This window comes from Glycine max, chromosome 16 (genome assembly GCF_000004515.6).
Source record: "Glycine max cultivar Williams 82 chromosome 16, Glycine_max_v4.0, whole genome shotgun sequence".
NCBI classification, from domain to species: domain Eukaryota; kingdom Viridiplantae; phylum Streptophyta; class Magnoliopsida; order Fabales; family Fabaceae; genus Glycine; species Glycine max.
In genome coordinates this window covers 19,900,029-19,971,983 of record NC_038252.2, presented here as the reverse complement: position 1 = coordinate 19,971,983, position 71,955 = coordinate 19,900,029, and the positions used below count along the sequence as shown (strand labels likewise).

The window sequence follows — 71,955 nt, the reverse complement described above, 5'->3', positions numbered from 1 at the left end:
TAGATGGTATCAGAAATCAGTTGAACCATATGCATACTTACCCACGTCGGGACGACACAGACCAACTGATACTTTTGCAGGGGGAGATTGATATTGCGGTCACTGGGCAAAATGTTGCTAAGTAGCAATGTCATCTATATCTATGTAAGAGTGGTCATGTTGGTGCGCATAATCTGCACTTGCTTCTTTGCAGCGGCACGGGTGAAATCTTGCCCCGGTATGCATAGTAGCTGTGTGATAGCCTCCCTCTCTGGTTGTGCTTGCACAGTTGGTCGCCCTCCAATATCAGGGGGTGGCCCAGGAACTGTTAAAAGGAAACTACTAGCCCCTTAACCGGGAGTGCAAGTCTCGGTTAAGCATTTAAGGGCAGAGGACCTTAAATTCTCTTAAGGTGTGGATGTGGAGCACACTGAAAATGAGGACACGTAGCCCTCTAAAGGTGAGGGCGTGCAGCCCTCTCAAGGCGAGGATGTGTAGTCCTCTAGAGGTGAGGGTGTGCAGCCCTCTGATGGCGAGGACGTGCAGTTCTCTGATGGCGAGGGTGTGTAGCCCTCAGAAGGTGAGGGCATGTAGCCCTATGAAGGCGAGGACGTGAAGTCCTCTGAAGGCGAGGGTGTGCGGCCCTCTGATGGTGAGGACGTGTAGTCCTCTTAAGGCGAGGACGTGTAGTCCTCTGACGGTGAGGGTAACTAGTACCCAAGGTGAGGGCGTGTAGCCCTCTCAAGGCGAGGACATGTAGTCCTCTGGAGGTGAGGGCGTGCAGCCCTCTGATGTGTAGTCCTCTCAAGGTGAGGACGTGTAGTCCTCTCAACGGTGAGGGTAACTAGTACCCAAGGTGAGAGCGTGTAGCCCTCTCAAGGCGAGGACATGTAGTCCTCTAAAGGTGAGGGCGTGCAGCCCTCTGATGGTGAGGACGTGTAGTCCTCTCAAGGCGAGGACGTGTAGTCCTCTCAACGGTGAGGGTAACTAGTACCCAAGGTGAGGGCGTGTAGCCCTCTCAAGGCGAGGACGTGTAGTCCTCTGATGGTGAGGGCGTGCAGCCCTCTGATGGTGAGGACGTGTAGTCCTCTCAAGGCGAGGACGTGTAGTCCTCTCAACGGTGAGGGTAACTAGTACCCAAGGTGAGGGCGTGTAGCCCTCTCAAGGCGAGGACGTGTAGTCCTCTGAAGGTGAGGTGGTGCAGCCCTCTGATGGTGAGGATGTGTAGTCCTCTCAAGGTGAGGACGTGTAGTCCTCTCAACGGTGAGGGTAACTAGTACCCAAGGTGAGGGCGTGTAGCCCTCTCATGGCGAGGACATGTAGTCCTCTAGAGGTGAGGGCGTGCAGCCCTCTGATGGTGAGGACGTGTAGTCCTCTCAAGGCGAGGACGTGTAGTCCTCTCAACGGTGAGGGTAACTAGTACCCAAGGTGAGGGCGTGTAGGCCTCTCAAGGCGAGGACGTGTAGTCCTCTGATGGTGATAGGTACAAGTACCCAAGGGTCCACCCTTATGAGAAAGCAAGAGATCGACTCATCGAGAGGGCCGGTCATCCCAAATCCACAAGATTTGGACATTAGATGTAGGAAATCTATGCAGTTAACATGATTTTTAGGGATGCAGATGCATGCAACCTTTGTCGTGAAATTTGGTAAATGCGGACTTCATATGAAACAATGCAATGTAATGGAAAGTTGTACAATGTTCATGACATTCTTTCCCTTTTTGTGATTTTGATTTTGATTTGATTTTTTGGGAAACACAGATTGACTGTCCTTTTGAAAGAGGTGATAATTCATGCAACCTCATCCTATCTTTATGCAAATCTCTCCGGGAACTCCCTCAAAGTGTATGTTCTGTTTGATTTAGTCACTTGACCATTTTGGAGTGACGGCAATGGAGTCGTTTGATGTTTAATCAAGCCATTGAAATCCTAGGGTTTGTTCCCCCCTTTTTTTTTGTTAAAAACATCGATGGGTGAGAACTTTTGATCGGCCCCTATGTTCACTTGAGGCTCATGCACGGTGCCCCTCATTGCCCCAGTGTAAGGCTTTGAGGTACCAATTGTTATCTTTCGTCATGACCTTGTAGCTGGGAACCTATTGGGTGAAAACTTCTAATCTGCCCCTAGGTTCGCTTGAGGTTTTTGCATGGTGCCTTTCGTTGCCCCAGTGTAGGGCTTAGAGGTACCAATTGTTGTCTTGTTTTCACGACCTCGTAGTGAGGAAGAATGAAAGAAGCAGTTGATTCTTGCAAAAAGAATTTTCCAAGGACGAGAAATAATTGAAGGATCTTTCAGTTGATGGATTAAGTCAAATGACTCCTATGTAGAAGCAAGATGTTTTGATGTCTTGATGATGCTAAAGGATCAAGTGCTTCTAAGTTTTATTCAAGACAAGAATCCAAGAAAATCAAGATATATGATCAAGTTTGATCTCTTAGAATCTTTAGGAAGAAGTTTCCAAATTGAAACAAACAAAAGGTTTGACCAAAGAATTCTATCATTTCAAATTGAGATTTGCTCTCTGGTAATCGATTACCAGCAGTTGAAAATGTTTTAATGCAAATTTTTAAAACCTGTAATCGATTACATAAGTCTTGTAATTGATTACCAGAGGGGATTTTCAAAAAAAAATAATTTCCAAGAGACATATCTATTCAAATGTTTTATGAACGGCCATTCAAATGTTTTAAAGAGAGTTTTCATTGCCTAAACAGTTTTATCCTCTCGAAAGATCAAGAGTTTTTCTGAACTGAAATGTCTTATCCTCTCAAAAAGATTCCTTGGTCAACCACTTGCATATTCAATAAGAAATTTTGATTGATCTTCATTTTACAATCTACCTCTTTTACGAGAGACCTCTTCTTCTCTTCTTCTTATTTCTGAAAAGGGATTAAGAGACCATGAGTCTCTTGTTGTAGAGGATTCCTGAACACAAGGGAAGGGTTATCCCTGTGTGCATTGTTAATCCGAAAAGAGAGTGAAAGTTTAATTGGGGAATAGTCTTTGTATCTTAATTCACCCCCCCTTTTTCTTAAGGTAACTGGGGCTATTTGTCCAACATCCTATTCTTGATAACCCACTTCTCTCTAAAAAGACAGACTTTCCGGAATGAGGTCACATGAACGTCTTGAAAACACAGTCAACCAAATGCTCTTTTTTTTTTCTTTTTGAAGCCTTTTTTTTTATTTTGGAACTTATTTGTTTTGAACTTTACTCGTTGTTTTACGGCGCTCCCAACAACGTGCAAGATGAGTAATCTCTGATTGAAAGGTCTTGGAAGTTCAAACTCAGGAGCACAGGTCGCTTGAGCAAACAGACCAATGGCTTGCACCCACATTCCGGTGAAAGTTGAATAAGCAAAGATGCGTTTGTGAGAGGATGAGGAACAAAGATATCAACTTCATCCATTTCATTTAACATTGTAACTGTGGTTTACAATAATGGTACAAACTTGAAAATCCTGATGAGTCATTAGAGACATCTAACAACAGCTTTCAAAAATTGGCCCATGTGTGGCATCTCTTGTCAATGTCAGGATTTATACGCAATTCTCCTCAAATTTCAGCCAGCCCGCATCAATTAGACCTTGCACCTTACGATTCAGAGCCCTACAATGCTCCATGGAACGCCCCGGGGCTTCTTCGTGACCAGCACACGTTGCGTTCGAGTCGTATTCTCGGAGAAATGGAGGTTGATGAACCTTGGCTGGGGTTATGGCTACCATTGAATTATCAAGTAGATATGGGATCAAGTTTAGCATATGACAATGGAATTTGGGGTGAACCCTACAGGCTTTCTCGCTGCAAAATTCATTTCTTGTTGGTGTTCTTTTGGTTTGTGCTAAAGGTGGTCTTCGTCATTGGAAGTGCGGTAGACAGGCTTTGTGGTTGATTTAGGGATGGCCTTTGTGGATAACTGGGTGGTGGGTAAGGAGGAGGTTTGTTATTGGCTGAGTAATGACATTGTTGGGTTGGTGAGAAACTTGGCCGTATAGGAATGGCAGTCACATCATGGGTTTCTCCCTCTTTCTCACCCTCTTCATTTGCCCCAGTTTTCTCAGTCGTCCTAGAAGGATGATTAAATTTGCCTCTTTTCAGACCCACTTCGATCCTTTTGCTGGCGAAGACCAAATCTATAAAACTCGAAGGTGTGTAACCCACCATTTTTCATAGTAGAACACCGGTCACGTGTCTACTATCATTGTGATAATCTCTTTCTCTGTTATTGGGGGTGCTACTTGAGTTGCCAAGTCTCTCCATCTTTGGGCGTATTCTTTGAAAGATTCGTGCCCCCTTTTTGCACATGTTCTGTAGTTGCATCCTATTCGGAGCCACATCAGAATTGTACTGACACTGCCTAACGAAGGCAACCATTAGGTCCTTCCAAGAATGGACTCAAGAAGGTTCCTAAGTTAGTATACCAGGCGACAGTTGTCCTAGTAAGACTTTCTCAGGAAAAATGTATCAGCAGTTTCTCATCTTTTGCGTATGCCCCCATCTTCCGACAGTACATCTTTAGATGGTTCTTGGAGCGAGTAGTCCCCTTGTACTTGCCAAAGTCCGGCACCTTGAACTTGGGAATGACCATGTTTGGGTATTAGGAACAACTCTTCTAGGTTAGCAAAGGCATAATCTTCACCTCCTTCAATGGCCCTGAGCCTTTCCTCTAGATGATCCAACTTTCCCATTCCTGCCATAGTCATGAGGGTTTTTAACTGCTGTGGAATGCAAGAGGTGCAATTGTGGGTGATACTGAGGGCCCTCCAAAGGGTTTTGTAGGGGTATACCACCAACTGCTTGCCCTTCAGTGGCATATCCGAGCCAAGGCTCGAAGTCGGCTAGATTGTGATGGGGAATTTCATGGGTCTCTTCCACGGTTTAAGAGACATGTGCATGATCAGTTTGGGGTTGCTGGCTTTCAATGGGTATAGGAGTGGAGTTATTGACATTCTTATTGGGAGTGTATGCCACATTGGGTGGCGTATAGTTGAGAGGCAAGCCATATGACGGGAAGGCGTGCTCGTTTTGAATTTGCACATCATGGGGGCCGCCCGTACTTCCTAAATCTTTGCCTACCATATTTGAGGTTGGATCATTCATTTGCTTGAGGCTGGATGGGGACGTCGGGTTCACCTTAGCAACAACGCTGGTAGCGGCAATTGCAACCGCATTGGCTTCCATTATCTTCTTCACGCTCATCATGGCCTCCATCATTGTGGCCATTTTCTCTTTAATGGCCTCCATGTCGGCCTTCATCTTCTCTTGTATCTCCTCCACTTCACCCATTACTCTAGCTCTAGCACGAGTTCGGTAAGGGCGTCGTAAAGCGTGTCCTTTTCTTTTTGATAACAATGATTAAGTTCATTTTATTTTATTTTATTTTATTTTTCAAGGAAAGAATGCAATGAGCAATGCAACCAATGAAAAGCATGGATGCATGCGAATGATGTACAGTTGAAGTATTGCAAATTTTTACGCAAGATATGGGGTTGAATCAATTTAGATTTTCAACATGGTCCATGACATCTTTGTCAAGGTGAAACTGGAAGTAACAAGGACATCAATAATCCTAAATATGTTTGGCAGTAGACGAAGCAGTGATGTGACTCGATTCATCTTTTGCCCCAATTTTGCAAGACGGTTACTTCCATATTTCAACTTGACTTGATGAACCTTTTTGTAAAAGCATGAGCTTGGTTCAACCCTATAATCCAAGGAATGGCAATTCTGATCGCCAATACTTCAACAACATCTCATAGGGATGAATGACTCGGGCATACTTTAAGCTTATGCACGGAAAATGTAATTATGAAATTGAGATGCCCGAAGAAACACCATTTCCTAGTTAACCATGCATTAGGTACCATGTTCAATTATTTTGTTTTGTTGTTGTGTGTGTGTTTTTTTTTTTTTTTTTTAGAAATGGGTTTATGATCCCAACATGGTTGGCTCATGGTGCCTAACACATGCAACTAAGAATGTAGCGTGAAGTTTCACACTTCCTCTTTTTTGTTTTTGTTTTGTAGAGGAAAACGCAAGGATGAGCAAACATGAAAACAAATGGTATGCAATTTTTCAGATCAAAAGTTTGTTGAACACATATGATGATGCCATGACTCATGCAAAATGTGAGGCTGGAATATGATAACGGACAAATGCAGGAACGATATGTTCATTATGAAGAGATGCTTATGTGATGCATGATATGAACGCATTTTACGGACACGAGAGTCCGGAAAATTATCTCTTCTTGCGCATTTGGGGGCGCAGTGCCCCATGTGTACAATCAAGAAGGTGATATGGACCTTCCGGCTTCCCGTGACAAAGGACGAGACCAACATACAATGCATGCTAGAGAGAATATGCGGGAGTGACTTGATTCACACTGATTTTTGGAGTAAAAACGTGGGATAAACTCATTTTATTCAAAAAGCTATAACTAGTCAAGATCTGAGCGACAATACAAACTTCCTAGCGGTTTCTAATCATATGGTCCATTAAGTCTATCATATGCTGACAATAGCTGAGAAGTCCATGGATCTCCTCGGGGGCAGAGTAGGTGTTTGCCATTGCTTTGGCCTTGGTTAGCAATCGGGGAAGTTCTTGACTCCTGTTCAAAGTAAGAGCAAATCGGTCCATCCACATTGTTGCCTCTTGGTGCAATGAATCAATTACCCTTTCCCTTGCTTCCCTTTCTGCTGATATCTTGGCGTACTCATCCTCTAGCCTTTGCTCGTGAGTCGCTGCTAGATTTAGCTTCTCTTTGCACTCATCGATGATGGCCCATATATTCCCTTCAGTCTCGCTTAACTGTTGGGACAAATTTCTTTCCGACCTAAGGCAAGCCTTTAGCTCGTCCTTCAAGATCATGCCTTTGACCCGTGATGATTCCTTTCACCTCTTCGGAGCTTGAGCTCACTATTGCTGCCCTATAAAGCCCCTCAAAACTTTGTTTTGGTCGTGTTCTTACTTTCGGGCCTTCTTGGTTTCTCATTCCAAGGCTTCAGCGGTGGCCATATTGACGTCCCTTAGTTCATCATACTTTCTTCAGACTTTGATGGCTATGGACTTGAACTTCTCTTCGACTACCCAGGCTCTTTCAAGCTCTTCCTTTAGGGCTTGTACCTCATCACTTTCTTCCGAAGTTTTAACCTCATCGTCTCTCACAGTCTTTAGATTTGGGAGCCAATCCAATCCTTGTGTCCGGACTCTCAGCCACTTATGATAGCCGCCGATGATCCCATTACTGCTTCCCCTAAGCTCTCTGTCCTTTCTTCACGCCACTTATGATAGCCGCCGATGATCCCATTACTGCTTCCCCTAAGCTCTCAGTCCTTTCTTCACGCCGCTTCCCATGCCTTGCGAACTCCTTGGAGTACCCTCGCATTGTGGTCACTGAAACCCCGTGCGATGAAAGGCGTGATGCTTTCGTCTGATGGCACTCCTCTCATGGGGTAGCCAAGCTGTCTTATGGCGAGGACGGGATTATATTTAATACAACCCCCTTGTTCCCATCAAGGGAACATTTGGACATCCTTCGCATGAAGATAGAATCCTGATTCTTCCTTCCTTCTAGCGAGGGAACCAATTAACAGACGCCCCTCCATGCTAGCCAAGAGTTGGTCCCAATTCGCCTTTCTTTTTTCGATGCACGAGCGGTGACCTTGTAGCGGATAGACAGGCCTACCTTCTTGGAGAAAAAAGGTGTGAAACCAGCCACACATAGAGAGCCAGTGCACAACAAACAATTCTTGCGCTGCTTTTTTCACATCCCTGGTCGAACGTGTCATACATGGCCAAAATGGCGACGACCGGGCTTTCCTTGCCATGATGAAAGGCGAGGAAAGCGTCAATCGCTGCTAGGTCCACTAACCCTTCCATATTCGGAAAGAGGACAACTCCAAAGATCAAAAGCGCCAAGATGTCAATAAAAGAAAGCCTATTCGCCTTGATTTTCCAAGGCCTTTGCCCTTTCCTCCAAACACTTCCTTGATACTCCGACTACCCCATTCCTATTTTGCTTTACCTGGTTCAACACTTGTGCTGAGATTTTCACTACCTTGGCAATTCTTGTCGTGGAGGGATAGAACCAGAGAAAAGATATGGCTTCCTTCCTCCCAGCGGGCATCCCAGGATTTCTTCAAACTCTTTCACAGTCGGCACTAGCTGGAAGTCCTCGAATATGCAGCACCTTAGGGGCTGGTCATAATACTGGGAAAGGGATGCAATCGGTTCCATGGAGACTTCTACCCTAGCTAGGTCCCAAATCTTACCATAGGCTTTGCGGAAAGCTTGCTGTTGAAGTTGACCCATTAATTGCCCCGACTCTCGTAAACTAGTGACCTCTAAGCTCTTGATTTTGACTTGATAGAACCTCTTTTTAAGCGAAGGCTTTTGACTTGATCCCATGTTTTACTAAAGTGAGATAAAATCTAGTCTGAATCAAAACTCCGACATCTATCATGGGTGGAATGGATGAATGCATGAAGAAATGCATATGACACAGATGCAATTTATGAATACGGGGGCCCGAGGAATTGTCTCCTTCTTAGATACAACGTCTAGGGGTAGCAAAGTGCCCCAACATACGTTTTTAAGAAGGCGACACGAACCCTCCGTTGGTTTGTTTACAGAGGGGATCAAGACAGAACCCATATGCGATGCGTATGCAAAAGATGTAATACGGGAATGTACATAGTATGACAATATTCACTGAACAAAAGGGTATATGATACTTATGCATGGCAGTGTGAAAAATGGCACGCAGCGTGTTTGCTCCGTGCCCCTATTTAAGGGACCTAAAAGGGAGAGAACTAACTAGGCATTTAGTGATAACCCCCAACGTAGTCATATCTCTTTTGATAGTTTCTAGAGGTATCATTCTCTTCGAAGAACATATTGCAGCAGTAGGGACTACTAGCAACAATAAGTTTTCAAAGAGAAAAGCTCTAGATGAGGGTTCACTGTAATCAAGCAAGTCGAAGACCTAGCATGATCACAGATTCACCTCCACTCCTTATGTTCCCATGAACCCGGGTATAGGGCCCCTTTTCACTCACAGTGTGTGCAAATAGTGTTGGTGTTTGTGTGCATCAAATGAATAAATATTTACTTCATGCATACATTTTAAAACGCACTAAAAGCAACAAAGAGTTTATATACACAAGAACATAATGAAGGGGAACCAACAAAGGGGTAAGTCATGGTAAAACATTGCACAAGATTTAAATGGCCTAACTCTCTAAAAACTAGTCCCCAGTGGAGTCGCCAACTGTCGCAACCTACCCTTCGACGGGAGGGCGACGAGAGACTCGCGGGATGCGTGTTCCAAGAAAGGAATACGCGCGGAGTCGCCACCAACGTTTATTTGAGGAAAACGTCGGAAAAACCGGAAAAGACGCGATCTACGAACTTTTAAGTGAAAGGTTCGGGAGTTGTATTTACGCACGGGGAAGGTGTTAGCACCCCACACGTCCGTCACAAGGGACGGCAGCCTTTAATCGAATGTGCAAACATGACTTTGATTTTTATATTCCCTTTTATGTCCTTATATCCTTTATACCCTTTTTATATTTTTCTCTTTTTGTGGTCGACAAGGGTGTTTCCCTTTGCTCCTACGTATTCCTCAATTTGCGATGAGGAAATCAGACCTACGTAGTTCTTTCTTATCAAGTGATTCTTTTTTACTTAAGAGGTGATCATTTTAAGGCGTTGGACCTTGAAAATGATCCATTTTACTTAGTAAAAATTTGAAATGACAAACTTCAAAAACCTATTTTTGTGGACGAGCTTGACTAGGCGAGTTGATTTTAGCCTTAGTTTCACTTTAGTTATTAGTCAATTCGATTAAGAATGAGAAATCCCAAAGAGAAAACGTCCGATTGATTTTCCGCTTTATTTTACTAAAAGATGTTTTTTTGATTATTATATTATTTTTTACCTCTTTTTTTGATTTCCAACGTGGTTACGGCACGACCGAACGGTCGGAATTCATTTTAACCGAAGTTAACGGATAATACAATTCAAACGTTCGGTGGAAATTTATTTTATTTTTAAGTTAAGCGAGAAATGACTTAAGTAAAATGGCTTAAGCACGTCAAGAGGGGGTATAAAAAGTAAACAAAACGAGAATAAAAATGCACGAAACACAATGTGGACCACTACGGGTACATAGAATGAATCGAAAAGCTTGGTTCGAGGTACTTACCCGTTGAAGCTCGAAGAACGATGAAGAACGAATGAAGAACGGTTGAAACCTTTGCGAAATTCTTCACGGAAAATGTTACGGAAACGTTTCGGAAGCGCCTCGGCTTAGATTTTCTTCACGGAAACAATTTTTCCAAGCAAATTCGAAAAAGAGAGAAGTGCCTAAGGGGCTCAACCCTTTTCTTCTTCACTTCCTCCCCTATTTATAGCAAAATAGGGGAGGTGGTTGCCGCCCAGCTCGCCCAGGCGAGCCAGGTTGCTTCCTCCAGAAGCAACAGCCTTCTGGAGGAATATTCTGGAGGGCCCAAGTGGGCCTGGGTGCTATTTGCACCCCCATTTTTACTAAGTACACCCCCCTATGCTTTTTTTGGTGATTCTTTTTTCGTAAAGTTACGGAAACTTACGAATTTCGTAACGATACTTGTTTTCCTTCCGTAATGTTACGGAACCTTGCGGACTACATAATCATCCCCTTTTTGACTCACGGAATGTTACGGAACCTCACTTAATTATGCAACGATGCTTCCATTTGATTTCCGATGTATCACGGAAACTTACGGATTGTGCATCAATATTTTTTTGGTTTTCCGGCATGTCCTGGAATTTCACAAATTGCCTAATGATGGGTGCCAAGCACCTCACAAGGACCAAAGAAAGGTCGCATGTCATCAAGCAAAGGTCCCCGGACGAAATTAGGGTATGACAGCTACACACACCCCTCTCATAACTAAGCTCACCTCATTGAGAAGCTTCCTTAAGAAGATTCCTAAGGAAGCTAGAGCTTAGCTACACACACCTCTCTAATAGCTAAGCTCACCTCCTTGAGATGAGAAGCTAGAGCTTATCTACACACCCCATATAATAGCTAAGCTTACCCCCATGATAAAATACATGAAAATACTAAAAAAGTCCCTACTACAAAGACTACTCAAAATTCCTCGAAATACAAGGCTAAAACCCTATACTACTAGAATGGCCAAAATACAAGGCCCAGACCAAGGAAAAACCTATTCTAATATTTACAAAGATAAGCGGGCTCATACTTAGCCCATGGGCTCGAAATCTATCCTAAGGCTCATGAGAACCCTAGGGCCTTCCCTTGGATCTCTGGCCCAATCTACTTGGAGTCTTCTATCCAATGCCCTTGCGGGGTAGGATTGCATCATATACTACATAGAATTTGATGAGTTCAAGGATGAGCTGATGAGAAGGAAATGGGATGAGGAATTAACTAGTTTTGCTAAAGGTAGCATCGATGTTGCCATTGTAAAGGAATTTTACGCAAACGTCTACGACCTAGAAGATAACTCACCTAAGCAGGTGCGGGTCAGAGGTCACTTGATTAAGTTTGATGAGGCCACACTGAATACATTCTTGAGGACCCCTGTAATCATCGAGGAGGGGGAGACATTATCAGCTTACTCTAGATTTGCACTCTTGAGGCCTGATCCTCAAGAGTTGGCTACTAAGCTCTGCATCCTGGGGAGGGGATTTGAACTGAATGCTGATGGTCAGCCTCTGAAGATTTTAAGGAAGAACATGATCACACTTGCTCAGACTTGGAGTGTTCTTTCTTACGCCAACTTGGTCCCTACCTCCCACACTTCTGACATCACAATGGATCGGGCCAAGTTGATTTATGGCATTATCATGAAGATGGACATGAATCTGGGCTACCTCATCTCCCGCCAGATTTCTATCATTGCCCAACATGACTCCTCTAGGCTTGGATTTCCAGCCTTAATCACAACTTTGAGTAAAGCTAGAGGAGTCACATCAGATTCTAGATCGTTGGAGAGTCTTATCCCTGCCATTAAGTTGGCATATATAAAGAAGAACTATTGGAATCTAGATGATCCAACAGTGACATTCAGAGGAGGGCCAAGGAAAGCCAGGGGTAAGAGATCTAAGGCTCCCCCTATTTCAGCAGCACCAGATGCTTCTACTCCTTCTTCATCTACTTTACCAGATCCTTCAGCACCATCCACAGTTTCCAGTTCAGCTCCCAGCTTCTTCTACTCCTGCATCAGATTTCTTGTTTACTCCAGAGATGCTTCACTCCATGATACCGAGCCTCCACAGAGGACAAGTTATTCTTATGCAGAGTTTTTAGAGTCTAGGCCTGCCTTCTATTATGCCTATGGAGGATTTCCATGCACAGGTGGCCTGGCCAGGAGTCCAGCCTTCTCCTTCTGGAAGGGGTGGGGCCTCCGCAGCCCAGGAACTTGACTCTGCTAAGCCAGTGGAGGAGCAGGCAGTAGAGGAGCCAATTTTTGTAGAGGATGAGCTCACTCCTCTTGAGCCCTTTTCATTTGCTGCAGATACATCTATGGCTCAGGAGGAGGAGACTTCTCCAGATCCCATGCCAGAGCCATTCCCTGCACCTATATCTGAGGGCACCATGCCATTAGCACTAGCCATGGAGCCAGAGTAGCCCATTCTTCAGGATGTACCAGTTGCTCCATTGTTGGATTTAAATGAAGATCAACCACATGATGAGCAGGATGTTTAAATTTTGTTTTGTTTTAATTTTTGAAAATCATGAACAATTTAGTTATTAGTTATTTAGTTGCTTTATGTTTCAGTCATTTAAATTCCATTTATTTTAGTGTTGATTGCTTGTACAAAAAGCTTGTTTGATCAATGAAATGATTGAATCATGTTTCAGTGGTTTGTTTGATATGAAATGAGTGTTTGTGAATGACTTGAATGAGCAAATGTATGAATTGAGTGGACTGGAATGATTAGATGTTTGTTTTGATAAAGTTGCAGCCATTAGAAGAAAAAGAACATGTGATTAGAAGTATGACTGAAAATGTTAGTCAGTTTGTCAGATTGATTGTGAAGGAATGCATTGGCCGTATCTCGGTGAGAGTGTGATCCTTAAATTTTGAGAGAAATGACTATCATTTAGTACTGATTTTTGCATGAATCTCTGAAGTATGGACTGAATGCATGAACTGAGAATGATGAAGGCCATGTTTTGATTGTGATAGCTACTTAGACAAAAAGCTGACCTTGTGCTTGAATGATTTATCCCTTGCACCTAGTTTGAGCTGAATGAATTATTGATTGATTGAACCTTGAGCCTATACAGTGTTACCTCCTGCTACCTTGTCTTAGGTTGTAGGAGAGCATCATCCACAGAAAGCTTGGTTCAAAGTAAATTTGTCCCAAATTTGGCGGAGTAATTGCCAAGGTAAATTTGTTCCAAATTTGGGGGAAACACTGGGTAAAGAAATAAAATGGTCAAATAGAGCAGCATATACACATTGTTTTCTGTATGTTAAAAAAACTGTAAGTATAAATAAAAATGTATAAAAGTCTGTGTGCTGCAAATCAAATCAATGAAAGCTAAGTGCCTAAAAAGAGGCAAGTATTGGGGTGGGAATGAATGAAAAGTAAAGGTTTATCTATGGATGAATGTTCTCCTAGAATCTAAGCTTTTGAATCCTAGAAAAACCATGATTTGTTGGCAGCCCAACCTCATTACAAGCCTAGAAAGTCCTTCAAAATCATTTTGTGTGTTTATTTCTATATGTATGAGATGAAATGCAAAAGTTAGGACTTGTGTTAGTTGTTCATGATGGAATGAGCCTAAACACTTGAGCTTGAGTGAAACAATGACTGTGAGGCTTTGGTTGATGATCCTTCCTTGATATCTGTCATTCTTACTAACTTATTTCAGTTGTGAGCCTAATAAATATGTTCATATCTTTGAAAAGCTGCATGTTTGCGAAGGGCATTTGATTGAAGCATTCCATGATATTCATTTCCTATGATTAAATTTTTTTGTGAAACAACCACCACTTTGATTAACCATTGTATTTTGTCACTTGAGGACAAGTGAATTGTTCTTTCTTTGCTTAAGGACAAGCAAATCTGTAAATTTGGGGGAGTTTGTTAGTCGTCTTATACGACTAACTTTTGTATAGAAAACATTTTCTAAAACTTGTATAGTTCCCCAATTTATAATTATTGTGGAATTTGTATATAAATCTTGTTTTGTTTGAATAGCTGTCTTTAGAGTATCTCCCATGTGATTTAATGATAAAATTTGCACAATTTCAAGTCAAAAGAGGCTAAAATCTTGAAGTGCTAAAAGGAGAAGTCGCGCTAAGCGGATCCTGTGGGCTCAGCGCGGATCCACCACTAAGTCCAGCTTCAGTGCGCTTAGCGTGACAAGGGAATCTGGAAGAGCACAAGGATCAAGGCCGCGTGCTAAGCGCGAGATCAGCTCACTAAGCGAGACGTTTGTCTCTTGCCAGGCTCAGCGCATGACTGGCGCCAAGCCTAAATCCACTTACTCGCGCTAAGCGTGAGGGTGGTGCTAAGCACGACATCACGATTTCAAAGCCAATTTAAGCCTGAATTGTCAAAATTAGGGTGAAAGTTTTCGAGACCAGAGCTGCATACTTTTGCACAGAATTCGAGATAGTGCTCTAGAGGCCGCAAAGAGGTAGCAACTAAGCAAGGAAGCTAAGGTTCATCACTTTGAGAGATTAGAGAGTGTTTGAGTGATTGTGAAGGGCCAAGAAGAGGAGGAGGAATCCCCCTTCTTGTATAAGCAACAATTGATCTGTACTTTCTGTCTCATTTGCATTAGGGTTCCTTGTATGGCTGGTTAAATACCCTAGTTGGGGATTTCTAAGGAACAGTTGATGTAATTACTTTTAATATATAATTAATTGTGTTTTGTATGTTCGATGCTTCTTTCAATGTTTAATTACTACATGCTCTTGGTCTGATCACCCATTTGTGTGTACTATTAGGTGACTTTAGCATTTTAAATACTGATTAATCCTTTTTGCACCATTTTAAATACTGATTAATATTAATTGTCAAATTAATTAGGCAGTTTTATTATTTGGGCCCATTAAGCTAATTTGATGTTTTTAATCTAATTTCAGGAATTAATGAAGCATTGGGCTTGAATCCAGAATTGGGCTTGTACTTGAAGAGGGGAGACTATTTTATTCTACAAAATTAGATCTTATCTTATCTAGATATTATTTAGATTTGATCTCATATAGATATCATTTAATCTATATCTTATCTTATCTAGACTTGAATTTAATTTATTTATGGGCGTGGATTTAAAACAGATTTGTAAGCTTTGGGGCTGGAAAAACTATATAACAGCACCAAGGTTCTAGTTTAGCCCCCCCTCTCTCTCTCTTCTTCTCTCTTTGCTAATTTCATTTTTTAGGCTTTTCTTTGAGACATCTTTTCGTTTTACAATTCCAGTAGCAATAAAATTTCGTTCTTCAATTTATAAGTTCGTTCTCTATTGATTAATGGAAGGCTAAGTCCCCAGCGTTGCTTTCTCTTGAGAATCAAGCACAATTCTCTTTGAGGTTCTACTATTACTGTTACATTCTGTTCAGTTTTTCCTCTTCACTAATTACTCTGAATTTGTTGTTTTTAATTCGTGCATGCTTAGTGCTTGATTAATTGTCTTTGCGCTTAATTTACGTTCATGCTTAATGATTGTTTATGAGTAATTGGTGTATGTGATGCTTAATCACATAATGAATGCCTTATGTTGAATTTCGCTTAGTAATTTAATTTAGGGTTGGATTAAGTGGTTAAACTGTTAAAGGATAAATTCTTGCAACCTAGGATAAGAGACTTGCTTGTGAATCAAGGGGAAGCAACGTATTTTAATTATGATATTTTTCTAATTCAATTTTACTCGTTATTTAATTTACAAAAGCAAACAATCCCCCCAATTAGTTACTATTTCCTACTATATGTTATGAACATTTGGTTTATCATTGCTCGTTGGGAAACGACCTAGGATCACTTCCTAGTTACTACATTTTAATGTTTATTTGATTCGGGTACGGTCTCGATCAAATTTGGCGCCGTTGCCGGGGAGCAGTGTCCAAAGGTTCATAATAGCTAGTGTCGTGTTAATGTTTAATTCTTTCGTGTTTTATGTTTAATTGTTAGTGTTGTGTTAGTATTGTGTTAGTGTTGTTTAGTACCTTGTTATTTTGTTTAGTGTGTGTTCTGTTTTAGTTTTTCTGTTCAGCGCTTCCCCTATTTCTATTTTGGGTGTTTTGCTGTGAATAGTGTTTTGCGACGGATTTTGCAACCACTTTTGCTTGCGGCAAAACAAAGTAGTAGTGGAAATCAGGTAGCGACGGATTTTAGCGACCACCCTTGCTGAATTAATTAGGATTTTTTGTTTTGGTAGCTAGAGTTGTTATTCTTGGCTGAATTTTTTTGTGGTCACTTCTTTTGATCCATATTTTGTGGGAAAAATAGCTAGAGCCTTTAGTTTGGTCAGATTTGAAAGTTCCAAAAAAGTAGCAAATTTTATTTTTGTTAAAACTTCAAATGGCCATAACTTTTGCTCCGGTTATCAGAATCGAAATTATTATATATGTATTTGGGGTAGAAAAAAATTTCCTACATCATGGCAGCATGACATAGGGAGGCTGAGGTCTCTATCATAAAAAAAGTGATTCTGTCAAAAGTTTTTTATTTTCCAAGTATTATTCCCTTATTTTTCTTAACTTATCATTTTTAGCTTATATAGTTATACTTTGAATTTTCATTTAAAATTTTTTGTGCTATCTTCTCATCATTTTATAAGGTTGCTCACAAAATTTCAAGCCATTTGGATATCATTTAATGGTAGATGTAGTTCAAACCTACACTATTACTTGCATAAGAAGGCAATTAGTTATGCATGCTGAATATAGTGTATGACCAGAGGCAATCCATCTGACTTACAACCCTTTGATCCTGGGATAGATAGGACATTTCATAGATTAGTTAGACATCATTTAGTACCTTTTGAGCATCCTGAGCATTCTGCTATTGGTGATTTTGAGCATTATAGTTTTGAACATTCTGATTTTGAGCATTTTGAGAACATGGCACACCCTCCACCCCGTGAGAGGACTCTAAGGGAATTGGTTGCACCTGATTTCACCTACGAAAGCTTGTGCATCCAATACCCTAATGAGGATGTCCCATATGTTCTTAAAATTGGACTGATCCATTTGCTTCCAAAGTTTCATGGCCTTGCAGGTGAAGCCCCGTACAAACATCTAAAAGAATTCCATATTGTCTGCTCCACCATGAAACCCCCAGATGTTCAGGAGGATCACATATTTCTGAAGGCCTTTCCTCATTCTTTAGAGGGAGTGGCGAAGGGTTGGCTTTATTACCTTGCTCCACGGTCCATCACGAGCTGGGATGACCTCAAGAGAGTATTCTTAGAAAAAATTTTCCCCAGGACCACAACCATCAGAAAGGATATTTCAGGTATTAGACAACTCAGTGGAGAGAGCCTATATGAATACTGGGAGAGATTTAAGAAATTATGTGCTAGTTGCCCTCACCACCAGATTTCAGAGCAGCTTCTTCTCCAATATTTGTATGAAGGACTCAGCAACATGGAGAGAAGTATGATATATGCTGCCAATGGTGGAGCCCTTGGAGACATGACCCCTGCTAAAGCCAGAAATTTAATTGAGAAGATGGCTTCAAACTCCCAGCAATTTAGTGCCAGAAGTGATGCTATTGTCATTAGAGGAGTGCATGAAGTAGCCACGAATTCATTAGGCGAGACTAAGAAGCTTGAAGGTAAACTAGATGCCTTGGTTAACCTGGTAACCCAACTGGCCATGAATAAAAAATCTGCACCTGTCGCCAGACTCTGTGGTTTATGCTCCTCTATCGACCACCACACAGACCTTTTCCCTTCTATGCAAGAATCTGAAGCAATTGAACAGCCTGAAGCTTATGCTGCAAACATCTACAACATACCTCCTCAACCTCAACAGCAAAATCAGTCACAACAGAATAATTATGACCTCTCCAGCAACAGGTACAATCCCGGGTGGAGGAATCATCCCAACCTTAGATGGTCGAATCCTTCACAACAACAGCACCAACAACAACAACAACCTTATTTTCAGAATGCTTCTAGCCCAAGTAGACCATACGCTCCTCCACCAATCCAGCAGCAATAGCCCCAGAAACAGCAAACAGTTGAGGCTCCTCCGCAACCTTCCCTTGAAGAACTTGTGAGGCATGACTATGCAAAACATGCAATTTCAACAAGAGACTAGAGCCTCCATTCAGAGCTTAACTAATCAGATGGAACAATTGGCTACACAGTTAAATCAACAACAGTCCCAGAATTCTGACAGATTACCTTCTCAATCTGTCCAGAATCCCAAAAATGTGAGTGCCATTACATTGAGGTCAGGAAAGCAGTGTCAAGGACCTCAACCAACAACATCTTCTTCATCCGCAAATGAACCTGCCCAACTTCATTCTACTCCAAAAAAAGATGATGACAAAAATTTAAAGAGTAAGTTACCTAACAATTTCTATGCAGGTGAATCTAAAGAGAAGCAGCATATCCCTCTTCCATTCCCTCCAAGAGCAATTTCCAACAAAAAATGGAAGAGGCAGAGAAGGAGATCTTGGAAACATTTAGAAAAGTAGAGGTAAACATACCTCAGCTAGATGCAATAAAGCAAATTCCAAGATATGCTAAATTCTTAAAGGAGCTGTGCACTAATAAGCGAAAGCTTAAAGGAAGTGAAAGAATTAGTATGGGCAGAAATGTCTCCGCATTGATTGGTAAATCTGTTCCCCAAATCCCTGAAAAATGTAAAGATCTAGGTGCATTCAACATACCTTGTATTATAGGGAACAATAAGTTTGACAATGCCATGCTAGATTTAGGAGCTTCTGTTAGTGTGATGCCTCTTTCTATTTTTAATTCTCTATCTCTTGGTCCCTTGCAGTCAACTGATGTGGTAATTCATTTAGCTAATAGAAGTATTGCCTATCTTGCTGGTTTCATAGAGGATGTCTTAGTTAGAGTTGGTGAACTGATTTTCCCTGTTGATTTTTATATTTTGAATATGGAGGAGGGATTTTCTAAAGGATCAGTTCCCATCATTCTAGGCAGACCTTTTATGAAAACTGCTAGAGCTAAGATAGATGATTATGCAGGCACACTATCTATGGAGTTTGGTGATATAACTTTTCATTTTAATATTCTTGATGCTATGAAACACTCATATGAAGATCTTTCTGTATTTCGTGTTGAAATAATTGACCATATTGTTGATGAATACATGACTGATCTTCATTCTAATCTGCATGCCTGTCACTCTTCATGCATTGAATCTGAATTTGTACTTGATCATATGTCTGAATTTGATATTGATTAGATGTCTGCTGATGTTTTACCTCTTGAGATTGATTTTATAAAGTCTGATAGAACTAACCATGTTTCAGGAAGTACACATACCTCTGACTTTCTTTATGAGGCACAGGCTGAGAAACCATCTCTTTCTACCATTATCCAGCCGCCCACACCAGAATTGAAGCCTTTGCCATCAAATTTAAAATATGCTTACTTGGATGATAGCAAAAGTTTTCCAGTAATTATATCTGCCTCCTTTGCTGATGAGCAAGAGGAAAAGTTGTTGTCAGTCCTCAAGAAGCATAAGAAGGCTATAGGCTGGACCCTGACGGACATTCCTGGTATTAGCCCATCCATATGTATGCATCGAATAAATTTAGAAGATGGAGCTAAACCAATAAGACAGCCACAGAGAAGACTCAACCCGGTGATTCTTGATGTAGTGAAGAAGGAGGTAACCAAGCTTTTGCAAGTTGGAATCATTTATCCTATCTCCGACAGCCAATCGGTGAGTCCTGTCCAGGTAGTCCCGAAGAAAACCGGCCTCACCGTGATAAAATATGAGAAGGAGGAGTTGATTCCTACTCCGGTGCAGAACAGTTGGATAGTTTGCATCGACTATAGGAGGCTGAACCAGGTTACCATAAAGGACCATTTTCCCCTACCATTCATTGACCAGATGCTTGAACGCCTGGCAGGTAAATCTCACTACTGTTTCCTTAATGGTTTTTCTGGTTATATGCAAATCACTATTGCTCTTGAGGATTAGAAAAAGACCATATTCACCTGCCCCTTCAACACTTTTACCTATAGGAGGATGCCTTTCGGCCTGTGCAATGCCCTTGGTACCTTCCAGCGGTGTATGATTAGTATTTTTAGTGATTGTTTTAGAAAATTGCATAGAGGTGTTTATGGATGATTTCTCTGTATATGGATCCTCTTTTGATAATTGTTTGGATAGTCTGGAAAAGGTTTTGTATAGATGCACTGAAACTAACCTTGTTCTAAATTTTGAAAAATGTCATTTTATGGTTGAGCAAGGTATAGTTTTAGGCCACATTATTTCCAATAAGGGCATTGAAGTAGATCCTACAAAAATTTATGTTATTTCACAATTGCCTTACCCCTCTTGCGTGCGAGAGGTGCGATCTTTTCTTGGTCATGCAGGATTCTACTGGCGCTGTATAAGAGATTTTAGCAAAGCAGCCCTTCCACTATCCAACTTGTTGCAAAATGAGCTAGAGTTTGACTTTAATGATATATGCAAAGAGGCTCTTGATTGCCTCAAAAAAGCACTGACTACCACCCCCATCATCCAGGCACCCGATTGGACAGCCCCTTTTGAGCTTATGTGTGATGCATCAAATTATGCATTGGGGGCTGTCCTTGCTCAGAAAATTGATAAATTACCTAGGGTGATATATTATGCTTCTAGGACTTTAGATGTTGCCCAAGTGAATTTAGATGTTGCCCAAGCGAATTATACTACTACTGAGAAAGAGCTACTAGCCATAGTTTTTGCTCTTGAAAAATTTTGTTCTTATTTGCTTGGTACTCACATTATTGTTTATACTGACCATGCAGCTTTAAAGTACTTGTTGCATAAGGTTGATTCAAAGCCTAGGTTGATCCGATGGATGCTCTGGCTCCAAGAGTTTGACTTGGAGATCCGTGATAGGAGCGGAGCACAAAATTTAGTTGCTGATCATTTGAGTCGGATTGAACATGTGTCTGATGAGGACTCACCCATTCGGGATGATTTCCCGGATGATCATTTATATATATTGTATAGTATTTCTGATTCTCTTTCTACTCCCTGGTTTGCTAACATTGTCAATTATTTAGTTGCTTCTGTTTTTCCTCCCTTAGCATCTAAGGCTCAAAAAGATAAAATTAAAAGTGAGGCTAAGCATTTTATTTGGGATGACCCCTAGTTGTGGAAATTGTGCAGTGATCAGGTCATTAGACGATGCATTCCAGATCATGAGACTGACTCAGTCCTACAGTTCTGTCATTCTTCCGCACCAGAAGGTCATCTGGGTGTTCAAAGAACAGCTCGCAAAGTGCTTGACTGTGGCTTTTATTGGCCCACCATGCGTGGAAGACTTGTAGCACTTGTGAGCAGTGTCAGAGAGCAGGAAGTGCACTTACCTGGCGACAACAAATGCCTCAGCAACCTATGCTATTCTGTGAGGTGTTTGATGTCTGGGGTATAGATTTCATGGGCCCTTTTCCTATATCTTTTGGTTATGTTTACATTCTCCTTGCAGTTGATTATGTTTCAAAATGGGTGGAAGCCAAGCCCACTAGAACTAATGATGCTAAGGTTGTTGTAGATTTTGTCAGATCTAATCTATTTTGTAGGTTTGGAGTACCTAAAGCAATCGTTAGTGATCAAGGAACTCATTTTTTCAACAAATCAATGCATGCCTTGCTTAAAAAGTACGGGGTTGTACAGAGGTTATCCACACCATACCACCCCCAAACCAATGGACAGGTAGAAATCTCTAACAGGGAGATCAAGAGAATTTTAGAGAAGATTGTGCAGCCAAGCAGGAAAGATTGGAGTACTAGGCTTGATGATGCTCTTTGGGCACATAGGATCGCCTACAAAGCACCCATAGGAATGTCTCCTTATCGGGTTGTCTTTGGAAAGGCATGTCATCTTCCAGTGGAGATTGAGTACAAAGCATACTGGGCAGTGAAGACCTGCAACTTCTCTATGGATCAAGCTGGTGAGGAAAGAAAGTTGCAACAGAGTGAGTTAGATGAGATCCGCCTAGAAGCCTTTGAGAATGCCAAGTTCTACAAAGAAAAGACCAAGAAGTTCCATGATAGCATGATAATTAAGCAGGACTTCATGATCGGGCAAAAAGTGTTATTGTATAATTCTAAGCTTGGACTCATGAGTGGTAAGTTGAGGTTTAAGTGGATTGGTCCTTTTGTTGTTACTAATGTTTTTCCTTATGGTACAGTTAAGATCAAAAGCGACTCCACAAACAAGAGCTTCAAGGTCAATGGACACCGACTTAAGCCATTCCTCACAAACCCTTCTTTAGTGGACGTAGTGGTGGAAGAGACTTCCTTACTCCACCCTACTCTTCCTCCACCATGACTTAGAGAGTTTTTCTTTCCTATCTCCTTCTTTACTTTTATTACATTTGTCCGATTCTATTTGATGGTCTAATTGCTTTTAATCTTTTAATTGTGCTACATTGAGGACAATGTGTTGTTTAAGTATGGGGGGGGGGGGAGTTCTTTGGTTTTGGTTTTGCTAGTTTTGTTAGTTTTGTTAATTTTGTTAGTTTTGTTGGGTTTCTAGTTTAATATTTTAGGTCAATTCTGTTTGCATGTACAACTTTGCATATTTTTCTTTGAATTATAAGATATGTTCAAGAAATGGGTAATTGTTCTGAAAATAAAAGTCTCTTGACATTTTGTGATTTGAAATCCTTGTTTTTCCTCTACATGTCATGATAGTGTTGAAAGCTCAATTTGAAAGTGATAAGTTTACCTTTGTAAGAATTTGAGCCATCCATCATCATAATCTTTTGGTGTGTTTTGCCCCATTGATTGCTTGCACAATAGCCTTGGCTTGATTCTTGTTGATGCTTCCTAATTCACATGCATATTTGGAAATGATTTAGGCAATTTTGTTCTTATAAGCTTCTAGCCAAATGGACTTACCTTGAATTAATTCCTTTGATAGCCCCTTTGAGCCTATGTTCCCCTTTCTTTGTTTTGAAGCTCATTACAAGCCTTAAGTGAAAAAACCATGATATCACCTTACCCTTAAGGAATTTTGGAGCTTTGGAATTGTTTTGGTAATAAGTGTGTGTGTGTGGGGGGGGGGGGGGTATGTTTCATTGGAAGATATGATTTTTGGCCATGCTTAATGTTCTATTTTGGCCATGCTTGATGTATATATATATTGCCTAGTTCTTGCTTTAATCTTCAATTTCGTACTGTTCAATCTAAAAAAAAAAAATTCAGTTTCTGCAAATTCTTCAATTTCGTACTGTTCAATCAAAAGAAAAAGAAGAAGAAGAAGAAGAAGAAAAGAAGTTGAATAAATGAGGTCTTGTTATGAGGACTTGATTTGGGAGCCTTGGCTGATTTTGTTGATATTAGAGGGTTTGGGTTTACTACTTGTGCTTAATTTCCACTTATTCCCCATTGCTCCTCTATTCCTTTGGGATTTAGCTACTTATTCCATATTTTTCCCTACCTTGTCCTTGGCCCCATTACAACCTTAAAAGACCTTTTGATCCTCATGTGCTTGTGTTTATGGGTTGATTGTCAATTTTAGAATCTTGCCAAGTCTATGTGGTGTTTGTTTTCATGGGTGCTTCGAGAGTAAACAGTAGCCTAGACACTTGAGAGATAGAGTGTATATCTTGTGAGGCTTTATCACTTTTCATTATTGAGCAGATTTACTATTTTGCCATGATTGGGTTGCTTGGATGATTTTCACGAATGTCTTGACTCTTTGGATCTTTTCATGTTAGATGTTACCCATTCCTTTCATTCCTTGATGTTCATTGAGAAATATGTAAATGTTTTGTTTGTCTCTCTTTGATATCCTTGGATTTTGTTCTTTATTTCATTTTGCCCAGGAGTGAAAAAGGCTAAGTATAGGGGGTTTTGATGTGCCATTATTTTCTCCTATTTCTTAACCCTTTTTGCACCATTTTAAATACTGATTAATCTTAATTGTCAAATTAATTAGACAGTTTTATTATTTGGGCCCATTAAGCTAATTTGATGTTTTTAATCTAATTTTAGGAATTAATGAAGCATTGGGCTTAAATCCAGAATTGAGCTTGGACTTGAAGAGGGCAGACTATTTTATTCTTCAAAATTAGATCTTATCTTATCTTTATCTTATCTAGATATTATTTAGATTTGATCTCATCTAGATATTATTTAATCTAGATCTTATCTTATCTTATCTAGATTTGAATTTAATTTATTTATGGGCTTGGATTTAAAACTGATTTGTAAGCTTTGGGGCTAGAAAAACTATATAACACCACCAAGGTTCTAGTTTAGCCCTCTCTCTCTCTCTTCTTCTCTCTCTGCTAATTTTGTTTTTTAGGCTTTTCTTTGAAACATCTTTTCGTTTTACAATTCCAGTAGCAATAAAATTTCGTTCTTCAATTTATAAGTTCGTTATCTATTGATTAATGGAAGGCTAAGTCCCTAGCGTTGCTTTCTCTTGAGGATCAAGCACAGTTCTCTTTGAGGTTCTACTATTACTGTTACATTCTGTTCAGTTTTTCCTCTTCACTAATTACTCTAAATTTGTTGTTTTTAATTCATGCATGCTTAGTGCTTGATTAATTGTCTCTACACTTAATATACGTTCATGCTTAATGATTGTTTATGAGTAATTGGTGTATGTGATGCTTAATCACATAATGAATGCCTTATGTTGAATTTCACTTAGTAATTTAATTTAGGGTTGGATTAAGTGGTTAAACTGATAAAGGATAAATTCTCGCAACCTTGGATAAGAGACTTGCTTGTGAATCAAGGGTAAGCAACGTATTTTAATTCTGATATTTTTCTAATTCAATTTTACTCGTTATTTAATTTACAAAAGCAAACAACCCCCCCCCCCCCAATTTGTTACTATTTCCTACTATCTGTTATGAACATTTGGTTTATCATTACTCGTTGGGAAACGACCTAGGATAACTTCCTAGTTACTACATTTTTATGTTTATTTGATTCGGGTACGGCCTCGATCAATCCTCATATGCATCAACTTGTTTGTTCGATACTTGGATCACTCCATTTTAATTTTAAATACTTGACGACTCGGTGCGCTTTCCGGTGTTTCATTTCCCTTGAATATATTTGTTGAAAATTGGAGAAAAATGAACCATATGGGAAAATGAATAGATCACTAGTGAGTTACTAGGAGCTATCAGGGAGGGCCAGAAGACTGACCTTTTTCTAAGAACTCAGTTAGAATCTATTGAGTCAAGAAGAGATAGTAGTTTCAATGTTGTATCAGATGAAGTCTTGAGACTTCAAGATAGGATTTGTGTTCCCAATGTGCCTGAACTTAGGAATATGATCTTCGAGGAAGGACATAGGAGTAACCTGAGCATCCATTTTGGTGCTACCGAGATGTATCAGGATTTGGTTGTAGGACTACCATTTTGGAGTAACCCGAGCATCCATTTTGGAGCATCCATGGATTTTGTTGTAGGACTACCTAGAACCCAGAGGTTTAGATTCTATTTGGGTTATTGTTGACAGATTGACCAAGTCTGCTCACTTTATTCCCATTAATATCAGACTTTCCTTGGAGAAGTTTACCTCCCTGTATATTAGTGAGAATGTCAAATTACATGGTGTGCCATCTAGCATAGTGTCTGATAGAGATCCTAGGTTTACCTCTAGATTTTGGGAGAGCCTAAATAGAGCGTTCGGAACCAAGCTTAGACTAAGTTCAGCCTACCATCCTCAGACTGTTTGCCAAACTGAACGGACCATTCAGTCGCTGGAGGACCTTTTGAGGGCGTGTGTCTTAGAGCAAAAGGGGAGTTGGGAGAGTTTTCTGTCGTTGGTAGAGTTCACTTATAACAATAGTTTTCACTCTACCATTGGCATGACTCCCTATGAAGCTTTCTATGGTAGAAGGTGTAGGACACCCTTATGTTGGTTAGAGCCCGGAGAAGACCTCACCTTAGGACCTGAAGTGGTACAACAAACCACTGAGAAGCTAAAGTTGATCCAAGAAAGGATGAGGACTACCCAGAGTAGGAAGAAAAGTTATCAGGATAAGAGGAGAAAAGACTTGGAATTCAAGGTTGGTGATCATGTATTCTTGAGAGTCACTCCATGGACTGGGGTTGGTCGAGCATTGAAATCCTGAAAACTAACACCTCGCTTTATCAGTCTTGTCCAAATTCTTAAAAGAGTCGGTCTTGTGGCATGCCAAATTGCATTACCCTTGTCACTTTTTAATCTTCACAATGTCTTTCATGTGTCTCAACTTCGTAAGTATATCCATGATCCATCTCATGTGATCGAATTGGATGACGTACAAGTGAAGGAGAACTTGACATATGAAGCACTGCCTTTGAGGATCGAGGATAGACGAACAAAGCACCTAAGAGGGAAGGAGATTCCATTGGTCAAGGTGATATGGGGAGGTGCATCAGAAGAAGATGTCACGTGGGAATTAGAGAGTCAGATGCGAGCAGCCTATCCATCCTTGTTTGAGTCAGGTAAATTTCGGGGACTAAATTTCTAAAAGGGTGGGAGAGTTGTAACACCCTGAAATATTACTAGTTATAAATCAATGTTTAATTGTATTTATCATGCTATTTGACTATATGGTTGACTTGAATGAGTTGAGGTATGGCATGGCTTGAATTAGTCATGTGTGAATTTCTTGATGTGGATGTTGAGTTATGTGGAGTTTTGTTGAGCTAAGTTGAAATTGTGAGATTTCAAATTTTTCCTAAACCTAATTCAGTAAATTTCGGATTCGTTAACCGTTGGATCGTGTTCAAATTTTGTATGGAGCTTCCTATGATAGCTTTACATAGGCTAACCGTTGGGATTTTGAAATTAATAACTTTTGATGTCTCGCTAAGTGAGAAGGGCATGCTAAGTGCAATTTCAACCCGAGAGGGAATTGCGCTGAGCGAGAATTGGCCTGCTAAGCAAGCCCTAGTGCAGAGGGAGTTGCGCTAAGTGCGAATTGTCGCGATAAGCGCAAAAGGTGGACTTCTGCTTAGCGAGATGAGCTCTCTAAACGAGATCTGCAGATTATAAATACATTCCTCAGTGTGAAAAACACAATTTTTCACTCTTCTCTTCTCCAAAATGCCACCCAAACCCTAACACCTCCTTCTCCACCACCCACGACCACCGGTGGCCGCCACGAGCCGCCGTTGCTTGCCGTCGAACCCCCACACAAAGAGGAACATTTTAATCAGAGCAGAATCCTCAGAATCCTCCTCAAGGATTCGGTGGAGAAAATTCCCTCAATCCTCCATTTCAAAGCTTCTCTGAGGTAATCTTGACTTCTAAGCCTTTCTCTTAGTGTCTATTGTGTTTTGGGTACTTTAATAGGATATTTTTACACTTCCTTTGAAAAACCCTTGAGAATGAGACATTGTAAAAGTTATCTTTTTATAACATTGATGTTATTTTTGTGACCTTCACTGAACCCCGGTCACATTGGTGTGATCGGAATTTTAAAATGATGGCTCCTTTTAGTAGAATCAAAAACAGCCCTCAGCCCTTTATGTTTTGATAGGAGTATTTGACTCCGAATGTTGTCATTAACCTTGTTTCTGAAATCTATACTAAATTTCCTTCAATTTGGTATATATACCCATGCTTTTGGACTGGCGAACGTGAACGAGAGAGGTCTCTGAGCGACAGAAAGAGAAACTAACCTAGAGCTCACGATAGGTGAGGGGAGTTTATTATTGTTATAGTTTTTAATACCATAGTCAGGGTCAAGGAACCTAACTATGGGGATGTATGCATGTCCCTGTTGCATGCTGGTTTTCAAGAAAACAATGTTTTTGACTAATGGGATGCGATATATCTATTATTGATGAATAACATTATTGTTTTTATTATACTTGTGTTGTTTGAAGACTTGGGGAGTGTGAATCTCAGGCATGAACTATATATGTATATGCGGAGTATGACTTACTGATGATATTTCTATTGATGACATTAATTGATATAAGGTGATGTTGATGTTTATGATAATATTGATATGAGATGATGTTGTTATTGATGAATATGTTAACATGAGTTGATGTTGTTATTGATGACTATGTTAACATGAGTTGATGTTGTTATTGATGATTGTGTTGATATGAGATGATGTTGTTGTTGTTGTTAATGTCATTGAGATGAGATGATGTTGATGTTGAGATGAAATGTTGATGATGTTGAAAATGCACTATGATGATGTTATGTTGTGTATATACATGGGGGGTGCAGTGGCCTTGTTGGATATACCTGGTGGAGGAAATAAAGTGGTTAAAGAGTTTTAAGCATCTCTGGAGGGGGATGGCTTAGAATATTTAATTATCCATGGTCAGTGCATTGATGGTGCCCATGTTTCATACGTTGTGTATTGTGTCTGTACATGGGGGGTGCAATGACCTTGATGGATATCCCTGGTGGGGAAATAGAGTGGTTAAAGAGTTTTAAGCATCTCTGGAGGGGGATGGCTTAGAATCTTTAATTATCCACAGTCAGTGCATTGATGGTGCCCATGTTTCATACGTTGTGTGTTGTGTATGTACATGGGGGGTGCAATGACCTTGTTGGATATCCTTGGCGAGGGAAATAGAGTGGTTAAAGAGTTTTAAGCATCTCTGGAGGAGGATGGCTTAGAATCTTTAATTATCCACGGTCAGTGCATTGATGGTGCCCATTGTCGTAACCCACCCTTCGGAGGGAGGGTGACGTGAGACTCACGTGTGCTTCTTCCAAGGAAGGAAAACTCACGGAGTCGCCACTAATGTTTATTTATGGAAAATGTTAGAAAAACTGAATGTGGGTCTATGAACTTTGAGTGTGAAAGGTTTGACAGTTGTTTTTATGCATGAGGAAGGTATTAGCACCCCACGCGTCCGTCATAAGGGACGACAACCTTTAATTAAAAGTGCAAAAAACTATGACTTCAACTTTATTTTATTTTCCCTTTTTATGTTTTTTTATCTTTTGGGGTCGACAAAAGCGGAGATTTTGCTCCTACGTATCCCTCAATTGTGATGAGGAAATCAAACCTACGTAGTTCTTTGAGAACTAAACGTTGGTTAAGTTGTTTTTATCTTTTTTTGTAAGATATATTTTAACCGAACAAAAGTCGTTTAAGGCATTGGACCTTTAAATGATCTTTTGATTTTTGAAAAGGAAAGAAACGTTAAGGATTAACAATCTCTTGGTTTTGAAAGGAGAGAAACATTAAGGTGTTGGACCATTAACGATCTCTTGGGGTGGTCGACAAAAGCGGGGCTTTTGCTCCTACGTATCCTCAATTGCGATGAGGAAGTCAGACCTACGTAGTTCTTCGAGACCGTTTAAGGTGTTGGACCTTAAAATGACTTCATGTGACTTTTGTGGACAAAGCTTGGTTTGTGAGTTGATTTTAACCTTAGTTTTCATTGGGTTATTATCAACTCATTTAAAGGAAACTTTCAAAGTAAAATGTTCGATTGATTTTTTTTATTATTTTATTATTATTTTTTTCAGAGATATTTTGATTATTTTATTATTATTTTCTTCAAAGATATTTTGATTATTTTATTATTATTCTTTTTCAAAGATATTTTGATTATTTTATTATTATTTTGCCTTTTTTGATTTAACCGAGGTTATAACATGAACGACCGATTGGATTTTGTTTTAACAGTGTGATTAAATGAGATTACAACACAAATGATCGGTTGAAATTCATTTTATCAATTATTAAATGAGATAATGGCTTAAATAAACGGTTGAAAGCTCGTAAAAGCGGAAGAAAATAATACCGAAAGTAAACGAGATGAAGAATGAAAGCGAACAAAACAAGAATGAATTGAAAGCTTCGGATTTAGAAACTTACCGGTTGAAGACCGAAGAACGAACGAAGAATGAACGAAGAATGACGAAGAACGGAGAAGAACTTCCACGGAATTGCTCATAGAAACGTCTCGGAAGCGTTATGGAAGCACCTCGGCTTGGATTTTTTTTCTTCTTTCTCTTCTCCTCACTAATTTCAAGTGAAAGCTTAGTGCAAAAATTGTTGGATCCTTAAATTCAGCCCCCTTCCCCTATTTATAGGAGAAAAGGGGAGGTGGTTGCCGCCCAGAGGCTTCTTTAGGAAGAATTCTGAGTGCACCCCCCAATTGATAAGTTCACCCCCTCTCTAGAGGCTTCCTGAGGAAGTTTCCTGAGCGCACCTCACAATTGATAAGTTCACTCCCCCTTCTAGAATGTTCTGGATGAAGTTTCCCGAGTGCATCCCCCAAATTTGATGAGTCCACCCCTTCTAGGTTGCTTAGTGATGAAGTTTCCTGAGCGCACCCCCCAATTTGATGAGTGCACCTCCTCCAAGTTGCTTAGTGATGAAGTTTCCAGAGCGCACCCCCCAATTTGATGAGTGAACGCCCCCCCAGAATGTTCTAGATGGTCCCAATGCTAGTTACACCCCAAGTTTGATAAGTGCAGCCCTGTTTTTGTGTTTTTGGCTAATTTCTTTCTGAAATGTCACAGAACTTTACGGATTACGCGGCGATGGGTGTTAAGCGTCTCAAAGTGATCAACCAAGGTCCACACGCCGACAACAATTGTCCCCAGACTAAATTAGGGTATGACACCCATGTTTCATACTTTATTTGACATGGAAATAGTATAAAATTTGTTAGTAAGTACTTGTAGTTTCTCATGAGGAGGAATACTTGTACTTGGGGGCATGTCACTCGGTTTGAAACTCCCTTGAGACTCAGGCAGATCACCATGGGTGGGGGGGGGGGAGTTGCTTGTGCACGACAGGGTGACCTCGACACTTACTGTCTGGTTTTCCTAAGTGAGAGTGTCATGTGGATATGCTTAGGCTTGGGGATGGTACCACATTGCATTTGAGAGTTGAGGTCAAGTGCATGCATCATACTAAGCATGATTGATTGGAACTATGGACTGATGATGACTATTTGTGGAGTGTGTGTTGGACTAGTGAATGTTTGTGTAAGCTTATGATATTTGTTAATGTTTTCTTACTAATTGTGGTTATTTGATCTTTGTATTAATTTCTTTTATTATAAACTCACCGCTCACAATTTTTGTACTGTGTGGTTCGTACCTGTGATGATCGCGAACCTTTGTTCGTGGGAGCAGAATGATAGTAGTAGAGTACGAGAGGTGAGATTCTTTTGTGGAGCTGCCGAGTCAACATGATGACGTTGGGATTATTTTGGGAGAGTTGTGTTTTGTTAATCAACTCCTCCATAGTTGGTTCCATGATTCTTTTTGTTGAATTATAGATGTAAATAAAAAATTTAATTATATGTATGAACAAATTTACTTTCCGTTATGTGAATGGTGTGTACTGAGTTACTATTCCTATATATATGTGTACTGAGTTATATTGAGAAAAAAAATTTTACGTTCATTTTTCATAAGCAAATTAACAGAGTTTTCATTTAAAAATTGAAATTCTCGCAGTTTAGAGTGGTGATATCGTAGCGATGAGGCAGGTCGTTACAGTTTGTATCATTAAGCAAAGTTTTGGCTATTTCTTCTAAAGATCTTTTTTCCTCTCAACTACTCAATTTTGTTGAGGGATTCTAGGTGCAGAAAAATTGTGTTCAATGCCATTCTCATCACAAAATGATTCAAAATCCATATTTTCAAATTCTCCTCCATGATCACTCCTAATAGATGCAATATTGAGATTTTTCTTATTTTGAATGATTTTAACAAGTTTCTTAAAAGCATGAAAAACATCTATTTTATGAGTGAGAAATAATGTGCATGTGAATCTTGAATAATCATCAACTATAACAAGAGCATAGTAATTTCCTCCAAAACTCATAGTTCTAGAGGGACCAAAAAGATCCATATGCAAAAGTTGTAAGGGTTGAGTTGTAGAAAAAATATTCTTTGATTTGAAGGAAACCCTTACTTGTTTTCCTTTTTGACATGCATCACATAATCTATCTTTTCCAAATTTAAGTTTTGGTAAACTAATTACTAAATCCTTAGAAATTAGTTTATTTAAATGTTCCATGTTTATATGAGCAATTCTTCTATGCCATAACCAAGAATCATCATCTTTACTAAGAAAACATTGAGCATGATTTGATGTTTTATCTAAATTTATCATGTATGCATTATTTGTTCTATAGCCTATATGTTTTATATTTTTATCATGTTTATTTTCAATAACACAATTATGAGAGTCAAATGATACTAGAAATGCTTTATCACACAATTGACTAACAGTTAGTAGACTATGCTTAAGACCATCAACAAGTAGAACATTTTCAATGGAGGTAGATGGATTCGTACCTATTTTTCCGACTCCAAGAATTCTACCTTTGTTGTTGTCACCATAAGTCACATGTCCACTATTCTTGGGAGAAATATGAGTAAACTTTTATGCATCTCCCGTCATGTATTTAGAGCATCCACTATCAATGTACTAACTTTTCTTCAAAGAATCCTATATAATCATATTTATGACTTAGGTGCCCAAACTTTCTTGGGTCCTTGAATGTTAGTTTTTATAAAAGATCCTTTTGGAACCCATATCATTTTAATATTATTACTATTTTTCCTAAAATAGCACGTAGATGCACTATGCCCTTTCTTTTTACAGTAAAAACATGTTAAGAAAGGAGAACTATTCTTTTGAGTAGATGCAAAGAAGTTTTTATACAATTTTTGTTGTTTGTTAGGTCTATATCCTAATCTAGCCTTATCAAACACACATCCTTGCTTTCCTAGTAAAATATCTAAATTATTTTGCCAATAGTAAATTTGGCAAGAAAATTCAGATCCTTGATTTCTCCTATAAACTTGTTACAACATTTACATAAGTTAGATGCTTCTTTATTATCTTGTATTACTTTTATGGTAGAATATTGATTTGTGTCAATTTGTTTTAAAGTTTTGACTTCAGTCCTAAGATTTTCTAATTCTTCATTTAATTTCAAAACTTCTTTTTCTAAATTTGAAATAGTTTTCGTAGAAAATGAAACTAGTTTTGCAAGTTTAACTGATTCTTTATGTAAGTCATTGACTGCATCTTGAAGTTCATCAAAGGAAATAAATAAGTTATTGTTAGAAGATGTTGCCTCCACTTTGCTTTCATAATTTTTGGCCATGAGACTTAGATTCACCACTTCATTTTCTGAGTCTCCGGATGAATCCATATTGTTATCTTCCCAAGTGATGTAAGCGTTCTTTGCTTTCAAAACATTGAAGGGTTTCCTATCAGATTTTCCATTCTTTTTTTGAAACTAGGGCAATCAACTCTCAGATGTCCAGGTTGATTGCATTCATAACACTTTGGAACAGAAGATGAATCTTCTCATTTTTTCTTTGGTTTGAAGATTGATCTTCTTTGATTTCCTTTGTTTCTTAGGAATTTATTGAATTTCTTTAAAAAGAAACTGAAATCATCATCTTCTTCTATTTTATTCAAGTCCTCTTTGTCACTTTCTTCTTGAATTGAAGTGAGACTTTAAGTGTGATTCCTTTCTTTTTCTTGTCATTTTCTTCATGTTGATTTAGTCTCATAAGTTCCATTTCGTGTTCCTGAAGCTTTCCAAAAAAAGTTGCAAGAGATATGTTAGTGATATCTCTTGATTCTATAATTGCAGTTACCTTTGGTTGTCATTCCCTACTTAAACATCTCAAAACTTTGTTAATGAGATCCTCATTAGGAAATATCTTTACCAATGATGCAAGATGATTTACTATATGTGTGAATCTCTTTTGCATATCCTGTATGGCCTCATTTTGATTCATTCTAAAAAGTTCATATTCATGAGTTAGGGTGTTTATTCTAGATCTCTTTACATCAGTTTTTTCCTTCATGGGTTACTTGTAATGTATCCCACGTTTCTTTTGCATTCCTACAATTTGTTACTCTAAAGTATTCATCCATGCCTAATGCAGATGTAATTACGTTTTTGGCCTTTAAGTTATATTGTACCCTTTTTCTTTCTTCTTCATCCCATTGTTCCTTAGGTTTTTCTATAGTTGCATTTCCTACAACCATAGTAGGGATGTAAGGATTGATTTCAATGACTTCCTAAATGTTTAAATCTATAGCCTCTATGAAGATTTGCATACGGGTTTTCCAGTAATGGTAACCCACACCATTGAATATAGGAGGCCTATTAATAGAGTTTCCTTCGGGAAATAAAAAGTTTGATGGGGCCATAACTATTCTTGAATTTTCTAAAATTTATACAACAATTAAGCTCTGATACCACTTGTTAGACAAGTGGCCTCAATAACTTAAGAGGGGGGGGGGGGGGGGGCGTGAATTAAGTTTCAAAATTTTCCCATAGCAAACTTCAATTCTTTCTTTAAATGATACATGAAAAATTTAATATACAGAAGAAGGAGCAATAAAAAATTTAATCAATGCTCTTTAAATGCGCAAGACAAAATTAAATTGCAATAATGTAAATCAGATAAGGGAAGTGTCACAACCTACCCTTCCGCGGGAGGGCAACGTGAGACTCACGGGTGTGTCTTCCACGGGAGGAAAACGCGTGGAGTCGCCACCAATGTTTATTTGAGGAAAATGTTAGAAAAACCTACGTAGTTCTTTAGAAAGCTAGAAAGTTATACGAGGCGTTGATTTTAGACTTTTAAACTGTTTGTTTTCATCGATAAAAGTAAAAAGGAACCGTTAAGGTGTTGGACCTTGAAACGGTTTCAAATGACCTTTTTGCGTGAAAATGCTTGATTTGTGAGTTGATTTTAGCCTTAGTTTCACTTGGTTATTTCTTAACTCATTAAAGAGGACTTTCAAAGTATAATGTCCGGTTGACACTTATTTTATTATTTTTTTATTTTTAACTGAGGTTACAACATGAACGATCGGTTGAATTTTATTTTAAAGACGATTAAACGAGATTACAACATAAACGATTGGTTGAAATTCATTTAAACATTAATTAAGTGAGGTTACAGCTTAAACGATCGGTCAAAACTCGCTTAAAATGAAGAAAAGAATACCAAAAGTAGAAGAATGAGGATGAAAACATACAAAGCAAGAATGGACCCCTAAGGGTGCATAGAATGAGTTCAAAGCTTCAAAATCAAAAACTAATCGATTGAAGATCGATGAACAATGGAGAATGAACGAAGAACGGCGATGAATGGTGAAGAACGTCCATGGAATTGATCATGAAAGCGTTACGGAAAAGCCTCGGCTTGGATTTTTTCCTTCTTTCTTCTTCTCCTCTTTAATTTTAAGTTAAAATTGAATATCCGAAGTGTTGAACCCTTTATACTCAGCCTCCCTCCCCTATTTATAGCAAAAATAGGGGAGGTGCTTATGGCCCAACTTGCCCAGGCGAGCTGGTTGCTTCCTGATGAAGCTTTCTGATGGGCCCTGATGGGCCCAGTGCTGAAGGACACCCCCCAGTTTGATCAGTTCACCCCCATTTTTCATATTTTGCTCATTTCCTTCCGAAACATCACAAAACTTTACGGATTACGCGACAAAGAGTGTTAAGCATCTTAACTTGGCTGGCAAGAATTTAAATGGTTGTAAACAAACGTCCCCGGACGAAATTATACTGGTTCGGCCACTTCCCGTGCCTACATCCAGTCCTCAAGCAACCCACTTGAAATTTCCACTATCTTTGTAAAATTCTTTTACAACTTTTGAACCACCCAGGGATCCCTTTCCCTTGTGTTATAAAAAACTCACAAATCAAGAGTCTCACAGCCTCTTGATCACAACAACAATTTGCTCAATAGAAGCTTTCCATATGAATTTAATGTAAATTTCACTTCAATTCCAGGTAAAAAGGAGAAAAATTTGAAGGTGCAAAAGCTGCTGTCTCGCTAAGCCTGGACTATGCGCTTAGTGAGACTCAATCGCTAAGTGAGACATCAGCCGCCTAGCGAGTGAGATGAATATTGAAGAGAATCTGCCATGTCATCACGTGATCAGCGCATCATCAGCTCGTTTAGTGAGAAGATTGTCTCTTCTACGCTTAGCGCGAGAATGGCGCTAAGCCAAATTTCACTTACTCGCGCTAAGCGTGCCTTTGCGAACAAAAAGCCCTTTTTAAGCCTGAATTGCAGAGAATGAGAGGGAGAGGTCTGAATAGACTACATGAGCCTAGTGCTGAACGAAGAACAGAGGAAAAGCTGAGCAAGGAAGAAAAAGGCCCTAACTTTTAGGTAGATTTTAGGTTTTGGAGTGATTCCTAGGTTCCTAGAGGTGGAGGAGACATCCCCACTGCTTTGTAATCTGGTATTTTCTCTTAAACCTTTCTCTTACTTGTGAAATGTACTCCTTTATGATGGAGGGCTAGAATCCTTTGTTGGGAAATTCCGCTGAGTGTTTGATGTAAATATTATTACTATATATTTGAAGTTATTTTTATGTGTTCAATGTTTCTATTTGTGCTTATATTATGCATGCTTGTGGTTTGATCACCCATTCGTGTGTAAGGTTAGGAGCTTTAGCATTGGGAAATGTACTGCATCCTTAGAACTGGATAGGGCAGAGCTAGGTTATCGAATTGCCAAACACGGAGTGCGGTGATTTAGTTTTTATCATGCTGTAATTGTAATGCTGTTCGGTTAGGCTAAGTTCAACAAGAGACATCTAAGAACGAAGTTTAACTTGAATTAGGGCAAACTCTTGACACATCAATGTTTGGTATTTGTGCCTTTAGCATAGAACACAAATAATTTCAAGTAGAGAAAAACCCTAATTGCATTAAGTATCTCAGTAGAAGGACCCAACGCTTTTACATATCTATTTTCACACTCACTTGCTCATAATTACTGCTTTTACTTAGAATAGAATTACTTCTATTTTTACTTCATGATAATCAATTCTTTACGCAAATGCCTATTTACTGAATGATGCTTTGCCAAGTAAAGCAAGTTCCCTGAGTTCGATACTCGATTCACACCGTTTTAATTATTTGGCAAAAATTGCACTTTTGGTCCCCACTCCAGTTTCGCATTTGGTCCCCCGATAATTTAATTCACAAATTTGGTCCCCCATTTTTATAAATCCCTGCAATGTTGGTACGGGACGTCCCAATTGGATGTTGACCGTTAGCTGCAGACGTTGACTGCCACATGTCAACGTCTGATAGGTGCAAGGGAAAATTCTGCTAGACATACTATGTTTGAAGAACTGAAGAACAATAGACCAATAGAAAAACCCAAAGTGGAATTGAAGGCTCTACTTGCACACTTGAAGTATGTATTCTTGGATGACAATGAAGCCAAACCAGTCATAATTAGCAGCTCCTTGAAGAAGGCAGAAGAGGATCAGCTGGTGCAGATTTTGAAGAAGCACAAAGCAGCGATTGGATGACACATCTCTGATTTGAAAGTGATCAGTCCATCTTACTGCATGCACAAAATTAATATGGAAGCTGATTACAGGCCAGTGAGGCAGCCCAAAAGACAACTAAACCAAGTCATGAAAGAAGAGGTGCGCAAGGAAGTACTTAAATTGCTAGAAGCAGGACTCATTTATCCCATCTCAGATAGTGTGTGGTTTAGCCCTGTGCAGGTTGTTCCCAAGAAGGGGGGTATGACAATGATTAAAAATGGGAGAGATGAACTAATTTCCACAAGGACTATCATCAGATGGAGGATGTGCATAGATTACAGGAAGTTGAATGATGGTACTCGTAAAGACCATTATCCACTTCCCTTCATGGACCAGATGCTTGAAAGACTTGTAGGACAATCATTTTACTGTTTTCTGGATGGGTACTCTGGCTATAATCAGATCGCAGTGGATCCCAAAGATCAGGAGAAGACAACTTTCACTTGCCCGTTTGGCATGTTCGCTTATAGGTGTATGCCTTTTGGTCTTTGTAATGCTCTGGCTATGTTTAAGAGGTGCATGATGGCAATTTTTTATGATATGGTGGAGAAATGTATTGAAGTTTTCATGGATGATTTCTCTGTCTTTGGCTCATCTTTTGATTGCTGTCTATCGAATTTGGAAAGAGTATTGTAGAGATGTGAAGAGTCTAATTTGGTGCTTAATTGGGAGAAATGTCACTTTATGGTCCAAGAGAGCATAGTGTTGGGGCATAAAATTTCAGTGAGGGGGATTGAGGTGGACAAGGCAAAGATTGATGTCATTGAGAAACTCCCCCCTCCAATAAATGTCAAGGGAGTGAGAAGCTTTTTAGGACACGCTGGGTTCTATAGGCGATTCATAAAAGATTTCTCAAAAGTCGCCAAACCACTCAGCAATCTGTTGAACAAGGATGTTGCGTTTGTGTTTAATGAAGAATGCGTGGAAGCATTTAATGATCTCAAAACCAGACTAGTATCTGCTCTAGTGATCACAACACTAGATTAGGGGCAAGAGTTTGAATTGATGTGTGATGCAACTGACTATGCCGTAGGTGCTATGCTTGGACAGAGAAAAGGCAGAATCTTTAATGTTATATATTATGCCAGCAAAGTTTTGAATGATGCACAGGTTAACTATGCCACCACTGAAAAAGAAATGCTGGCAATTGTCTATGCACTTGAAAAGTTCAGATCTTGGTGGGATCAAAAGTCATCATTTACACTGATCATGCAGCAATTAAATATTTGCTCAACAAGGCTGATTCTAAACCTTGACTGATAAGATGGATTCTGCTGCTTCAAGAATTTGATTTGGTTATTCGGGATAAAAAGGGATCTGAAAATGTTGTAGCGGACCACTTATCATGATTGGTTAATGAAGAAGTCACTTCAAAAGAAGCAGAGATAAGAGATGAATTCCCTGATGAATCCACGTTCATAGTGAATGAAAGACCTTGGTTTGCTGATATGGCCAACTTTAAAGTAGCAGGAATCATCTCTAAGGATCTAACTTGGCAGCAAAGGAAGAAATTCCTCCATGATGCTCGATTTTACATATGGGATGACCCACACTTGTTCAAGATAGGACCTGACAATCTTCCCCGAAGATGTGTGACAAAGGAGGAGGCCAAGACCATATTATGGCACTTTCACAACTCACCATGTGGTGGCCATTATGGTGGAGATAAGATAGCAGCTAAGGTTCTACAGTCTAGGTTCTTTTGGCCAACGCTATTCAAGGATGCTCACCAGCATGTGTTGCATTGTGATCAATGTCAGAGAATGGGGGACATCTCTAACAAGAAATGAAATGCCTCTACATAATATTATGGAGGTTGAGGTCTTTGACTGCTGGGGGATTGACTTTGTAGGTCCCTTCCCTTCGTCCTTTGGAAATGAATACATCCTAGTAGCTGTAGATTATGTCTCTAAATAGGTTGAAGTTGTAACACTTTGAAATATTAGTAATTATAATTGATGTTTGATTTTATTTATTGTGTTGTTTTATCCATGTTTTATTTCAAGGAGGTGAATTTAGTTATTAGAAGGGTGTGAGTAGTTAAAACTCTAACTTCTCAAAGAAGCCTCTCAAGGAAGCTTCTCATAGAAGCCTCTCGAGAAAAGATTCTCAAGGAAGCTGCTTGAAGCTGTCTTGGTAAAAGCACCCTCCTGCATTCGATAACCATTGGATCTTCTCGAAATTTGGTCTGGAGGTTCAAAGGACAGATTTTCATGATCTTACCGTTGCGATCTGCGATATGTCTTTTGGTGCGTGAGAAACACTTCTTTTCTGGAGAGCAGAAGCACTTGAGTGTCGTAAACGTTATTTTTCGTGTAGCCTTGGAAAACAACCATTCCTTTCTCCTTCTGTCTTCCAAAACCCTTCCCTAACATCCCAAGCTTCTTCTCCACCACCCACAACCACCGGTGGCCACCACGGACTACCGTTGTTCTTTGTTGAAACCCCACACTGAGAAGAACCCTTCAATCGAAGCGGAATCTTCCAAGCTTGTCTCGCGGTTTTGGTAGAGAATGAAGCCCAATCTAACCTTCGCGATTTTATTTGAGGCAACCATGATTTTAAGCTTGTTCCTTGGTAGTTTAAGCTTATCTTTGCATCTTTTATGACTTTGGAATCACCATTGTATGTTTTTACGCTTCCTTTGGAAAACCTTAGAGAAAGAGACTTTGTAAATGTTATCTTTTTCTAAAATAGGTGTTATTTTCGTGACCTTCATTGAACCCCGATCACATTGGCATGATCAGAATTTTAAAATGATGTTCCTTTTGTAGAATCCAAAACGCCCTTAGCCTTTTCATGTAGTGACATGAGTATTTAACTCGGAGTATTGTTGTTAACTTTATTTCTGAAATCCATAGTAATTTCCTTTGTTTTGGCGTAATAGAGACTTGCGTTGGACCGACAAGCGTGAACGAAAGAGAGGCTTCTAACTGACGCAAAGAGGAACCGACGGGGAGTTCATGATAGGTGAGGGGAGTTTATTATAAATTTTACCGTTTTGACACCATAGTTAGGGTCAGGGAACCTAGCTACAAGAATATATGCCTGTCCCTGTTGCATGCTGATTTTCCTTTATAGAAAACAACATTTTTAATTAATGGGATGTGATATAATTGTTATTGATGTGCATGCTTGTTTTCAAGAAAAATTATGTTTTTGACGAAGGGGATGTGATATATTTATTGTTGAAGAATGAAATTATTGTCTTTATTTGACTTGTGTTGTTTGAAGACCTGGGAAGTGTGAATCTCAGGCATGAAAGAAATATGTATATGCAGAATGCGACTTACTGTTGATGTTGCTATTGATGACTTTAATTGATATGTGGTGATGCTGATATTTATGATGATATTGATTTGAGATGACGTTGCTATGAAGATCATGTCAACATGAATTGAAGTCATTATTGATGATTATGTGAATATGAAATGAGGTTATTGTTGTTGTTGATAACGTCATTGAGATGAGATGATGTTTATGATGATAATGATATTGAAATGGAATGTTGATCATGTTGGAAATGCATTGAGATGTTGTTGGATTTCCCTTGTGGTTACTTTTTGTTCCACTTTTTCTTTGTACAAATATATTCAAGGGAAATCTGGTTTACCGGAAAGCGCACCGGATCGTCAAGTATTTAAAAATTAAAACGGATGAATTTGAGTATCGAACACAGGGAGCTAATGTTAGCCTGAGTTAATTTCAGAAATGAAGCATTGTTGAGAGAACATGTATGATTGATAATTTCAAATAGAATTTAAACTAAACCTTTATGCTAAAAACTATAAAATGCAAGGTAAGTAAAAGTGACAGTAGTAGGTAGAAATGTTGGGTCTTTCTAACAGACAAGCTGATGTATATAAATATATTTCTCTAGTCAATCATGCTCTTGTGTTCTATGTTGTAGCCTAAATTACTAAACCTCGATCCCTCATCAGACTGAATCAATCCAAGCTTCATCCTCAGATCCCTCTTGTTGGATTAGACCCAATTTAGACGACCCTCTTAGGTTTAGACTAACTTAAACCGAGTTTCGTCCATAGATCCTTCTTGTAAGACTAGACTTAGCTCAAGCAGCTTTTGAAAGTTTAGCCTAATTTAGCCTAAGCTTCATCCGCAGATCCCTCTTGTAAGACTAGGCCTAGACTAAACAACATTATTGTAACAACATAATTAAAACCAAAACTTAATCCACAGATCCCTCTTGTAAGACTAAGTTTCGATCCTGCTTCAATCAAGTTCTAAGGCAATAGTACATTTCCCAATGCTAAAGTCACCTAACTATGCACACAAATGGATTATCAAACCAAAAGCATACAAACATTAAGCATTGAAGGAAGCATTAAACACAGAAAACATAATCAATTAGATATTAAGTATTTACATCAGCTGTTCATTAGAAATCCCCTTCTAGGGTGTTTAGCCAGCCATTACAAAAGAAACCCTAACAATAATAAGCTTACAAAACCTAGGTATCTCTGTAAAGGCTGCTTCTCTTGCAGCCTCCAGAGCTCTTTTCCCGAAATAGGCACTGTGGGGTGCTGTGGAATTCTGTGCCTTGGGCATTGTCTAAGTTGTACCCTAATTCTGCACAAGACAGGCTTTAAATAGGCTCTGAATTCATGACTTTGCGCTTAGCGCCACCCTCGCGCTTAGCACGAGTAAGTGGATTTGAGCTTAGCACTAGTCGTGCACTAAGCTTGGCCGAAGACAACTACTGCGCTTAGCACACTGATCTCGCGCTTAGCATGCGACTTTGATATTGATGCCCTGCCCGATTCTTCTATCGCGCTAAGCATGCTGAATTTGCGCTTAGCGATGGATGCGCACTTAGCCCACTAATGAGCTAAGCTCAACTGTCAGTTTTGGCACTTCATGACTTAGCCTCTTTTTCACCTGAAATTGCACAAATTTCATCATTAAATCCAATGGACATATTCTAGAGATAGCTTTATCCATAAAACAAAATTATTTACAAAAGTCACTACAGAATAACCATAAATTGGGGAACTATACAAGTTTTGGAAAATGATTTCTATACAAAACTTAGTCGTATAAGGCGACTAACAGATGTGCATGTTGTGTATGTTCATGGGGGGGGGGTGCAGTGACCTTGTCGGATGTCCCTTGTATGGGAAACTAGAGTGGCTAAAGAATTTAAGCATTTCTAAGGGGATGCTTAGGCACTTTAATTCATCCATGGCCATGTACTTTGATGCAATCTTATCCCGCAAGGGTATTGGATAGAAGACTCCAAGTAGATTGGGCCAGAGATGCAAGAGAAGGCCCTAGGGTTCTTTTGAGTCTTAGGGTAGATTTTGGACCCATGGGCTAAGTACGAGCCCACTTATCTTTGTAAATATTAGATTAAGGTTTCATTATTTTTGGGCCTTGTATTTAGGGCTCCATAATGTAGGTAGGGTACCTTAGAAATATAGGATTTTTCAGCCCTTGTATTTTAGGGCACCTAGACTAGATTTTGTATTAGGGGTAGTTTTGTAATTTCACATGCACTAAGTGAATATTTGATGTGTATGGTTGGAAATAAATTTAATTTAATTGGTAGAAGCCCAATTCAATTCAAATTTCACTTGAATTTGAAATTGAATTTGTGGAGCCAAACTTTAGAGCCAAAATTTCACTAATTATGATTAGTGAATTTTAGTTATGGTTCAGCCCACTAATCCAAGATCAATTCCAAGATTCTCCACTAAGTGTGCTTAGGTGTCATGAGGCATGTAAAGCATGAAGGACATGCACAAAGTGTGACTATATGATGTGGTAATGGGGTGTAGTAAGCAAATGCTCACCTCCCCCTCTAAAATTTAATTGGATTGGGCTTCTACCAAGTCAATTAAATTTATTTCCAACCACACACATCAAATATTCACTTAGTGCATGTGAAATTACAAAACTACCCCAAATACAAAAACTAGTCTAGGTGCCCTAAAATACAAGGACTGAAAAATCCTATATTTCTAAGGTACCCTACCTACATTATGGAGCCCTAAATACAAGGCTAAAAAATAATGAAACCTTAATCTAATATTTACAAAGATAAGTGGGCTCGTACTTAGCCCATGGGCCCAAAATCTACCCTAAGACTCATAAGAACCCTAGGGCCTTCTCTTGTATCTCTGGCCCAATCTACTTGGAGTCTTCTATCTAATACCCTTGTGGGATAAGATTGCATCATACTTGATGATGCCCATGTTTCATACGTTGGATATTGTGTATGTTTGTGGGGGGGGGGGGGGGGGGGTGTGGAGTGACCTTGTCGGATGTCCCTGGTGTGGGAAACTAGAGTGGTTAAAGAATTTAAACATTTCTGAGGGGATGCTTAGGAGGTTTAATTCATCCATGGTCATGTACTTGACGACGCCCACGTTCAAACGTTATATGTTGTGTATGTTCATGGGGGAGGGGGGGTGCGCTGACCTTGTCAGATGTCCTTGGTGTGGGAAACTAGAGTGGTTAAAGAATTTAAGCATTTATGAGGGGATGCTTACGAGATTTAATTCATCCATGGTCAGGTACTTGATGACGCCCATGGTTCATGCCTCATATGACCCGGGAAATAGTATAAACTATGGCACTATGTACTTTGTACTAGGGGGTGTGCCACCTGGTAGGGAACTCCCTTGTGGCCCAGGCTAATCACCGAGGGGGGAGGGGGGAGTTATGGTGCACGACTGGGTGGTCTCGACAATTACTGCATGGTTTCCTAAGTGAGGTGTCATGTGGACACGCTTAGGCTATTTCCTTGGTTGATGGTATGTACCACATTGCATCTGAGAGTTGAGGTCAGGTGCATGCATCATCCTGAGCATAATTGATTGGATCCATGGATGGATGATGAATAATTGTTGGATGTGTGTGTTGATTAACGAATGTTGTGTAAGCTCATGAGGTTTGTCTATGTTCTCTTACTAGTTGTGGTTATTTGGATTTAGTATTGGTTCTTTTTATAATGAACTCACCCTTGTAATTTTGTATCGTGTGGTTGATACCTGTGATGATCGCGAACCTTGTTCGTAGGAGCAGAATGACAGTAGTAGGGTGCAGGAAGTGAGATTCTGTTGAGGAGCTGCCGAGCCGACGTGATGACGTTGGGATTATTTTGGGAGAGAGTTGTGTTTTGTTAATCAACTCCGCCATAGTTAGTTCATGATTCCTTTTGTTGAACTAAAGATGTAAAACTCATATTTTTAATTATATGTATGAACAAATTTAATTTCCATTATGTATGACGTGTACTGGGTTACTATTCACACACACACACACACACACACACACACACACACACACACACACACACACACACACACATATATATATATATATATATATATATATTCACTCAAGTGATGGTGTGTTGTTTGGTGAATGTATGTCAAGACAAAAATTACTTCTATTTTCATAAGCAAATTAAGGGAGTTTTTATTTAAAAATTAAATTTCTCGTGGTATTTAGTAGTGATATCATAGCGACGAGGCGGGTCATTATAGAAGTAGTGGCCGCCCCACAGAAAGATGCTAAGACTGTAGTGAAGTTCATAAAGAAAAACATTTTTGCACAATTTGGGGTGCCCAGAATCTTAATTAGTGATGGAGGCACACACTTTTGCAATAATCAGCTATAAAAGGTGTTGAAGCAGTATAATGTAACACACAAGGTAGCATCACCCTATCATCCTCAAACTAATGGCCAAGCGAAAGTATCAAACAGGGAATCGAAGAAGACTTTAGAAAAGACTATGGCTTTAACTAGGAAGGATTGGTCACTCAAACTGGATTATGCTTTATGGGCATATAGAACTGCATTTAAGACTTCGATAGGCTTATCCCCATTCCAACTGGTCTATGGAAAGTCTTGTCACTTACCAGTGGAGATGGAACATAAAGCATATTGGACCTTAAAATTTCTAAACTTTGATGAAGCCACATCCAGAGAGCAAAGGAAGCTACAACTCTTGGAGTTGGAAGAAATGAGACTGACTGCATATGAATCTTCAAGGATGTATAAAGAGAGGGTTAAAACTCATCATGATAAAAAGCTGCTAAAGAAGGATTTCCAACCAGGACAACAAGTGTTGCTGTTCAATTCAAGGCTGAAATTGTTTCTTGGCAAGCTCAAATCTAAATGGTTCAGACCATTTATCATCAAGGAAGTTAGACCATATGGAGTAGTAGAGCTTTGTGACCCTCAATCTTAAAATCCAGACAGAACATGGGTAGTGAATGGACAAAGGTTAAAGTTGTACCATGTTGGATCAAGTGGCCTCGAAATAATTAAGAAGGGGGGGTTGAATTAATTATTACTAGACCTTTACTAATTAAAATTTACCCTTCTTAGGCTTTTACTATGTTGTTAAGAAAGTCAAGAACAAAAATATAAACTTAACCAAAAGTAAAAGCGGTAATTAAAGTGCACAACGGAAATTAAAAGAATATGGAAGAAGGAGACAAACACACAAGAGTTTTATACTGGTTCGACAACAACCCGTGCCTACATCCAGTCCCCAAGTGACCTGTGGTCCTTGAGATTTCTTTTCAACCTTGTAAAATTCCTTTACAAGCAAAGATTCACAAGGGATGTACCCTCCCTTATTCTCTTCGAACAACCTAGTGGATGTACCTCCCCTAGAACTGATCCACAAGAGATGTACCCTCTCTTGTTCTCAGTCAACAACCCAAGTAGATGTACCCTCTACTTGTACCACAAAGGATGTACCCTGAAATGTGTTAAGACAAAGTTCTCAGGCGGTTAAACCTTTGAAACTTTGTTAATGGGGATACAAAAGAATTCTCAGGTGGTTAGTCCATTGAAATCTTTTGTATAAGGGAAAGGGAAGAATAAAAAGAATTCTCAGACTGTATCGTTTTGAATTCTTTGACAAGGGAGAAGGGAGACACAAAAGAATTCAGGCGGTTAGTCCTTTGTTCTTTTGGAAAAGGGAGAAGAGAGACACAAAAAGAATTCAGGCGGTTAGTCCTTGGTGAATTCTTTTTGGCAAAGGAAGAAGAAGCAAAAGTTCAAAGATATTAGAAATCAATTGGCAAAAGTTTGTTGTCAAAAGAATTGTTATTTTTTGCAAATCAAAGCCTTGCTTTTATAGACTCTTCAAGTCTAGTCAAGAAAACTATTAGAAGAGTTATAACCTTTAGAAAAATTTAAAAACCATTTGGAAAAGTTATAACTTTTAGAAAAGCTTGAAAACTATTGGAAGAGTTACATCTTTTGATTTTGTTCAGAAACTATCACTGGTAATCGATTACCAAATCAGTGTAATTGATTACACAAAGCTTTTTTGTGAAAGGATGTGTCTCTTCACAATTAAATTTGAATTTCAACGTTCAAACACACTGGTAATCGATTACCAAATCATTGTAATCGATTACAATATTTTGAAATCAATTGGAACGTTGTAAATTCAGTTGAAAACCATTTTGCTACTGGTAATCGATTACAATAATCTGGTAATCGATTACCAGAGAGTAAAAACTCTTTGGTAAAAGGTTTTGTGAAAAAATCCATGTGCTACTCAATTTTTAAAAAACTTTTTAATACTTATCTTGATTGAGTCTCCTTTTAATTCTTGAATCTTGAGTCTTGGAACTTGAATCTTGAAACTTGATTCTTGATTCTTGAAATCAAATTTCCTCTTGATCCTTGAAGTGTATTTGATTCAGTCTTGAACTCATTCTTTGATTCTTAAAGTCATCATCTTTGTCATCATCAAAACTCCTTGAATCAATCTTGATTCATCATGAAGCTTACTTCTAAAATCTCCCCTTTTTTGATGATGACAACTTCTGAAATCAAGAAACACACACACACACACACTTTTTCCTAGTTGATCACTCACATAAATTTTCATTCTCCCCCTTTGTTTTTGAGTTTATGCTTCACTTGAAATTAAGTTAATTACTTATGTGAGTTCTTGATTTAATCCCTATTTCTTGAGTTTAAGCAAGTTCATCTCTTCTGTTGAATGATTGGATGTTTATGAACTCGCTAAGCACGGTTGTGCGCTAAGAGATTAATGTGTTTCAGACACTTAGAATTTTTTTTATTGCTTTCGTGTTCATGGCTAAGCGAGCTTGCTCGCTAAGCCACTCAGCCCTGTTGGCTAAATAAGCCTGGGCTAAGCGAACTTGCCTACTAAGCCCAAGGCACTTGTGAATTTCTTTATGTTTTGCCATGCGCTAAGTGTGCCCTATCGCGCTAAGCGCAATTTACTCTCGGTTTCTGTAATTGTTGGAATTGGGCTTAGCAAGCCTTCTCGCTAAGCCACTTATGTCCAGTAGTGTTGTCGCGCTAAGCGTGTCTGGCCGTGCTAAGCACAATTTGGTTTCTGTTGTGGAATTGGGCTTAGCAAGCCTGCTTGCTAAGCTAATTCTGCAGAAAATTCTGATCTGTGTCAACTCACTAAGCACATGCCTGTCGCGCTAAGTGCTTTAGTAATTTTTCATAAGGCGTACTAAGTGCATTTGTTGCACTAAGCGTCCAATCTGAATTTCAGTTTTATTTTTCAGCTTGTCATTTCAAATAAAACCTATTTTAACTTGGTTTCTATGTTTCTTTTGTGCAGATGGCTTCTATGAAAAGGAAAGCTGCAGCTTCCAAGCCCCAACTTCACTATGATACTCATAGATTCACCTCTGAGGATGCCTGGAACCGCTACGCTGACAACGTTCTTTGTCGGAACTTCCTTCCGGAAAGAAACATGAAGCTTTTTGTCATAGAGTTTGATGAGTTCAGGACAAAGCTAGTCAGAAGAAACTGGCATAGGACGTTGACCAACCTCATGGAAGGGAGCATAGATGTGGCTCTCATGAAGGAATTTTATGCTAATCTTTATGTCCTGGGGGAAAAGCCTCCAAAGCAAGTTAGGGTCAGAGGGCATTTAATTAAGTTCGATGCGGATTCCCTCAACATTTTTCTGGAGACTCCGGTTGTTCTAGAGCCAAGGGAGACTCTTACTGCTTACTCCAGGTTCTATAGACTGAGACCAGACCCTCAGGAGCTGGCTGCTTGACTTTGTATCCTTGGTAAAGGATTTGTTCTGAATGCTGAGGGCCTGGCATGGAAGCTATTGAGGAAGGACCTCACTACTCTGGCACAGACTTGGAGCATTCTATCTTATTTCAACCTTGCCCCTACATTATACACTTCTAATCTGAACTTGGACAGGACAAGGTTGGTATATGGATTAGTGATGAAGATGGACATGAATGTTGGAGCCCTAATCTCTGAACAGATCACTCTTATGGCTCAGTCCAACTCCATGAGGCTTGGATTTCCAGCCCTCATCACTGCCTTATGCATGGCCCGAGTAGTCACCTCAGATTCCTTGACTTTGAGTCCTTTAGCGTAGCCATTAACTTGGCTTACATAAAGAAGAACTGCTGGAACTTGGACGACCCCACGGTCATCTTTCTTGGGACTCGCAAGGCCAGGGTTAGAGGATCTGAGGGTCCATCTTCTGTTGCTCCCCAGACATCTACTGCACTAGCTCCTATTCCTTCAACACCAGTTTCCACTATTTCCGGTCCCTCCTCTCAGAGCACAGACCTCATGATGTCGATGTTGTAGAGCATTCACCAGGGTCAATACCTGGTGATGTAGAGTTTACATAGTTTGGCTCAGCATCAGCCAATTATGAGCATGGAGGAGTTTTCTTTGTAGGTGGCCTAGCTAGGAGTTCAGCCTTCTTCTCATGGAGGAGGTGAGGCATCCGCAGCTTAGGAGGCTCAACCAGATCTGGAGAGTGCACCTCCTGCTCAGGAGGATGATTCAAAGGTCACTCCCCCAGAGTCATTTGTACCAGAAACTGATCCAGAGGCAGATCCAATGATTGCGGAGGCCAGTCCATAGGCATCACCAGTATCTACACCAGTGCTAGAGCTAAGCACCCCACAAGGATCACCAGCAGGCATGCCTATGCTGCATTTGACCGATGATGAGGCCATGGATCAGGACCCACTACAGGACCAGTGACAAGATTTCTACTTTCCTGTCTTTTGAACACTTTTATTATTATTTTGTTTTTAGCACACTTTTAATTTGGTTTTATATTTATGTTTCGGTTTTTAAAATTCAGTTTATAGTTTTACTTTAGTTTTTGGATTGCATGGTAGCTTGCTTTAAGCTAGTTTGAACAGTATATTTCATTTTATCCAGTGGTTTGATGTTTGATTTTGAAAAATTCAGTGTTTGTTTGTTTGAATTGATCGATTACATGATTTCAGTGAATTGGAATGTGTAAATCATATGTTTTGAATAAGCATGCAATGATTAGAAGAGAAAGAACATGGATTAGGATCATGAATGAAAATGTTAGTTAGTTTAACAGTTTGATTATGAAGGTACTCATTAACCACAACCTGATGAGTGTGTGATCTTGAATTGTGAGAGAACGACTAGCATTAAGTAATGATTTTTGCATGAATCTCTGATTATAGAATGAATGCATGAGTTTGAAGATGATGAAGGCCATGTTTTGTGTGAATTAACCACTTAGCCAAAAAGCTTACCTTGTGAATGAATGGCATATCCTTTGCACCCATGATTGAGCTGAAAATCTGATTTTTTGATTGAACCTTGAACCTATGGATTACATCTCCATCTACCTTGTCTTAGGTTGTAGGAGAGCATTATGGTTCAAAGCAAATTTCTCCCAAATTTGGGGGAGTTTATTGGGTGATAGCTTTTTATGGTAAGAAAATATCAGCACACACAGTAAGTCAATAAGCAGCAAGTAAAGAGCTGCTGTTCAAAAAAAAAAAACTGTAAGTATTCAAAATAAAAGTGTGTGTGCTGTTATCTAAGAAGAAGTGAAGCCAAGTGCTTTAAGGCAAGTAATTGAAGCTGGAAATAAAAAGGAAAAAAGTTTATCTAAGGATGGATGCTCTCCTAGAACTTAAGCCTTTGCATCCTAGAAAAACCATGATTTATTTGCAGCCTAGCCTCATTACAAGCCTATTGAAGTCCTTCGGATTCAGTTTGTGTGTTTTTGACTGTATGGCATGAGATGAAGTGCAAAGATTGAGACTTATGTTGGTTGTTGATTGATGGAAAGCCTAAACACTTGTGCTTGAATGGAACAGTGACTGTGAGGCTTTGGTTGATGATCCTTCCTTGGTACCTGTCATTCTTGCTAGCTTATTTCAGCTGTGATGCTTAATAACCATGTTCATATCTTTCTAAAAATGCATTTCTTGTGAGAAGCTATTGATTGAAACATTGTATGCCATTCATGTCATGTCATTGAATTCTTTGGAACAAACACCTTGTGAATAACCACTGTGAGTTTGTCACTTGAGGACAAGTGAACTGTTCTTTCTTTGCTTGAAGACAAGCAAAACTGTAAATTTGGGGGAGTTTGTTAGTCGTCTTTTATGACTAACTTTTGTATAGAAAAGTTTTCAAAAATGTATATATTTCTCCCAATTTATGGTTATTTTTGGTAGGATTGTAAATATATCTTGTTTAGTTTTTATATTTGCTCAGTAGAAGCTTTCCATATGAATTTAATGTAAATTTCACTTCAATTCTAGGTAAAAAGGAGAAAAATTTGAAGGTGCAAAAGTTGTTGTCTCGCTAAGCCTAGACCGTGCACTTAGTGAGAGACTCAACTGCTAAGCGAGACATCAGCCGCTTAGTGAGTGAGATGAATATTGAAGAGAATCTACCATGTCATCACGCGCTCAGTGCGTCATCAGCTTGTTCAGCAAGAAGATTGTCTCTTCTGCGCTTAGCGCGAGAATGGCGCTAAGCCAAATTTCACTTACTTGCACTAGGCGCAAAAATGGCGCTAAGTGCGCCTTCGCGAACAAAAAGCCCTTTTTAAGCCTGAACTGCAGAGAGTGAGAGGGAGAGGTCTAAATAGAGGTGGAGGAGACATCCCCACTGCTTTGTAATCTGGTATTTTCTCTAAAACCTTTCTTCTATTTGTGAAAGGTACTCCCTTGTAATGGAAGGCTAGAATCCTTTGTTGGGAAATTCCGCTAAGTGTTTGATGTAAATATTATTAGTATCTATTTGATGTTATTTTTATGTGTTCAATGTTTCTATCTATGCTTATGCTATGCATCTTGTGGCTTGATCACCCATTCGTGTGTAAGGTTAGGAGCTTTAGCATTGGAAAATGTACTGCATCCTTAGAACTGGATAGGGTAGGGCTAGGTTATCGAACTGTCGGACATGGAGTGCGATAATTTAGTTTTTATCATGCTGTAATTGTAATGTTGTTCAGTTAGGCTAAGTTCAACAAGAGATATCTGAGAACGAAGTTTAACTTGAATTAAGCCAAACTCGTGAGACATCGGTGTTTCGTATTTGTGCCTTCAGCATAGAACACAGAAATAATTTCAAGTAGAAAAAAACCCTAATTGCATGAAGTATCTCACACTCACTTGCTCACAATTACTACTTTTACTTAGAATAGAATTACTTTTTTTTTTACTTCATGATAATCAATTCTTTACACAAATGCCTATTTACTGAATGATGCTTTGCCAAGTAAAACAAGTTTCCTGAGTTCGATACTGGGTTCACATCGTTTTAATTATTTACTTGATGACCCGGTGCACTTACCGATTAGATTTCACATCCATAAAAATATGAAGTACCAAGATGCGAACAATTATCAATTACAAATCTTTGGTAATCAATTACACAGTTATTTAACGAGGAGTCATGTCTTTTCAATTTGAATTTCAGAAATTCTGTTACTGGTAATCGATTACATAAAGGTGGTAATTGATTACAGCTTTCAAATTCAAATTTCAAACTTCCTGAAAAAACTTTTAAAAACAATTGTGCTTCTGGTAATCGTTGATAGCTCCTGGTAATCGATTTCCAGTGAAAACTACTTTTTTAGCAATGTAAAAATATTTAAAACCTTTTTATAGGTAATTTGAAAATTATGTTTTTAAGGCCAAACCTTTTCAATCATTAAGAGATTCTTTTTAACAAAGAATGGACTAAAGTGAATCTTTTTCCTTGATCTTTTGTTTACTTGATCTTGAATTGGACTTGAAGTAAACTTGAGTTGCTTCTATCTTTGACATCATCAAAACCCTCATACATATGCATTTACATGGTGTTATTCGCTTTATACTACTAACTTTTGTATAGAAATCATTTTTCAAAACTTGTATAGTCCCCCAATTTAAGGTTATTTTGTAGTGATTTTTGTAAATAAATTTTGTTTTATGGATAAAGCTGTCTCTAGAATATGTCCATTGGATTTAATGATGAAATATGTGCAATTTCAGGTGAAAAAGAGGCTAAGTCATGAAGTGCCAAATGTGACAGTTGAGCTTAGCTAATCAGTGGGCTAAGCGCGCATCCACCACTAAGCGCAGCTTCAGTGTGCTTAGCGCGACAGAAGAATCTGGCAGGGCATCAATATCAAGGTCGTGCGCTAAGCGTGAGATCAGTATGCTAAGCGCAACAGGTGTCTTTAGCCAGGCTCAGCGTAAGACTGATGCTAAGCCCGAATCCACTTATTCTCGCTAAGAGCGAGGGTGGCGCTAAGCGCAACGTCATGAATTCAGAGCCTATTTAAAGTATGTCTTGTGTAGAATTAGGGTACAGAACTTTGAGAAGGTCAGGGCACAGAATCCCACAGCACACCATAGTGCCTATTTCGGGCAAAGAACTCTAGAGGCAGCAAGAGGAGAAACTTTTGCAGAGATACCTAGGTTTTGTAAGCTTATTATTTTTAGGGTTCTTCTGTAATGACTAGCTAAACACCCTAGTTGGGGATTTCTAATGAACAAATGATGTAAATACTTAATATCTAATGGATTATGTTTTCCATGTTCAATGCTTCCTTGAATGCTTAATGTTTGTATGCTTTTGGTCTGATCATCCATTTGTGTGCATAGTTAGGTGACTTTAGCATTGGGAAATGTACTGTTGCCTTAGAACTTGATTGAAGCAAGATCGAAACTTAGTCTTACAAGAGGGATTTGCGGATTAAGTTTTGGTTTTAATTATGTTGTTACAATAATGCTGTTTAGTCTAGGCCTAGTCTTACAAGAGGGATTTGTGGATGAAGCTTAGGCTAAATTAGGCAAAACTTTCGTAAGCTGCTTGAGCTGAGTCTAGTCTTACAAGAGGGATCTACGGACGAAACTCAGTTTAAGTTAGTCTAAACCTAAGAGGGCCGTCTAAATTGGACCTAATCCAATAAGAAGGATCTGTGGACGAAGCTTAGATTGATTCGGTCTGATGAGGGATCGAGGTTTAGTAATTTAGGCTACAACGTAGAACACAAAAGCATGATTAGTTAAAGAAATATATTTATATGCATAAGCTTGTTTGTTAGAAAGACCCAACATTTCTACCTACTGCTGTCACTTTTACTTACCTTGCATTTTATAGTTTTTAGCATAAAAGTTTAGTTTGAATTCTGTTTGAAATTATCAATCATACATGTTCTCTCACAAATGTTGTATTTCTGAACTTAACTCAGGCTAACATTAGTTCCCTGTGTTCGATACTCGGATTCAGCCATTTTAATTTTAAAATACTGGATGATCCGGTGTGCTTTCCGGCAATTTAGATTTCCCTTGAATATATTTGAACGAAGAAAAATTGGAACAAAAAGTAACCACAGGGGAAATCCAACAAAGTATTTATGGTGCCATTGCCGGGGAACTAAGCTGTTAGTAGAGTTTAGTTTAGTTGTGCAACATTGTTTTATTTTGCTTTCTTTGATTTATTGATTCTTTTGACTAACATAGTAGTTATAGCACATTCATTGTTCTTTTGAACTGGATAACTATTGTTCTGTTTTCTTGTATGCAAAGAAGATCTATTGCAGGTGATTTGATCCCCATTGATTTGGAGATTAGCGCCACTTGGAGAAGGCGTAATCAAGACAGAATTAGAATTTTTTTGCAGGATTTAGAAGTAGCAGCAATTCCAGAGGAAGAACATCAATCTTCTGAGGCATCTTCTAGTTTTCCTATTACATGATATTCTCATCTAGGTCCTATCAAAGACCACATGATGGCTAAAAAGCCAAGAAGAGTCACCCTAGAAGATTATTCAAGTTCTAATGTGCCATAATTTTTCACCAGCATTGCTCAACCAGAAGTTCAAGCACAAACCATTACATATCCACCATCATTGATTCAGCTAATTCAGAATAATCTGTTTCATGGATTAATAATGAAGAGCCATATGCACACTTAGCCACCTACATAGAAATATGCAATACTATTAGGTTGGCTGGAGTGCCTGAAGATGCAATTCGATTGAGCTTGTTTTCATTTTCTTTATCGGGAGAAGCTAAGAGGTGGCTTCATTCATTCAAAGGCAATAATATTAAGACATGGGATGAAGTTGTGGTGAAATTTCTCAAGAAATATTTTCCTGAGTCTAAGACTGCAGAAGGCAAGGTCGCCATCTCTTCTTTTCACCAGTTTCCCGATGAATCTTTGAGTTGGGCCTTGGAAAGATTCTGTGGTTTATTGATAAAGACTCCCACTCATGGATTCTTAGAACCGATACAACTCAACATTTTTATAGACAGGTTAAAACTGCAGTCCAAGTAGCTATTGGATGCTCCTGCAGGTGGGAAAATCAAATTGAAGACCCCTGAAGAAGCCATGGATCTCATTGAAAATATGGCGGCAAGTGACATTACTATTTTGAGAGATAGAGCTCACATTCTTACTAAAAAGAGTTTATTGGAGCTAACCTCCCAAGATGCATTGTTCGCACAAAATAAGTTGTTGTCTAAGACAAACATACAAACAACTAGGTTACCGTACCCAGATCCCTCGTGATAATATGATAAACTAGCCCTGTCCTATCAAGTTCTAAGAATCATACCAGTTTCCACTGTTGAATGATCCTAACAAAGCATGCATCTATGTGATCAAGGCAAAAGCATGTTAGAATGAAATAATGATAGCACAGTGAACACACAAAACATCATTAAATAGATATACAGGTATTTACATCAACTACCTACAAGGAAGAACCAACAGAGGATTTAGCTATCCATAACTGGGAAGCTTCCTTTACAACAAAGAGAAGAGAAAAATGAAGGATTGAAGAAATACAAGCTGTGAGGATGTCTCCTCCACCTCTAGAACCTCACAATCACTGAAAAACTCATCTCAAGCTCTCAGGACGACTTCCTCTTCAAGCTCCGTTCTCTGCAGGTCTTTGCACAACAAAATTTCTGAAAACTCTTTGGATTCAGACCCTTCTCTCTCTAGAATCTCTCACATGAAGAAGCTCTTCGATAAAATGGCCAAATCCCCTCCAAAATCTGATTTCAGGCTTAAATAGGTGGCTTTGTTCGTGCTAGTGCGCTTAGCGTGAATATGGACCACTCAACGCGCATTAGTGGATTTCAGCTTAGCGTGTGCTTTTCTCGCTTAGCAGATGGACTGAAGCGGTGCGCTTAGCAGGATGACCTTTCACTGTGCGCTAAGGCTGAATGTCTTTCTATTGAGGCTGAGATAAGCACCAGCATGCTACGCTAAGCTCCAGTCCTCTACTGTTTCTACAATTGTAGACCTAGGCTAAGCACAGTTGTGCGCTAAGCCTATTGCAGAAAAAAAAATTTATGTGTCTTCGAGCTAAGCGCCAGCTTGCAGCGCTTAGCGCTTGAGTAAAATTTCATAAGGCATGCTAAGCTCAGCATGCTGCGCTAAGCGCCCAGTCAAAATTTCAGTTTTATTTTTCTATTTTTTGTGAAAATAACCTGTACTAATCTCTTGTGTTTTGTCTTATATTTTGCAGATGGCTTCTAGGAAAAGAAAGGCACCCTCTACACCTACCCAAGCCAGATTTGATAGATCCAGATTCACTTCCCAAGAGGCTTGGGAGAGATACACTGATATTTGTGGTGCCTCGTAAGCTTTTACGCGAAAGAAATGTGGTAGTCTACTATACATAGTTTGATGAGTTCATGGAGGAACTCGAGAGACTCCATTGGGATGAGGAGTTGACTGACTTTCTGGACGACAACATTGATGTTGCCATTGTAAAAGAATTCTATGCAAACCTCTATGACCCCGAGGAAAAATCACCTAAGCAGGTGAGGGTGAGAGATCATTTGATTAAGTTTGATGAGGATACTCTTAACACATTTTTGAAGACCCCTGTTGTTGTGGAAGAGGGGGAAACACTTTGTGCTTACTCTAGATTTGCACTCCTGAGGCCTAATCCTCAGGAGTTAGCTACTAAGCTCTATATCCCAGGGAGGGGATTCGAGCTTAATGCTGATGGGCAGCCTTTGAAGATTTTGACGAAGAACATGACCACTCTTGCTCAGACTTGTAGCGTTCTTTCCTTTTCTAACCTCATCCCCACTTCCCACACTTTTGATGTCACTCTTGACAGAGCCAAACTCATTTATGGCATCATCATGAAGATGGGCATGAATGTGGGGTACCTCATCTCCCACCAGATCTCCCTCATAACACAATATGACACATCCAGACTAGGATTCCCTGCCTTGATCACGGCTTTATGTAAGGCTCAGGGAGTTTAGTCGGATTCGAGGTCCCTAGAAAGCCCGAGTCCTACCATTAATTTGGCATATATTAAGAAGAACTGTTGGAATCCTGATGATCCAACAGTAACTTTCAGAGGACCCAGGAAGGCCAGGGGTAAGAGATCAGAGGCCCCTTCCACTTTAGCACTAGAGACACCAACTCCTTCTTCTTCCATAGCTCCATTACCTCCCATTCAGACTCCAGTTATTCCTCCTACACCCACACAGATACCACTCCCAGCTCCTTTATCTGCAGGTCCATCAGATTTTATTTTTACACCACAGATGCTACATTCCATGCTCTAGAGCATCCACAGGGGGCAGTCCATCATCATGCAGAGCCTTCAGGGCTTGGGCTTGCCCTCCATTATGAGCATGGAGGAGCTTGATGCTCAGGTGGCCTGGCCAGGAGACCAACCCTCTTCTTTTGGAGGGGGTGAGGCCTCTACAGCCCAGGAGCTTGATATTGAGGAGCCACCAACACCAACACCAGCAGAGGAGGAGACTACTTCTGATCAGATCCAGCCATATACACCAGTTACGGAGCCTGAGCAGTCTATCCAGGATTTATCAGCAACTCCAGCACTGGATCTGAATGAAGACCAGCCACAAGAGGAGCAAGACGTTTAAATTTTTTGCTTTCTGAACACTTTAGTTTATTTTTAGTTATTTTATGATTTATGTCATTTAAATTTCAGCTTTTATGTTTCAGTTCTTTAAATTTCAACATTTGAATTTCAGTAGTATAGTTGTTTGTTTGCTTGTACAAAAAGCTAGATTGAATAGTGAATTGGTTGAACTTTGTTTGCAGTGGCCTTTTTGGTATGAAATGAGTGTTTGAAAATGATTTGATTGAGCAAATGTATGAATTGAATGGATTGGGATGATTAGATGATTGTTTTGATCAAGTTTGCAGTCATTAGAAGAGAATGAGCATGTGATTGGATGTATGTCTGAAAATGTTAGTTGGTTGTCAAATTGATTGTGAAGGAATGCATTAACCGTATCCCAGTGAGAGTGCGATCTTTAAATTTTGAGAGAAACGACTATCATTTAGTACTAATTTTTGCATGAATCTCTGAAGTATGGACTGGATGCATAAATTTGAGGATGATGAAGGCCATGTTTGATTATGAATAGCCACTTAGCCAAAAAGTTGACCATATGTTTGAATGAATTATCCCTTGCACCCTGTTTGAGCTTAATGAATTGATTGATTGATTGAACCTGGAGCCTATTCAGTTGTATCTTTTGCTACCTTGACTTAGGTTGTAGGAGAGCATCATCCACAGAAGCTGGGTTCAAAGCAAATTTGTCCCAAATTTGAGGGAGTTATTATCAAGGTAAATTTGTCCCAAATTTGGGGGAGGCACTGGGTAAGGATTGAAATGGTCAAAGAAAATAGTATACACACATTGTTTATGTATATAATGTTTTCTGTGTTAAAAAAAATCTATAACTAAAAATGAAATTAATAAGTGTGTATGCTGCAAAATAATGAAAGCTAAGTGCCTAAATAAAGGGTGAGTATGGGGTAGGAATGAATGAAAAAGTGAAGGTTATTCTATGGATGAATGCTCTCCTAGAACCTAAGCTTTTGAATCCTAGAAAAACCGTGAATTGTTGGCAGCCTAACCCCATTGCAAGCCTAGAAAGTCCTTCAGATTCAATTTTGTGTGTTCATTGTTGTATGATATGAGATGAAATGCAAAGGTTGGAACTTGTGTTGGTTGTTTATGATGGAATAAGCCTAAACACTTGAGCTTGAGTGAAACAATAACTGTGAGGTTTTGGTTGATGATCCTTCCTTGATTTCTGTCATGCTTACTAGCTTATTTCAGTTGTGACTCTAATGCTTATCCTTCTATCTTTGAAAAGCTGCATGCTTGTGAGACGTGATTGATTTAAGCATTCCATGATATTCAGTTCATATGGTTGAAGTCCTTTATGAATCAGACACCATTTTCTTTTGATTGACCATTGTCTTTGTCACCTGAGGACAAGTGAGCTGTTCTTTCTTTGCTTGAGGACAAGCAAAACTGTAAATTTGGGAGAGTTTGTTAGTCGCTTTATACGACTAACTTTTGTATAGAAATCATTTTTCAAAACTTGTATAGTACCCCAATTTAAGGTTATTTTGTACTAATTTTTGTAAATAAATTTTGTTTTATGGATAAAGTTGTCTCTAGAATATGTCCATTGGATTTAATGATGAAATATGTGCAATTTCAAGTGAAAAAGAGGCTAAGTCATGAAGTGCCAAAAGTGAAAAAGCGTGAGATCAGTGCGCTAAGCGCAACAGGTGTCTTTAGCCAGGCTCAGCACAAGACTGGCGCTAAGCCTGAATCCACTTAATCATGCTAAGTACGAGGGTGGCGCTAAGTGTAACGTTGCAAATTCAGAGCCTATTTAAAGCCTGTCTTGTGTAGAATTAGGGTACAGAACTTTGAGATGGCCAGGGCACAAAATCCCACAGCACACCATAGTGCCTATTTAAGGAAAAGAGCTCTGGAGGCAGCAAGAGGAGCAACTTTGGCAGAGATACCTAGGTTTTGTAAGCTTATTATTTTTAGGGTTTCTTCTGTAATGGCTAGCTAAACACCCTAGTTGGGGATTTCTAATGAACAGTTGATGTATATACTTAATATCTAATTGATTATGTTTTTTGTGTTTAATGCTTCCTTCAATGCTTAATGTTTGTATGCATAGTTAGGTGACTTTAGCATTGGGAAATGTACTGTTGCCTTAGAACTTGATTGAAGCAGGATCGAAACTTAGTCTTACAAGAGGGATCTGCGGATTAAGTTTTGGTTTTAATTATGTTGTTACAATAATGTTGTTTAGTCTAGGCCTAACCTTACAAGAGGGATTTGCGGACGAAGCTTAGGCTAAATTAGGCTAAACTTTCGTAAGCTGCTTGAGCTGAGTCTAGTCTTACAAGAGGGATCTGTGGATGAAACTCAGTTTAAGTTAGTCTAAACCTAAATGGGTCGTCTAAATTGGGCCTAGTCTAACAAGAGGGATCTGAGGACGAAGCATGGATTGATTCGGTCTGATGAGGGATCGAGGTTTAGTAATTTAGGCTACAACATAGAACAGAAGAGCATGATTAATTAGAGAAATATATTTATATGCATCAGCTTGTTTGTTAGAAAGACCCAACATTTCTACCTACTGTTGTCAGTTTTACTTACCTTGCATTTTATAGTTTTTGGCATAAAATTTTAGTTTAAATTCTGTTTGAAATTATCAATCATACATGTTCTCTCAAGAATGCTTCATTTCTGAACTTAACTTAGGCTAACATTAGTTCCCTGTGTTCGATACTCGGAATCATCCGTTTTAATTTTTAAATAATTGACGATCCAGTGCGCTTTACAGCAAACTGGATTTCCCTTGAATATATTTGAATGAAGAAAAAGTGGAACAAAAAGTAACCACAGGGGAAATCCAACACATGGCTTTCTTTCAAGGTGCATACACGGGAGTTTGTTCAACACAAACATGTTCCTCCTTAAAAGGAGAATATTGATAAGTTTAAGGGTAAGGGGATAGATTCTATTATTTGTGTGGCTGTCAATGATCCATACACACGAATGTGTGGGCTGAGAAGCTTCAAGCCAAAGATGCTATAAATTATTCTGTTTTCCTTGCATCACTATTAAGAAAAGCTTCATGTGCTGAGTTTTCCCCCCTACTTTTTGTGTGCATTGATGATTAGTTTTTTACTTTTTGCCTTGAAAAATAGTTAGTATTTCTTTACATGCTTTGTTGAATTTTTGTTACCAATTTCTTGCATCACAACTAAAGGATCATAGAATCTGTAAACTTGTTTCTAATTGAGTTTGGAATGTGGTTGTGCTGTGCATTGTCATCTTGTTAGTACTAATCACGAGTTTGAGAATAATGCATCAACAATGCAGTAATTTGGTTAAATGAAATATATGAAATTGTTGTACTTTGTTGGTGTGTGAAATGAATAAAGGGGTTTATGAGAAGAGAACTTTGGAAATCCATGTAACAATTGAGCTCAGAATATAGAGATTACCATGTTGATTACCGTGCATCAACCAATACCTTGAATCAGAATTTTTTCTATTTGTTGCCATATGGTGTATTCCCATTTCCTTTATTTTTGGAATTAGTTACTGATCTCTCTGGTGCATTGCTTGGAGCTCGATCTGAAAGGTATATTATATACCCTCCTTGGGAAGAAGAGATTCCCTCTTCGTTGGTTCTTTTCTATTTTTTTTAAATGTTTATGATAGGCATTAATTAATTAATAAGAAACAATTTTTGGTCAAGTCTTTGGTGAATGAGTCTACCCTTCTTGTCTGTTATACTGCGTGTGATTCATGTCAAGCAAATAGCACCCCTCACTTTATTTGATTTTTCCACCTAACATTCCTTGTATTTTAGTACCCCTTTCCTATGCTTTTGTTTTGTCCTTCCACATTTTCTATGTTTCTGTTGCTCTCAATCTCCCTCCATCATTTATAGGATACGAGTAACTATCACAAACTAAACAACTCATACAAAATTCAGGGTTGATCAATCATCAAGTCTGATGAAGTCAACAGTGTTTTCAAGAAATATCTCAACCAGCTTCAGCTCCATCCTTTCAGAACAAAGGTTTCTAACCTCCCTTTTCATCCACTTTTCAACTTTCTCACTTTGATTTCTAATAAGAGAATGATTCGGTTGAATTGAAAGAAAGTGTCTTTATTTCAATTTATTTTTCACTTTAGTTCTTAAGAGAGAGACACTAATGGGGTTGTTAAAAAAAAACTTTTGCGGTGTTAGGCAATTACTGCAACAGTTTTGGTTGGTTTTAGTGATGTAGTGGCACAGAAGTTATCTATGGCCAAGAAGCTTCAGTTGAGAAGGGTGCTTCTTTTCATGGTATGCCCATTTGACATAACTGTGCTTCTTCTAAATTGTTTATTATATATGTGGGAAATGAATTTGGACTTTATCTATATGACTGGATCGAATTTAATGAAAATTAGAATTTTCCATGAAGATAACTAGAGTATGGTGCCATTAACCATTTCATAACTCTCAACCAATGATCATATGAAAAAAAATCAACACACTATGCTAATTGTTTCACCTTTTCTCAAAAGATGAAGCAAAAATTTAAGTTTGAAGTGAAATTTTTAAGGACTAAGCAATTTGAAATCAAATTGATTCACAACTCTATGGTTTCACCTACTCTGGACCCTTTGGACATTTTCTCCATAAATTGATGGATAGAGTCTTTAAGGGGAACAAAGGTGAATTTGAGCTGGATCAGCTCGCCCGGGCAAGCCAAATTTTGCCTGGGCGAGTCTTGCAGGGTACAAATATGTCCAACAGTGTAAAACAACCATTTTACCGTGTGAGAAGAATAGTTTGCTTGCCGTCGGTGACTGCCACGAGCTGCCTTTGCTTGCCGTCGGGCCACCGCATGGAGAAGAATAGTTTAATTAGAGTAGAATCTTCAAAACTCAACTCAAGGATTCGGTAGAGAGCGGAGCCTCCAATCCTCCTTTCGCGGTTTCTTTGAGAGCTCTGTGTTTGGATGAATGGATGTGAATCTAAGAGATCTTAGAACAACACCGCAAGGAACTAATAGAGAGATCTTCCTTGAGACTCTTGATGATCACCATGGGGGGAAGAGTTGCCTATGCACGACAGGGTGATCTCAACACTTGCTACCTAGTTTTCCTAAGTGACAGTATCGTGCGAACGCACTTAGGCTATTTCCTGATAAATGGTTTCACATTGCATTTTAGAGTTGAGTCAAGTACATGCATCATTCTAAACATAATTGATTTGAATTATGGAAAAGTTGATGACGAGTTTGTTAGGTGTAGTTGAACCGATGGGTTATTGAGAATGATTGTAGTTATTGTTATTATTTTCTTGTTAATCATTGTCATTTGGTGTTTGTTGATCTTTTATAATAAACTCACCCTTGTAATTTTTGTACCGTGTGATTGGTGCCTGTGATGATCTCAAACTTTCGTTCGTGGGAGCAGATGAGCATCAGTAGGTGGCTTGGAGGGAAGTCTTTTGTTAGAGCTGCCAAGCCGATGTGATAATGTTGGAATTTATTTTGGGGGATAGTTGTGTTTTGTTATCAACTCTTCCTTAGTTGGTTCCTTGACACTTTTTGATTAGGCATGTAAGTCTGAAGTTTAGATAAATGTAAAAGCTGAATTATGTTCTGACATTTGAATAATATATAGTGGTTTAATATATATATATATATATATATATATATATATATATATATATATATATTCACGTGTTTGCGCATTGTTTGATGACTGTACATTGCGAAAAATTTATCATCGTTTTCATAATCAAATTAATGGAGCTTCCACTTAAAATTGAAATGTCACATTTTATAGTTAGTTATATCGTAGCGACGAGGCAGGTCATTACACTTGGCATGTTCACCATGGATAAAGCCTTAAACTTTACTTTCATGTATTTTTAAACACCAAATTGGATCTCTTTCTTCTCCATTTACATGAGCTAAACCAAGGGAGAGAGGAGTCTATTTCTTTCTTCTTCCAAGCTTCATATAAGTGCTCTTGAGGTTTCTTCCATCAAAGCTTTGGTAAAGGGCTCTTAATCTTTTCCTCACCAAATTTTTGCAAGCTTATCATTCATGGTTCCAAAATTTGTTTTCATTCTTAGAAGTTTCAGATATCAAGGACCTGAGCCCCTTGTCCATCTGAATCATTTCATGTAACTTAGTCAAGGTAAGGGGGGGTCTTTCCACTTGAACCCTAACCTTGTTTTCTTTGGAAGCTAGGTTTCATTACATGTTATTTTGATGTTCAAGTATTCATAGCCACTACCATGACTGGAATTGTATAATATGTTGTTTGTATGGAAATTTTAAGTTTAAGAAATGAGTTATTTGGGTGTTAAAACTAGCAAAAGTTATGAATAAAATAAATTTTAGAACATTTTACTGGATAAAATCTGTCACGAAAATAATCTGGCAGTGAGAGCTATATGGACTGGTTTTATTAAAGTTTTGACCTCAAAAATGAGTTTACTAGGTGTGAAAATGTAGGGTAACATATAAGATTTGTGAAAAATTGATTCCTGAAGCACTAAGAATAACTTAGGAGCGAAACTTCGTAAAACTAAGTGACTGAGTGATTGTAGACAGTAAACAACTTAATATTGCAAAGTGTACATCTAGATAAAGTTACCTTGGAATTATTTATTTTTGAAACTATTGATTTAATTGTTATATGATTGTTGAGATAAACTGCAAACTCTGATGATTGAGGCGCTTGAGCCTTGTCTCTGTGTGTGTATGAATGTTTGTTTTATGTGATATACACGACATGAGGGTGTAGAACCAAGCCTTCAAGAAGATTTTGATGATGCCAATAGTAAAGCATATCCGAGACAATTCAAGAAGATTTTGATGATTCCAATAGTCAAGCATATCCAAGACAACTCAAGAAGACTTTGATTTCATGAAAGATCTGTCTTCATGGATAAGCATCAAGCAATCCAAGATATTCAAGTTAGATTGACTAGATAGATTCTTAAGTTAGATCTATAAGTTAGATTTGAAAGCACAAAGATTTGGCCAAGTTATTCTTCTTTCAAAACAAATGATTTTAAAGTTTTCTCTCTGGTAATCGATTACAGTCTCTGTAATCGATTACCAGAAGCACAAAAGCTTTCTGAAAATCATTTCAAACATTTTTCAAAGATTTTCAAAATGTGTAATCGATTACCAACATATTGTAATCGATTACCAGAGACTCTGAACGTTGGAAATTCAAATTTTAAATTAAGAGTCACAATTGTTCAAGAAAAATAATTGTGTAATTGATTACACCAAGATTGTAATCGATTACTAGTGAGTAGTTTCGAAAAATATTCCCAACAGTCATAGCTTTTCATTTGAATTTTGAATGACCATCAAAGGCCTATAAAATAGTAACCTGGGAACGAAATTGGAAGAGAGTTTTGCTTGATCAAAAGGTTTTATCCATCCTCTCAAAAGATTATGAGAGTTTTGCTTGTCCACAAATTTCTGAGGCCACTTGTCTAACAGAGGGCTACGCACGCAATGCAGTAGAAAGATGGCAGGAGATTGAAGCAAGATTAAGGAACTGTTAGTTCTGTCCCATCTATGAGATGACGTGTTTTGTTATTTGGTCCATTCGTGAGATGGTGAGGTATGTGGTTATGGTCCATCTGTGAGATGGTGAAGTATGTGGTTATGTTCCATCTATGAGATGGCGATGTATATGGTTATGTTCCATCCGTGAGGTAGTGAGGTATGTGATTATGGTTCATCTGTGAGATGGTAAGGTATGTGCTTATGCTCCATTTATGAGATAATGAGGTTTATGTTGAAAAATGAATGATTTATAGGGTACATTGGGCTATAGTGGGTGGAAAGATTCGAAGAACCTAGGGGAATTAACAAGTTGCGACTACCCAACATTTGGTGCATTTATTTGGTACAGAGAACTCACAGGCCTCAGTTTGCTACTCTTGACAGGCTATGAGACTATACTTTTTGGAGTTAGGAGCTTGGGGATCAGTATACATTGTATAACTCCCAACTATCATCCATGTGGTTGTGTAAAAACACCAATACCTGGGAGGCTTTAAGGCATTGTTAGGTCCTATATGTGTCAAGTGTGACAGTCAGTTGTGTCTAGTGTGATTATCAAAGATGTCAAGTGTAGTATTTGATTGTGTCAAGAGTGATAGTCAACGATGTTAAGTACTATAGTCATTTATGTCAACTGTGATAGTCATGCGCTCTAGGGCATCAAGAGTGTTGTTTTCCTAGAAAAACCATACGACATGATTATGTAAGTTGTATGCTTTGTGTGTTGTTGGTGGCATTGAAGGAGTAGAGGACTCACCCCTACAACCAACAACTTTCAGGTATTGATGCTAGAGGAGACCATGATGATCTCATGCCTGTGGAGATAGAGGAGTACAAATAGTTGTTGTGACAGTTAGAGCCTTCATCTAAGGATGATGAGGATGAGCCTCCCAAGGATCCGTCTTAGATACCATTTGGTACCTTGGGTTGAGTAGATGTCTGCTCTGAGACCTAGGTTTTCTTTTGGATGTATCTGTTTTAGAGCTTGGTGTACCTAGGTTCAGATAGTCATATTTGTTACAGATTTACATGTTACACTTACATTCAAACTTTTATGGCTTGTAATTACATGTTACACTTATAGATAGTCATATCTTTTCGAAGGTCGTGATTATTATAAACCCGTTACGGAAAATTTTTAATTATACTGAATTTCAAGAAATGATGTTAATGTGCTTTTATATGTTTTAATAGGATTTAGTTCCCTAAGTTTTACAAAGAAGTTTATCCGCATATGTTTTCAAAAAAAATATATTATTCAAGTTTTGAAGAAGATATTAATTTATTGACATGTATTTCAAGAATAAAAAGAATTAATGAGAGTTTTCCAAGCAATGTTTTGATCTAGAATCTGGGGTGTTACACTTGGGGGCAAAGCAAATCAAGGCCAAAAGGGTGGTGAGGCAACCACACATGAGGCATGGGCTCAGGAGATGGAAAATCAGGTGGATGTTGATGTACAAGAGGAAGAACCCCATGCTAATACTATTGATGAAGAACCAATAGAGAAGGAAGTCAAACATTATCAAAGTAAGACTCCCTATTAAACAAGGGATAATAAATTTACTGGTGTCTTTCATATTAGAAGGAAGTTTCCTAAGGACCACAACAGAACACTACTCATAAAGACCCACAGTGCCAAAATTTGCCAATTTTCCTTTGTTTGATATAATCTTTTTCAAATTCTTAGCATAAGATGGCATTTGTGTAATAGCCTCAATGAAAGGCAGGTTGATGTGCAACTTTTTCATAACTTCAAGAAATTTTCTAAATTGCACATCTTGCTGGTGATTCTTAAATTTCTAAGGAAAGGGTATACTTACCTTAGGAGATGTTAGTATTTCCTTCTTTTTACCTTAGTAGCTTTTGGAGAAGAACCTTCTGTCTCCTCAAAGTCCTCTTGAATCCTATTGCTTCTAATAAAAGTGCCTCACTGATTATAAGAATTATTTCTTCCCTTCACAACATTGGCACCCTCTTTCTTAGGATTTGGTTTAGGCTGTAAAGGAAAAGTGCCTCTTTGTAACAAGAGAGATTGTATACTGGTCAATTGGGATTCTACCTGCTTCAATCTTTGATCATTTTGGGCCATATATTGAAACATGGTTTCTTGAAGAGTGGGTTGTCTCCCCTCTTATCCAAGCCTCTAATTTTTCATGGCTGAGACCTAAACAAAGTTTTCAGGGTTTCTTGCTCCTTTTGCACAAAGTTTCCAATGTCCCTGATGTACTGATCCATCTTCATGGAAGAGAAATACCTTTTTAAGAAGGCACTTTCCATGTAGTGATGCCATTCTCTGGTAGTGCACGTAGCCAATCCCACATATTCTCATTAAGAGAAAAAAGGGAAAGGCATAAAGTCTAATGTGTTCTACTGGTACACAATACTATTTCACTGTGTTGGTCAACTTGAGGAACTTCCTTGGGTGCTGCATAGGGTCTTCATGGACAACACCATTAAATAGGTTGTTCTCCAACATCTGTAGGAACCCATGTTTGAAATCAAATGTGACTTCTTTAGGTAGATTAGGGAGTTGAATGGTATTGGTTTCCCCCTAATGTAGGAGTGAGATAGTCCATAAGGGTCTAAGTCGGATCAGCTGTCATTTCTCTTCTCTTTCTCCACAAAGTTCTTATTGGCTTGTTAATATCAGGTTTGTATTGTAGTGGTTGATTTTGAGACCTGCTTTGCATGTACTAAAAAATGAGGCGAAGATAAAATAAAACGAGAAATAAAGAAAATAAAGTGAAAAGAAATAGAAGAAAATTAAATAAATAATAAAATAATTCCTATGATAAAAAAACTACTTGGTTTAACAAAATTAAACTAGGGAATTTCTGCAACTAGTCCTTGACAATGGCACCAAAAACTTGATGCATAAAAATAGTACTCACACAAGGGCAAGTTTACCATATGCAGTAGTATCGTGTACCCTAGAGACCACTTGCAATCCAAAAATTGTCAAAATCATTAAACTAAATAGTTGAAATAAATAAAAGAAGATTGAAGTATTTTTATGAATTTTGATTTTAAGAGAAAACAAATTAACTATCACAAAATAGAGATTTAAGTGATATTAAAAGTGACCAATGATTATGATTCACTAGTACCATTTTCCCCCAATCACAATTCTCATGAAATTTCTCACATAGTAATTAACGATTCCCAAGGTCAACCATAGCCTATGATCAATACTCCAATGATCATAGATATATTAATTTAAGTCAAAGGATATAATCAAATCTAGCGATGAACAATTGATGATGAATTAATTTATCAAAGATTACCCAAGCAGCTTGATCATACAATTTGGTGTAAAAAATTCTCTTATAACTCTACCAAACTTACACAAATGATCAACATCGTACATTTGATTAAGCATAAGAATGATCAATTCCCAAATGAACAATAGAAACAAGGAAGAGAATTAATTAACACAAAACATTGAGAAATTCTATTAAGAACAAGGAAACGAGTACATTTGAACAGGCCCCAGACTAGGGTGACTAGCCGTTCAAGATTAAAGCGCAACTAAAGTGCCTATATGAAATTAGCTTAGACATACCAACAAGGGAAGAACGATGATCACAATCCATCCATACGTGTTTCCTGTGCTTCACAACCTTTAAAACCTCAAAAATACCCTCTAATTTGTAAAAATGTCAAAGGTCCTATTAACAAACTCCAACTCCCCAATTCATAGCTCCCTAAGAATAATAACTCGTATGAGGCGTGCTATGGCTGTGCTGAAATCCACCTTAGGTGTGGTCGGAAATTGTGACACTGAAGCTTTGGAACATTATGGAATGACTACAACCATCACGGTACGGACTATGGCCATAGTGAATTCACCAAGGCCATCGTCTGAAGGCTAACACTGTTCAAAAGGGGAGTCATCATATTACCATGGTCGTACTGCTTACCACGACCATGTTGAATCTTTAAATACAATGGAAATTTTGATTCTTTTTACTCAATTGAGTGGTGTCATACCCTAATTTCGTCCGGGGTCCATCTATTTGGTGGGATGCGACCTTCGCTTGACCGCTTCGAGGTACTTGACACCCATCATTAGGCAATCCGTGAAGTTCCACGACATGTCGGGAGTCAAAAGGAAGCATTATTGCGCAATCCGTAAAGTTCCGTAACATTCCAGAAGTCAAAGAGGGGAAGGTTGCGTAATCCGTAAAGTCTCGTGACATTACGGAAAGAAAACAAGTATCGTTACATAATCCGTAAAGTTTCGTAACGTTACAGAAAAAGAATCAGCAAAAAGAGCAAAGGGGAAGTATTTAGTAAAAAGGGATGTGCAAACAACAATCAGGCCCACTTGGGCCTTCTAGGATGTTCCAACAGAAGGCGGTGCCTTCTGGTGGAAGCAACCCAGCTCGCCTGGGCGAGCTGGGCGGCAACCACCTCGCCTGGGCGAGCTGGGCGGCAACCACCTCCCTCTTTTCCCCTATAAATAGGGGAAAGAGGGCAGAGCAAATTCGTTCAACCCTCCTGGTATCTGAGATTCACTTGAAATTAGTGAGAAAAATCGTTTCTGTGAAGAAAATCTAAGCCGAGGTGCTTCCGTAATGCTTCCGAGATGTTTCCGTGGGCAATTTCGTGAAGGTTTTCCACCGTTCTTCATTGTTCTTCGTTCGTTCTTCGTCGTTCTTCGGTCTTCAACCGGTAAGTTTCCGAAATCGAACCTTTCAATTCATTCTATGTGCCCTTAGTGGTCCCCACTTGTCTCGCGTGCTTCTATTTTTATTTTCGTTTGCTTTCCGTACCCCCTTTTGGCGTGCTTTGATCATTTATTTAAGTCGTTTTCTCGCCTAATCAAAAATAAAATAAATTTCCACCGATCATTTGAGTTGTAATATCTTTTAATCTCTGTTAGAATAAAATCCGACCGACCTTTCACACCGTAACCACGTTTAAAACCAAAAAGAGGTAAAATAATAATATAATAATAAAAAAATATATCTTTTAAAATAATAAAAAATCAATCGGACGTTTTTTTTTCTTTGGGATTTTGTTCTTAATCGAATTGACTAATAACCAAAGTGAAACTAAGGCTAAAATCAACTCACAAATCAAACTTTTGTCATCACCTAAAAACCATTTTGAGGCCCAACGCCTTGAAATGATCCTCTTCGCTTTTATTGGTTAAACGTGGAATTTTAAAAGGCTAAAATCAAACACATAACTTTGTCACCTCTTTCAAAAAACCAAGAGATCATTAATGGTCCAACGCCTTAATGTTTTCTCTCCTTTCAAAAGAATCGAAAGATCGTCTAATGGTCCAATGCCTTAAAAAGACCTTTTTGTTCAATCAAAAATACATCTTGCAAAAAAGGATAAAAACAACTTAACCAACGTTTAGTTCCCAAAGAACTACGTAGGTCTGATTCCCTTATCACAATTAAGGGATATGTAGGAGCAAGGGAAACACCCTTGTCGACCCCAAAAAGATAAAAAATATAAAAGGCATAAGAAAACATAAAAGGCGTAAAAAAGGGGAAAATAAAATAATTTGAAGTTATGTTTGCACACTTGATTAAGGGCTACCGTCCCTTGTGACGGACGCGTGGGGTGTTAATACCTTCTCCGTGCGTAAATACAACTCCTGAACCTTTCACACCTAAAGTTCGTAGACCACACCTTTCCAGTTTTTTCGACGTTTTCCTCGAATAAACATTGGTGGCGACTGCGCGCATTTTCCTTTCTTGGAAGACGCACCCGTGAGCCCCGTGTCGCCCTCCCGCCGAAAGGTAGGTTGCGACAATTGGTGACTCCACTGGGGACTTGTTAGAGAGTTAGGCCAATCAATCAGTGTGCTTTCCTTACCATGACTTCCCTTTTGTTCTTTTCCTTTGTCTTTCTTCCTTATGTTCTTGTATATATAAACTCTTTTGATGCCTTTAGTGTGTTTTAAAATGTATGCATGAGGTAAATATTTATTCATTTGATGCACACAAACACCAACACTTTTTGCACACACGGTGAGTTGAAAAAGGGGCCCTATACCCGGGTCCATGGGAACATAAGGAGTGGAGGTGAATCTGTGGTCATGCTAGGTCTCCGACTTGCTTGATTACAGTGAACCCTCATCTAGAGTTTTTCTCTTTGATAACATATTGTTGCTAATAGTCCCTACTGCCGCAATATGTTCTTCGAAGGGGATGATACCTCTAGAGACCATCAAGAGAGATATGACCACCTTGGGAATTATCCCTGCACTTTGTCAAACCGACGGAGGGTCCGTGTCGCCTTCTTAAATGCATACGTCGGGCGCCATGCTGCCCAAATGTTGTATCTGAGAAGGGGACAATTTCCCGGGTTCCCGTATTCATAAAATCTGTGCCATGTGCATTTCTTCATGCATTCATCCATTCCACTCATGATAGATGTCAGAGTTTTGATTCGCATTGGGTTTTGTTTCACTTTAGTAAAACATGGGATCGAGTCAGGCGCCTTCGCTTATAAAGAGGTTCTATCAAGTCAAGGTCAAGAGCCTAGGAACCACCAGTCTGAAAAAGTTAGGGCAGTTGATGGGTCAGCTCCAGTGACAAGCTTTTCGCAAAGCTTACGATAAAATCTGGGACCTAGCCATGGCAGAGGTCTCCACAGAGGCCATTGCCTCCCTCGCCCAGTATTATGACCAGCCGTTGAGGTGCTTCACCTTTGAGGACTTCTAGCTATCACCCATGGTGGAAGAATTTGAAGAGATCCTAGGATGTCCTCTAGGGGAAAGGAAACCATACCTCTTCTTAGGATTCTATCCCTCTTTAGCTAGAATTTCTAAGATAGTCTAAATCTCG

At 38.9% G+C, this 71,955-nt stretch overlaps 1 protein-coding gene and 1 non-coding gene across 2 annotated transcripts; one reads left to right on the top strand and one right to left on the bottom strand.

Annotated features, from left to right (window-relative positions):
* Positions 1 to 17,444: 17,444 nt before the first annotated feature.
* LOC112999848 (small nucleolar RNA R71) lies at positions 17,445 to 17,551 on the bottom strand. Its single transcript, XR_003265066.1, has one exon. It is a non-coding gene; the product is annotated as a small nucleolar RNA R71 (small nucleolar RNA).
* Positions 17,552 to 45,216: 27,665 nt separating this feature from the next.
* LOC102669883 (uncharacterized) lies at positions 45,217 to 45,675 on the top strand. Its single transcript, XM_006599840.1, has one exon. It carries the CDS (start codon positions 45,217 to 45,219, stop codon positions 45,673 to 45,675), a length of 459 nt encoding a protein of 152 aa, XP_006599903.1.
* The last annotated feature ends 26,280 nt before the right edge of the window (positions 45,676 to 71,955 follow it).

What these genes read in the sequence shown, in the direction of transcription:
- LOC102669883 (XM_006599840.1), top strand. Translation starts at nt 45,217, where the DNA reads ATGGCTTTAACTAGGAAGGATTGGTCACTCAAACTGGATTATGCTTTA.